A 71,745-nucleotide genomic window follows, 5' to 3' on the forward strand; every position below is an offset into this window, starting at 1 on the left:
TATTGTAAATATTCTGCTCTCACTCAGTTATTGATACAAGAACAATATAACAACACAAATATAGATACTTACAAGAGAAATTATAAAGCAATGACTACTAGAACCTGAAAGGTAGAAAAATGGAGACGAATTATTACCTTGCATATGGGCGATATGTAATGCCTCCAACGACATGATTACGCCTTATAACCATTACAGACTTATGGCTCCTACAAATTTGATATAAAAAGGTTTCAAAATTACATAGAAAATATGAGGGAAAATTCGAGAGTAGCAGTGGAAAACTGGTTTAGTAAAAAAAGAAATCTAGGATGCAGTTCTTATTCAATAAATTGACTAGCTCACAACAATGAATTGACCATGCATGCAAACTAGAATTTGTATAAGAAACATCTCCATTATCAAACAACAGCTACCCCTTACAAATCAAAATTTATCTTTAATAAAAGAATGGAGATGATAGTGATATAAGACGGAGAATGAACAGTTGTCCTCTTGGCAGAAGTCACAATAAACTAAACAAATGAAGAGTACTCCTTATGGTATGGCCATTTCGTAAACCTATGGTGCTCCTCCGTATCAAGTTTCAAATACTCTTTGAACTTTGAAGCAGCAAAAGATACAATATTATATTATTATTAATCATGCCACAAGTATGGAATTACATAAAGTACTTATAAAACCACTTAAGCCGAGTTTCCACCATCTTTTATACTATATAAGTGCTACCCTCACTCTCTCTAAGGCTGTCATTCTAATCCTACCCAGTTGTTACTAATGAAGAAAAATTTACATTCCAAACTAAAAAACACATTGGTCAACATTATTATTGTTGTTATTATTATTATTATTATTATTATTATTATTATTATTATTATTATTATATTTGATAAAAGAATAGTACAAGACTTTTTTTTTTAAGTTCTGTTAGGCAGTGTAACTGGGAGTTATTTTGCCCTGAATGGAGAAATAATTTTTCTCCAAATCCAAAACATACCAAGACTGATTTAAGCACCTTGCGAGTAAGAAAGTAAGATGGGTACTTAAAAAAATTGTGGGAATTACCTATCCATAACAAGTCGAACAATATACTCCTTGGGCATATTGGGAAGTTGTCTAGCAAATATATTCTTCAATCCTATCAACCTATGGAACAAAACAAATAACAGTGGCAAGAATGGAACAAAATATCAGTAATTATGATTTCTCCTACTAAAAAATTTGTATGAGTTTTTACTTTTTACTAACAAAAGAAAGTAGCAGAGTATGCAGGAACGAATGCAATGAGGGTGAGCGGGTGCCTTGGCCTAATACAAGTTCATGTTTCATATATATATATTCTAGCACTAATTTGTAATTGCACAAAAAAATGTAGTCATTAGGTTAATACTTATGTATGTTACAGGTTATTTGGTCCAGGACTATTATTATACTCAAATTTGACAACTGTATGATACATTTATTTTTTAAACCACTAACTTATATTTTACTATCTTCACTTTTAGGTTGAACATAATTTCAATCCTAAAAATATATACTTTGCATCAGATTGGTCTGCTGTTTATTAGCACCAAAAAGACCCTGCAAGTTAATAAAAAGACCACCACAGTAGTACTTCAAATTCCACTAACTTGGTATTTCAATGTAAAAATAATTATCTTAATTTCATTCCATTCAGTAACTAATTTGATCACTCCTATAAAAAAACGAAGCTAAATGTAATCGCAATTACATCTTTAAATTGCTAGAAATCAATTGCTGGATGCGTCCTCCGCTTACAAGCAGTAAGGTAATATATATTATTTGCATAAATAAATGTCAATAAGAAGGCAGGGAAGCATAAAAGTTATACCAAACCATATGCTCGTCGACACCATCATTCGAAAGGCATGCAAATTTGAGCTTTCCAGTTTCTTCCTGAAAAGGACAATACAGACACAACCATTAAACCTATCACCTCAAACTAGTTTGTAATAATAACTCATTCAATACATGTATGTAAATTCAAACCGTGAAATAGAAGAAAAAAATTTAATGCAAAATTATGACATTAGTAACAAATTTAAGTAGTGTACTAAGCAAGTAAATAATCCAATGTGATTACTGAATCACATTTAAATTTTTTAAACAAATTCTCAAACAAAATTTACAAATAACTATGAAATTTAATCATGAAATGAAATTAAGCTGAATGAGATTAAATTAAACAGTTAATTACCTCTTTCTTAAGACTCTCTTCCCTAGCACTGTAAGCACCACTAGTCTGCAAATTTTCAGTGAATATCTTCGTTGCATCCTCCTTAACTACAATGCCGGGGACGGAACCGCCACCAGCAGAAGCACCGGTAACGGTAGGTCCGGCATCTTTTGCCACATCAGATTGTTCAATCTTAACAGTAGAGTTTTCAGTTTTGAGCTTACTGTTACGAGGAGCGGAAGGAGCGTTATTTAGCCTAGAAGCAGTGAAATTACGCATGGAGGAACCGTTGTCATTGTCGTACTCATCTTCGTCGTCATCAACAACTGCATCCTCGGAATCGTCGTCGGAATCAGAGTCATTGCCGCGGGCGGAAATGCTTTCGAGGTCGTCGTTGGAAGTGAGTGCGCCGTCGCGAGTGTCGGCGGATAAGGAAGAAGGAGGGAATGGAGGCGCGTGATCTTCGGATACGAGTTTGCGTTTGTGGATGGAAGAGGTGGCGGAGGCAGAGGCAGAGTGAGAAGGAGAGGCGGACTGTGAACTCCGTGAACGGAGTGGTCCTCCGCCGTGCGATTCCATCTTAGGGTTTTACTCTCTCCGGTCGTTGTTTTCAGTTCAGTTCAATTGCTTCTTCTTAGTTATCGGGAACGGCACGTGATATATTGTTTTTACCAACACCGCTTTTATTTATTTTTATAGTTTTATGTTTTATTTATATTTTTGGTATGCTTAACAAGCGCACCGGATATGCTGTTTAACATGACTTTTTTTTTTTTTTTGTTTTTACCTAAATATTTATCATTTTATGTTAACATTTTTTAAAATATTCACATTCTATTCTAGTATATTTTATCATTTTTTATTCTTTTGTCAAAAAAAGAAATTATTCTGTCGTTTTATCATTTTTCTAGTAAACTGTTTAGAAAGTATTACTCTCCCGTCAAACACTGTTCAGGTAACCTTTTTTTTCTATGTTAATTTTAGCGGAATAATTTTCAAAAGTATTTCAATATGTAAAAAATTGTGGAATTGTTCTTGTTTTTTGTTCCGGTGTGTATTATCTCATAATCAATTAGAATTACATACCGGAACACTACTTTTGAAAAGTGTTTCGGTGTATTGAAAATTGCATAATGTATTTTACATATCGGAATGTTTTTAAAAAAGTGTTATGATATGTTGAACGAACCAAAAAACGTGTTCTGGTACTAATGCAAGTGTTCAGATTTGTAATAACAGTTTTGTTAATTTTTGTTAATTTTTTCTGTTCTGTTATTTTTAAACAGATATGGCTCAAACCGACGATACAGGTCAAATATCGGTAGATACTACGGATGTTTTTACAACTAATGAAAATTTTGATACACGAGAAGTTGTTATCACATCGGCTTGAGATATTGGAATTGCCAACAAAGTTAGTATTATTATTACTAGTCAGATAAAAAGAATGGAAAAATATGAAGAAATGACAAGTTGGTTTTGGGTTGTGATAAAGGTGAAAAATATGCTCTTCAGAAAGTTCGACGACAACTGCATCAAAAAAGTGTAACTGTCCATTAAAAATTAGAGTCACACCTTCAACAGATGGTTTAGGATGGAAAGTTCAGGTTAAATGTGTGGAGTTCACAATCACGAGCTACCTAACCAATATGCAAGTCATCCTCATAAGGCGCGTTTAACCGTAGATGGAAACAAACGTGTTGAAGATCTGACAAAGCGTCATGTAGCACCAAAGCACATTGTTTTATCTTTGAAATAACAAATTCCATGATCTCTTGTTGATGCTACCAAAATATATAGGAAAAGAAGCATGCTACAAAAAGATAAAAAGAGGTCCTAGAACAGAGATGCAACAATTGATGTAGTGGTTAGATGATGCAAAATATGTCAGCTGGAATATAAGAAGAGATGACGGCTCCGATGTTTTGAGTAATATTTTTTTGGCACATCCAGATTCAATCAAGTTGTTGAACTTGTTTCTCATTGTTTTGGTTATGAACAACACATACAAAACTAATAAATATAGACAGCCACTGCTAGAAATTATTGGTATAACGTCAACTGACTTGACATTTGATGTTGTGTTTGCTTACATGGAATCTAAGAAGATAAACAATTATCTTTGGGTATTAGAGAAGTTGAAGAGATTGTTTTGATGAATGCAATTGAAATTGTATTTATGCATGTTGTTAATATGCTTTGTACGTGGCACATTAACAAAAATGTGAGTGCGAGATGCACTATGCATGTAGGTAAGGATATGCGAGAGTTGGTCGTAAATTTGTGGAAAAGTGTTGTATCCAATTAAAATGAGGTGGAGTATCGGCAACAGTTGAATGTGCTTGGTACGCACCACTAAAAAAAATTAGAAAACGCTTGAAAAATCACATACCGGAGCAGTTGGGTTGGAGTGTTCCGATATCCAAATTAATTAAAAAACTACAAAGCATACTGGAACACTTTCATATTAGTTTTCCAGTATGAAGTTGTTGCCAAAACATTTTCGTATGAGTTTTTCGGTAAGTACATTCATACCGGAAAACTCATACAAAAGTATTCCAATAACAATTTCAAACCGGAACACTCATATGAAAGTGTTCTCACATGCATTTCAACACTTACTCTCTCTTTTTCCTTTCTCACACCGGAACATTTTTTCTGAAGTGGGTAGTGTTGTACCCTAAATTTTGACTACGATGTTTCTCGTCTATTTTATTTTTCTGTCGTCTTTTTTAATCAGTTGTAACGTTCTGACAAAATTTCGGCAAAGAGGTATTTTAAAATACCTCATTTGTTTGTTCAAGTACTTTTTTTTTATTTATTTTATTATTTATTCTTTTTTTTTATTATTATTAATGTTATTATTATTTTTATTATTAATATTATTATTATTATTTATTTTTTTTTTATTTTTTTTTTCTTTTTTAAAAAAAAAAAGGGGGCCTTTCTCTTCCTTTTCTCTTTTACGTGTTTTTTTTTTTCCCTTTTTTTATTTGTTTCCTTTTTATTTTTATTCATTTTTTTTATTAAAAAAAAAAAAAAAAAAGTCAAAGTGTCCAAAGCAGCAAGGTCAGGGACGCATCTTTTTCCAACCCAGAAATTTTTTTTCCTTTCTTCTCTTTCTTTTGCTGCAGCACAACAGAACAAGAGGAACAAGTTAAAACCTGCAACCTGCATCAACACCTCATGTCACAATCTCTCTAACTCTCAATTTTGTCTTTCCATCAGCAACAAACCCTAATTTTTGGGTATATATAACAGCACAACAGGAACCAGCAAAAAAAAACACAGAGGAAAAATTCAGAAAGAGAACCACAGCCGCAAAACCAAAAACAACCACAAAAAACTCTAAAATTTTCAATCACATCCTCAAACCTGCAAAACCAAAAGAAAACAACACAAATAGAGAGAAAAAGAAAAAAGAAAAGAAAATAGCAACACAGCAACATCAGCGTTGCACTTCCTCTTCCACCACCAACTTTTTTTTTTTTTTTTTTTTTTTTTTCAAATCATCAAGACTAGACGAAAACAAGAACGCAGGAACAGAAAGAAGAAGAAGGAGAAAGACTTCGGAAACTGCCTTCTCCGATCTACTTGTGGGTGAGGTTTCTGAACTTTTCATGTTTATATTCGTGTTCTAGGGGTAGAATAAGGGGGGGTTAGTTTAAGAGTTTTTTATTTTTGAGGTGGTTTTGGGTTCCGGCACGGCGGCGCCGCCGTCTGGCCCGACGGCCGCCGCGCCGGCGATGGGCTGGGACGAAACCCTAGCAGAGCTAGGGAAGGGTTGAAGAAGAAAAGAAAAACTGAAAATATAATGTTTTCTGTCTCAGTTTGCTATTTATAGCAGTTTTTTGTTTTAAAAAAAAACCTGTTTTAAGTTAGTTTAAGTATTAGTTAGTGAGGCTTTAATCACAACAGCTCCCGCAGCCCAGTTTGCTGGAGCGCGCGCCCATGGAAAGAGAGGGGACGGGTTCGAACCCCCCCCCTGTTGTTTTTTATTTGTTTTTCCTATTTCGCTTTTTTTTTGTTTTTTTTTGGTTGATCTTCTGGTTGGGCGTTGGGCCTTAAGCCCAGAACCTTTTTTCTGCTATCCACACCCCCTGTGCAGCCCAGATCTGCTATTTACACCCCCTGACCTAAAAAATGTGTTTTTTTTTTTATCCTTTTTTAGTGTTTTATTTTTCGTATTTTTATTTCTTTTAGTGTAAAAAGGTGGAAATATGTTAGATTGTTTTTTTTAGAGTTTAGTATGCTAGAATAGTTTATCTTTTTTTGTTAAGTTATTTGCGTGAAATATGTTAGAATAGTTTATCTCTTTTGTTAAGTTATTTGTGTGATAAAAAATTGTTGTCTTTTTTTAATAAAAATAGAATGAAAAAGGATCGGTTTGTCATGTGGCTCTCCGGTTCTCTGGTTATTCGTATTCTTGGTGATTACCTCGAAATGTGGATAACCGGCGTTCTTTTAATTATTTCTTTTCAAAAAGTAATAAAAACCATAAAATGAACGCAACGCACTAAACTGAGTCTTTTTTGTGAAAAATGTTTAACTGAGTCTTATGTGTTTAAAAAATGTATTAGAGTGTTTCATGTGTTTAAGAAATGTTTTAAGGAGTCTTATGTGTTTAAGAGGTTTTTTCCATGTGTTTAAAAAAGAGTCCCATGTATTTAAAAAAGGTATTTTGTGTAGTTAAGAGTATATTATGTGTTTAAAAAGAGAAAGTGTTTGTGTAAAAGAGTCCTTTTGTGAATTAAAATCAACCAACAAACACTTATTTTCTACCCGAGAACTGCGTGTAGCTTTGAATTTCCCATTGCAGCTGGGAATACGTAGGAGCGGGATGGTGTATCTCGTCAAGCACATTAATAAAAAACCCTTTTTGTGTCAAAAAAAAATGTTAAGAGTCTTTAGTGTCTTTTAATGTCTTTTCTTTGTTTAATTAGTATAGAACAGATAATAAAGCATCATTACACAAGCGCAAGAACTAATTTTAATCCTAGATCTAAAGAGAAGGTTCCCGTTGAGTACAACGGATGCGAGGGGTGCTAATACCTTCCCTTCGCATAACCGACTCCCGAACCCGGAATTTTGGTTGCGATGACCACCCTTTCCACTTAAAGGTTTTATCGATATTTTCCTTTTCCGCGTGGCCGCGTGGAATAAATAAAGTTCGGTGGCGACTTTACTGTTTTAGCGAGCGTTTATCGCTTCGCGCAGTTTTTGTATTAGCTAGTTGAGTAGATTAGCAGTTCATCCTTAGAATTAGCCTTAATTTTTAGGGAGGGCGCTACAGCTGGCGACTTCACTGGGGACTGGTTAATTAAGAGAGTCGAGCCCACTCTCTTTAGATTTAGGTTTTTGGATTTTTGCACTTGTTTGTGTTTATTGTGTATTATTTTTTATGCTTTATTCAGTCATGTGCTTTATTTGCCGTAATATTTGCATGTATATCTGTTATATATATATATGTGGGGTTGTGATGTTGGGTTACATGTGGATAAAGCTCTACACCCGAGCTTCGAGAGAAACTAAGTTAAGTTAGGGGTTTAGTATTGGCCTGCTTGGCGCGTGCCTCGAGAGGACCAATACGAAAACTCCGCCTAGAGTAGATTCCTTCGAAGGATGTGTTACCTTGCGAAATTTCGTAATGGGAACAAGTATCTTTCTAGGGATCCGTGACTCCAGGGACCTTTTAAAGTAGAACCTAAACGTGTTAGAAGGCCTCTACTAGTACATAATGAGGGGTACGCAATGTTGACTTTCTTGGCGTTTGTCTTGTAAAGTCAACGCGTAAACCTCACCTAAAGGAGACCTTATTTGGAAATATTATTGTCTTGCGAGTTTTTGCAATGTTAATATTTTCAAATAAGGGTTTACGATCTTAGGAACCTTGAGAAACTCTAGAACCACATGTGAGTTGGGATGGGACATATACAAACACATGATTTACTATCTCTACCCTAAACATCACTTCCACATACCATGATTTTCTTGCATATTCATTGTTGCTTATAGGAAGGAAAAGACATTGATTTGAGAAAATGGCACCTGACAAAAGATTACCTATTCTCAAATCTATGTCATAAAAGGCCTATAAGCAAAAATGATAATAAAAATGTTTTTTTGTGCATCGCATTCCCACATTCATGCATTACCTTTTTTCAATAATAAAATGAAAAACACACTCATACCTTCTCGAAACTTCAGGAGACTTGCCCTTCACCATAGCGAGGAAATCAAAGAAGAAATCGGCTCAAGAGCCCCTTCCCCCACATTCATACCCTACGCGTGCAAACCTCCACAGACTCATGGATCAAGAAGGACAGAATCAAGCGGCCTTAAGAGAGGACGTTGACGCAATGAAAGTCAAGATGGACAAGATGCTCGAGCTTGTCCAAGCTTTGGTAAACAACCCTCAGCCTGCTGCGATCGCTACGAATGCGAACTGGCCTGAATACGGTCTTCCCCCTGGCTACACTCCACCCAAAGAGGATGGTGGCGTACCTCCCCCTCAAGAGCCTGTTGTCATCCCTGTTTCGAATGAAGTACCATCCGCTCAAGGAGCTCGCGCCAACACCGAGCCAAATACCTCGGAGATCGCTCAGCCTACTCAGACCCCACCAACGCTTGAGGCTGATCAAGGGGATAAGTATAAGGCCTTAGAAGAAAGGTTGAAGGCTATTGAAGGTGTTAGTGCCTTCGGGTTTGATGCTTCAAACATGTGCTTAGTTCCAGATGTGGTGGTCCCACCAAAGTTCAAAGCCCCAGATTTTGATAAGTACAAGGGCACTGGCTGTCCAAAAATCCACATCAAGAGGTTCTATACCAAGATGGCTGCTCATGCTTCGAATGAAAAACTGCTCATTCACATCTTCCAAGACAGTTTAAGTGGAGCTTCACTTGATTGGTACATGCAATTGGAAAGAGCTCAGATCAAAACTTGGAAAGATCTTGTGGATGCTTTCCTTACTCAATACAGTTACAATCTGAATATTGCTCCCAACCGCATGCAACTACAAAACCTGTCTCAAAGGAGTAATGAAGCATTCAAGGAATATGCCCAGCGTTGGAGGGAGTTGGCCGCTCAAGTCCAACCTCCCTTGATGGATCGCGAATTGGTAGACACTTTCATGAACACTCTGCAAGGACCCTACTATGAAAAATGATAGGGAGTATTTCATCCAATTTCGCAGATTTGGTCATCATAAGAGAGCGTGTGGAGGCAGGAATTAAGAGTGGAAAGATTCAGAAGTTCACTAAGGATCAGACTAGTGGAAGGAGGTCCTTCAATTCGAATCCAAGGAAGAAGGAGGAAACTAATGCCATCACCACAAGTGCACCAGCTCAAATACCATACTCGGCAATTGTTCCTCCACAACCACAACAAAGGAACCAATCTAATGGCCGAAACAACTTTGAAAAGAGGGTTGTGCAATTAGACCGTGTGCCTGTGCCATACGGTCAAATCCTTCCTTATCTGCTACAAAAAGGGATGATAGAGCTAAAGCAGCTTCCACCGGTAGTACCTCCTTACCCAGCTCATTTTAAGAGTGATGTCAAGTGCGATTACCACTCCGGGGCACTTGGACATACTATTGAAAATTGCAAAGCCTTTAAGTACAAGGTACAAGAGTTGATTGATCAGAAGCTGTTAACCTTTAAGGAGGAGGGACCCAATGTGAAGACCAATCCACTGCCTGGCCATGCTGGCCCATCTGTGAATGCTGTGGAGGATGATGGAGGAATTCAATTGATAAATGAAGTTTCTAAGATCCGAACTCCATTAGCCATAGTTAGAGAAAAGCTAATTGATTATGAAGAATTCGAGATGATGCACTCTGACTGTGAAGAGTGTGCAAGGAAGCCTGAGAATTGTAAGAAGATGAGGATGTGTTTACAACAGTTGATGGATCAGGGCTTGGTCCAGATTGGCTACTCAGTAGTAAACCCCGTCATTGCGGCATTAGAGGACTTCACGCCAATTGAGATCCCATTCAAAAGGGCCCCTATACCAAATAAGGAGGTCCACCCACTAGTCTTCAGGGTGCCTAAGTCTTTTCCATTCGAGAGCACTCAAAAAGTACCATGGAATTATCAACCTACTGTTTCCATGGGCCAAGAGCAAGTAACACTTGAAAATCCCTCCATTGATAGCATTGCGGGGATAGGAGGGATGACAAGAAGTGGGAGGATCTTTTCTCATGATCAGTCAAGCAAGGGTATTGAGAAGCCCCTATTGGATCTAGCTAAAGGGAAGCATGTAGAAGAGATGGGTAAAGAGCAGCCCCATAAGGTGGCACCTAAAGGGGATGCAAAAGTAATTTTTAAAGATCATTCGCAAGAGTGATTACCAAGTGGTTGATCAGTTAGGGCAAACTCCGTCTAAAATCTCTATGCTATCATTATTGCTATCCTCAGAAATCCATAGGAATGCCTTAATGAAAGTGTTGGGAGAAGCCCATGTTGAGAAAGACGTCACCGTGAATCAATTTGACGGGATAATAGCCAACATCGCTTCAAGCAGATATCTCGGGTTTAATGATGAAGAATTACCAGCCAAAGGTTGTGACCACAACAAGGCATTGTATATATCTGTCAAGTGTTTGGGCAACATCTTGTCCAAAGTATTGATAGATAATGGTTCGTCCCTGAATGTCATGCCCAAGAGGACCTTCGATAAGTTAAACAGCGAAGGGGCAGTAATGAGGCCTAGCACACTTGTTGTCAAAGCCTTCGATGGCTCAGAAAGGACGGTCATGGGAGAGATAGACCTTCCAGTTTTGGTTGGTCCCCAGCTCTTCACAATCACTTTCCAAGTCATGGATATTAATCCTGCTTATAGTTGCCTCCTTGGAAGACCATGGATTCATTCGGCTGGTGTTGTCACATCCACCCTACATCAAAAGCTCAAGTTCATGTCCAACGGCAAGATCATCATAGTATCCAGTCAAGAGGATATTATGGTGAGTCATTTGTCCGCCTTTCAGTACATTGAGGAAGATGAGCAAGCAGTGGAAATTCCGTTTCAGGCTCTGGAGGTCGCAACTGTCACCATGAAGCGAAAGAAGAAAGCTAAACCTGCCTTCACTTCATGGCAAGCAATGAAGGAAGCATTGAACGAAGCAAGTCTAGAGGGTTGGGGGAAGGTGCCTGTGGTTCAAGAAAAGAAGGATCGCTTTGGGCTAGGATATCGACCATCAACAAAGGGATCGACCAGTTCTAACTACAAGGGTGGTCGTTCCCTCCAAGAAATGTTTCGCAGTGCGGGGTTCAACAACAAAGAGCAAGTGAACATGATTGGGGATAATGAGGAAGATGCACCTAACCTAGTGCGCAGCTGTGCTAATGAAGAGCCCCTCAACAATTGGAAGGCCGAGGAGATTTCTGAAGTTTCTTTTAAGTAATATGCCTGTTCTTCTTAAGAAAATGAAAATACATTTGCTCTGCCCAAGGCAAATGAATATCTTTTAAAGGGCCCCTCTTGTTTTAAAAGTTTATCATGAATAAAAGTGCATTTTATGTTGAATAAGAACTTTTTGTTTTTTGCTCCATGTTTTTCAAAATGGCAACTCTTTTCTAAAAATAAAAAGAAGACTTTTACAGTTTAAGCTTTTGTTCAGTTTGCATTGTTTCCTAAAAAATGAAAACATCCTCATGCAGATCCATAGAAATACCCGTTGAAACCTACCCCGCTAGTTTCCCTTTTGACTTCGAACATCCGGTAAACCAAGCCGAAGAAGTTGACGAGGATGATTGTGAACTTCCTGAAGGACTAGCTCGCCTGTTGAAACAAGAAGAAAAGGCCATTCAGCCGCATCAAGAGCAAGTTGAGACAATCAACTTGGGGAGCGAGTCAGATGTAAAAGAGGTCAAAGTAGGGGCATCATTGCAAGAAGATGTGAAGAAGGATTTGGTCAGTTTGTTGCAAGAATACGTCGATGTGTTTGCTTGGTCTTATCAAGATATGTCAGGATTGGATACCGACATAGTTGTGCACAAGCTCTCACTCAAGCCTGAATGTGCACCTGTAAAACAGAAGATGAGAAGAACAAGACCTGATATGGCTCTCAAGATCAAAGAAGAAGTGAAGAAGCAATTTGATGCAGGATTTCTAACTGTGGCCAAGTACCCGCAATGGGTTGCCAACATTGTACCTGTCCCAAAGAAGGATGGCAAGGTACGAATGTGTGTGGATTACCGAGACTTGAACCGAGCAAGTCCAAAGGATGATTTCCCGTTGCCCCACATAGATGTGTTGGTGGATAATACCGCTCAGTCCTCAGTGTTTTCTTTCATGGATGGTTTCTCCGGATATAATCAGATCAAGATGAATCCTGAAGACATGGAAAAAACTACTTTCATTACTCCGTGGGGAACTTTCTGCTACAAAGTCATGCCTTTTGGTTTGAAGAATGCTGGAGCAACATATCAAAGAGCGATGGTGACCCTCTTTCATGATATGATTCACAAGGAGATAGAGGTGTACGTGGATGATATGATTGCCAAGTCTCAAGGAGAAGAAGAGCACCTGGTCCACCTGCGTAAGTTGTTCGCACGTTTAAGGAAGTTCAGATTGCGACTGAATCCTAACAAATGTACATTCGGGGTCAGATCAGGAAAACTGTTAGGGTTCATAGTCAGCCAAAGAGGAATTGAGGTAGACCCAGATAAGGTTAAGGCTATGCAAGAAATGCCTGCGCCCAAATCTGAAAAGGAGGTGCGTGGTTTCTTGGGAAGACTGAATTACATCGCCCGCTTTATCTCGCATCTCACATCTACCTGTGAACCAATCTTCAAGTTATTAAGGAAGGATCAAGCTGTTGAATGGAATGACGACTGTCAAAAGGCATTTGATAAGATCAAGGAATATCTGCAAGAGCCGCCCGTTCTGATTCCACCTGTGCCCGGTAGGCCGCTCTTAATGTACATGACTGTGCTTGAAGATTCAATGGGTTGTGTGTTGGGTCAACAAGATGAAACCGGTAAAAAGGAGCATGCCATCTATTTCCTAAGCAAGAAATTCACAGATTGTGAATCAAGGTACACTGCCCTCGAGAAGACCTGTTGCGCGCTAGCATGGGCTGCCCGACGTCTAAGGCAGTATATGCTAACTCACACTACGCATTTGATTTCCAAGATGGATCCTATCAAGTACATCTTTGAAAAACCTGCCGTTACCGGAAAGATTGCGCGCTGGCAGATGTTGCTGTCTGAGTACGATATCCAGTATGTCGCTCAAAAGGCAATCAAAGGAAGTGTGTTGGCGGAGTATCTTGCTCACCAACCTCTAGAAGAGCATCAGCCGGTTCCATCCGATTTTCCTGATGAAGATGTCATGATCTTAGAGAAAGTTATAGGAGATGAAGAAGGGCCCGAACCAGGCGCTCGTTGGAAACTAGTCTTCGATGGAGCTTCCAATGCCATGGGGCACGGAGTCGGGGCAGTTTTGATATCACCAAGAGGTGGGTATAGACCTCTTGCAGCCAGATTGTGTTTTGAGTGTACAAACAACATAGCAGAATATGAAGCCTGCATCATGGGTCTCGAGGCAGCCATCGATCTAAGGATCAAAATCTTAGAAGTATATGGAGACTCAGCGTTAGTCATCTGTCAAGTAAAAGGAGAATGGGAAGCACGACACCCAAAGATAATCCCATATTGCACTCAAGTCAAGAAGCTAGCAGAGTACTTTGATGAGATCACTTTCCATCACATTCCAAGGGAAGAGAATCAGGTGGCCGACGCTTTAGCTACATTATCTTCAATGTACAAAGTAAGGTTCCACAACGAAGCGCCTCTCATAGTATTGGAACGTAAGGATGAACCGGCTGTGTGCACAGTGGCTTCAAAGGAATATGATGACAAACCATGGTTCCATGATATCAAACGATATTTGGAAAAACAAGAATATCCCGAAGGCGCGTCAATCAATGACAGAAAGACATTGAGAAGGTTGGCCACACAGTTCTTCTTAGATGGGGAAGTACTCTACAAAAGAAACTATGACATGGTGTTGCTTAGATGTGTAGACCGACAAGAAGCGGATCATCTTCTGGCAGAAATCCATGCAGGAACTTTCGGGACTCACGCCAATGGGCATGCAATGGCAAGGAAGATCTTGAGGGCAGGGTATTATTGGCTGACCATGGAAGCAGACTGCTACCGTTATGTCAAAACATGTCATAAGTGCCAAATATATGCCGACAAGGTGCATGTGCCACCAAACCCGTTGAATGTGTTAACGGCACCTTGGCCGTTCTCTATGTGGGGCATTGATGTAATTGGAATGATTGAGCCGAAAGCTTCTAACGGACACAGGTTCATCTTGGTCGCTATTGATTACTTCACCAAATGGGTTGAAGCTGCTTCATATGCGAATGTGACACAACAAGTAGTAGCCCGATTCATCAAGAAAGAAATAATTTGTCGTTACGGGATTCCTAACAAAATTATCACAGATAATGGGTCAAACCTAAACAACAAGTTAGTGAAAGAATTATGCGATGGTTTCAAGATTGAACACCATAACTCTTCGCCGTACCGACCACAGATGAACGGCGCCGTGGAAGCAGCCAACAAGAATATCAAGAGGATTATTCAGAAGATGGTCAAGACGTATAAAGATTGGCATGAGATGCTCCCGTATGCATTGCATGGATATAGGACGACCATCCGTACCTCAACCGGGGCAACCCCTTTCTCTCTGGTATATGGCATGGAGGCAGTACTTCCCGTCGAGGTGGAAATCCCTTCATTGAGAGTGTTGATGGAGACCAAACTAGAAGAGGCTGAGTGGGCCCAAACAAGGTTTGACCAGTTGAACCTCATAGAGGAAAAGCGCTTAACGGCACTCTGCCATGGTCAGTTGTATCAACAACGACGCAAGAAGGCCTTTGACAAGAAAGTGCGCCCCCGTGAGTTTCGAGAAGGCGAGCTAGTATTGAAGAAGATCTTGCCCATCCACAAAGATTCCCGAGGCAAATGGACCCCTAACTATGAGGGACCATATGTGGTGAAGAAAGCATTTTCAGGAGGAGCCTTAATCCTCGCCACTATGGATGAAGAAGAATTTCCACTCCCAGTGAATGCTGACGCGGTCAAGAAGTATTATGCGTAAGAAAAAAAAGAGAAATAAAAAAATAAAGGCTCGCTAGACTGAAAACCCGAAAGGGCAATCTAGGCAATAGAGAGCGTCTCGGTAGACTGAAAACCTGAAAGGGCAGTCTAGGCAAAAATTAGGGACACCAAAAAAGGAAATGTAATCCCGGTGGATTGAAAACCCGAAAGGGCGATCCAGGCAAAAGTTAGGGATATAAAAAAAAAAAAAGAAAATAGAAGGCAAAAGACCCGAGGCGTCAGCATTGTAGTAAAAGGCTCAAGTGGAAGTGATCAGTCTAATTGTCAGCTTCGAGGTTAAAGTTTGTGTATGTTGGAAGTCACGAGGGAAACGGTGGAGGAGGTGTTGTTGACCTTTTGTTTTTGTTGCCATTCCCAAAATTAGTAGTCTCCTCTTATAGGAATTGCTTTCCTATGTATTGACACCCATTCGAGGGTCAATATTTCATCAATAAAATCCCTTTTGTCTATTTGTTTTATGTCTTGTTTCTCATAAAATGCATTCTTTTCTTCTTGATAGTGCATAAAAAATGTGAGGGCTCATAAAAGGATATAGTTAAGACTTTTCCGAGAAAAACGGCATTTGTTTATAAGAAAAGATGATCCTCGGTTTTTAACCTTGCACCCGCAGTGCAAACTCGTAGCAAGCAAAGAGATCGTGTTCCTTGAAAGAAAAATAAGTATTGTGTGAGAGGAGATAATAGGGGCATTACCTGTGGAGAGACGAGAAGGATGACGTGCATTAATGTTTTAATTCATACACCTCAAAAGAAATCATGCATTTGGCTTAAAAAGTTTTTCTGCATAAATAAACATGCTCGCATATAGAATTCATGGTATGTGGAAACCCGATGGCTTAGAAGTTGTTTAACCCTCTCCCCCAGTTAGCTTGAGGTAACGAGATGATATTTCTCGAATGTGTGTCTGCCTGCCTCGCAGGACGTCGATAGTGGTTCACCCAGATGGCTAGTGTGTATGTATGAGTGCATATCGAGTCCTATGTGAAGTGAATGTTATTTCGAGTCCTATGTGAAGTGAATGTTATTGAGCCCTATGTATAATTATGGATCGAGTCTTATGTGAAACGAATGTTTTTGAGTCCTGTGTGAAGTAAGCGAGTCTTATCTGTATGAGTGGAAATTTAGTCTTATGTGAAGTGTAGAATGAGTCTTATGTGAAGTAAAACTTGAGTCTTATGTGAATTGAGCCCTATCTATATGAACGTAATAGAGTCTTACCTGTGTGGATGTTGAGTTTGTGATGAGTCTTACTTGTGTAAATTGAGTCCTACCTTGTGGATATTGAGGTTTTTTATGAGTCTTACCTGTGTGAATGAGCGTTTGAGTCTTACCCGAGTCTTATCTGAATGAGTATTTGAGTCCTGCCAGAGTTATTAGAATCCCAGAGGATTGTTGTTGGTTGAGTTTTAAATGATTTTTGTCGGTATAGATGAGTCTTGCCTGAGTCTTGTTTGCGTGATTGAAAGTTGAGTCTTACTGGTGGAGATGTTAAGGGTGGTATTATCTGAGTCTTGCTGGATTGTTGGGGTCTTGCCCGTGCGAGTATAGAGTTTCAAATGAGTCTCATCAGGGTCATAGTGCAAACAGAGTATCATGTAATTGAAGTAAGCGTAGAGGTCCGTTCTTGCTGTCTGGTCAAAATTCGAGTCCTTAAGTATTTAATCGTCTTCCACCATGAGTATGCAAAGACGTAGTCAATGCACTCTCGGGTGAAAGTCAATTAAATAGGGGCAGCTGTTGTACCCTAAATTTTGACTACGATGTTTCTCGTCTATTTTATTTTTCTGTCGTCTTTTTTAATCAGTTGTAACGTTCTGACAAAATTTCGGCAAAGAGGTATTTTAAAATACCTCATTTGTTTGTTCAAGTACTTTTTTTTTATTTATTTTTTTATTTATTCTTTTTTTTTATTATTATTAATGTTATTATTATTTTTATTATTAATATTATTATTATTATTTATTTTTTTTTTATTTTTTTTTTCTTTTTTAAAAAAAAAAAGGGGGCCTTTCTCTTCCTTTTCTCTTTTACGTGTTTTTTTTTTTCCCTTTTTTTATTTGTTTCCTTTTTATTTTTATTCATTTTTTTTATTAAAAAAAAAAAAAAAAAAGTCAAAGTGTCCAAAGCAGCAAGGTCAGGGACGCATCTTTTTCCAACCCAGAAATTTTTTTTCCTTTCTTCTCTTTCTTTTGCTGCAGCACAACAGAACAAGAGGAACAAGTTAAAACCTGCAACCTGCATCAACACCTCATGTCACAATCTCTCTAACTCTCAATTTTGTCTTTCCATCAGCAACAAACCCTAATTTTTGGGTATATATAACAGCACAACAGGAACCAGCAAAAAAAAACACAGAGGAAAAATTCAGAAAGAGAACCACAGCCGCAAAACCAAAAACAACCACAAAAAACTCTAAAATTTTCAATCACATCCTCAAACCTGCAAAACCAAAAGAAAACAACACAAATAGAGAGAAAAAGAAAAAAGAAAAGAAAATAGCAACACAGCAACATCAGCGTTGCACTTCCTCTTCCACCACCAACTTTTTTTTTTTTTTTTTTTTTTTTCAAATCATCAAGACTAGACGAAAACAAGAACGCAGGAACAGAAAGAAGAAGAAGGAGAAAGACTTCGGAAACTGCCTTCTCCGATCTACTTGTGGGTGAGGTTTCTGAACTTTTCATGTTTATATTCGTGTTCTAGGGGTAGAATAAGGGGGGGTTAGTTTAAGAGTTTTTTATTTTTGAGGTGGTTTTGGGTTCCGGCACGGCGGCGCCGCCGTCTGGCCCGACGGCCGCCGCGCCGGCGATGGGCTGGGACGAAACCCTAGCAGAGCTAGGGAAGGGTTGAAGAAGAAAAGAAAAACTGAAAATATAATGTTTTCTGTCTCAGTTTGCTATTTATAGCAGTTTTTTGTTTTAAAAAAAAACCTGTTTTAAGTTAGTTTAAGTATTAGTTAGTGAGGCTTTAATCACAACAGCTCCCGCAGCCCAGTTTGCTGGAGCGCGCGCCCATGGAAAGAGAGGGGACGGGTTCGAACCCCCCCCCTGTTGTTTTTTATTTGTTTTTCCTATTTCGCTTTTTTTTTGTTTTTTTTTGGTTGATCTTCTGGTTGGGCGTTGGGCCTTAAGCCCAGAACCTTTTTTCTGCTATCCACACCCCCTGTGCAGCCCAGATCTGCTATTTACACCCCCTGACCTAAAAAATGTGTTTTTTTTTTATCCTTTTTTAGTGTTTTATTTTTCGTATTTTTATTTCTTTTAGTGTAAAAAGGTGGAAATATGTTAGATTGTTTTTTTTAGAGTTTAGTATGCTAGAATAGTTTATCTTTTTTTGCTAAGTTATTTGCGTGAAATATGTTAGAATAGTTTATCTCTTTTGTTAAGTTATTTGTGTGATAAAAAATTGTTGTCTTTTTTTAATAAAAATAGAATGAAAAAGGATCGGTTTGTCATGTGGCTCTCCGGTTCTCTGGTTATTCGTATTCTTGGTGATTACCTCGAAATGTGGATAACCGGCGTTCTTTTAATTATTTCTTTTCAAAAAGTAATAAAAACCATAAAATGAACGCAACGCACTAAACTGAGTCTTTTTTGTGAAAAATGTTTAACTGAGTCTTATGTGTTTAAAAAATGTATTAGAGTGTTTCATGTGTTTAAGAAATGTTTTAAGGAGTCTTATGTGTTTAAGAGGTTTTTTCCATGTGTTTAAAAAAGAGTCCCATGTATTTAAAAAAGGTATTTTGTGTAGTTAAGAGTATATTATGTGTTTAAAAAGAGAAAGTGTTTGTGTAAAAGAGTCCTTTTGTGAATTAAAATCAACCAACAAACACTTATTTTCTACCCGAGAACTGCGTGTAGCTTTGAATTTCCCATTGCAGCTGGGAATACGTAGGAGCGGGATGGTGTATCTCGTCAAGCACATTAATAAAAAACCCTTTTTGTGTCAAAAAAAAATGTTAAGAGTCTTTAGTGTCTTTTAATGTCTTTTCTTTGTTTAATTAGTATAGAACAGATAATAAAGCATCATTACACAAGCGCAAGAACTAATTTTAATCCTAGATCTAAAGAGAAGGTTCCCGTTGAGTACAACGGATGCGAGGGGTGCTAATACCTTCCCTTCGCATAACCGACTCCCGAACCCGGAATTTTGGTTGCGATGACCACCCTTTCCACTTAAAGGTTTTATCGATATTTTCCTTTTCCGCGTGGCCGCGTGGAATAAATAAAGTTCGGTGGCGACTTTACTGTTTTAGCGAGCGTTTATCGCTTCGCGCAGTTTTTGTATTAGCTAGTTGAGTAGATTAGCAGTTCATCCTTAGAATTAGCCTTAATTTTTAGGGAGGGCGCTACAGGTAGAAAATGAATTTTTTTAAGGTTTTACCTTATATATGATGGCATTTTCATCCATTCAATTGTAAATGTTGGGATAAATATAGGGGTAGAAATTTCAGTATAAATATTCGATTTCAAACTAGTAATAATTTTACTGATAATTGGAAGTTGAATTCAAGTTGAGAATATACCATATCAATATTTTTGTCTCCTGCAAGTAAAATAAATGAGTGCCGTTAAAAGATGGCTTTAGAAAACATGAAAAATATATTGTGGAAAAAGTTAATTTTCATGTTGAATTTATAGGTGTTATGAATGCTATGAGATCGCTCATTCAAAAGGGTGGAATAATCTTTGGCTTGAATCCGATTCACAATTGGTTAATTTATATTTTAAGTCCTCACAATTGGAGTTGACTAAAACCATGCATCATTTTAGAGTGTCTCACATTTATCGTGAAGGGTACTGTTGTGCAGATAGAATGACTGCTTTAGGCATCAATTTTAATGGTTTTTACTGGTGCGATAATGTTCCGCCTAGTGTTCAAGGAAATTACAGTATATTAGTAATTTAATGGATCTTCCGTCTTTTAGATTTCATTAAATCCACTACACTCGTTTTTCTCTTATCCTTGATTTTATCCCTTTGGTTTTTCATGAAAGGTTTTTAATGACGCAGTGGCAGATTCCTTGTATTATTGATTCCTTGAGTTTTGGTCTAGTCCCTGAGTTTGTCTCTCTTTTCTTTCTTTTTAATAAATTTATTATGGTGTTGCAAATGATAGGTAATGATTATGGGGTGCCAACATAATTGGGAGATATCATAATTATCATGTGATGCCTATACACTAATGTTTTATAAAATATATATATATATATATATATATATATATATATATATATATATATATATATATATATATATATATATATATATATATATATATATATATATATATATATATATATATATATATATATATATATATATATGGGGTTTTCTAACTTAGACCCTAGTTAGGTCTAAGTTAGCAAGGTGCACCTTTTGAGTTGGACAAAAATACCTTTTTTTTTTGAAACAATAGAGCAACTGGGGCATGTATGTAATTTGCATCATAAAATAGCGCGCCCCCCAAAATAGCGCGCCCCCATGCAACAACAACAACTATTACATTTTTTTAATTTCTTCCAAATTTCGACCTCATTTTACGTGCGAATCGAACTCCGATTTCAAAAACTAATACCGGAAACCTTTGTAAAATTGAAAAACGATCAAAATCCATATAAGGAACGTCGAGTTTCGTTGAGTATTGAGGGAGATCGAACCGGGTCAAAAACCGGGTCGCGCGACCCGTTTCTGCATAAAACGGGTGGGGGGGACGATGAACAGTGCGCGTCGCCCACGCCCACTCTCACCGGAGGCGCGTGGGGGCGCGTGCGGCCTCAGGGAGGCTCTATTTGTTTTTTATTTTTTCATAATAAAATAGTAGATAATATTCTGGAAATTTTGGTATATTGTATGAAATTTTTGGAGACCTGAAACTATTTTTAGTTAATTAAATGATTAAAAAGGTAATTAAAAATATTATAATTCCATAAAAAATTTCCAAAATTTTATGTAAAGTACTATGAATTATTTAGAACCCTCTTGTGTACCTCACTCTCCCTAGTTCAAGTCATGAAATTATTTTCACAAATTCCGCTGATTATTTAAAACCATTTAACAAATAATAATAATAATTTCATAGATTTGTACTCTGAAACCAATTGTTTTTTTATTTGTTTCTAATAAAATATTAGATAATATTCTGGAACTTTTGGTATATTTTATGAAATTTTTGGAGACCTGAAACTATTTTTCGTTAATTAAATGAGATAAAACGGTAATTAAAAACTATTGTTTGCTTCTGAAACCATTTAGCTGGTACTATGGTTTCAGAGAGTTGTACTTTGAAACCATTTTACTGGTATAATGGTTTCATTGAGTTGATTCTTAGTTATTTGCTTATGAAACCATTTAGCCGGTAGAATGGTTTCAGAGAGTTATATTCTGAAACCATTTTGCTGGTATAATGGTTTCAGTGAGTTGATTGAGTGGTGCGTGTTAAATTACAACACACAAGTAACGTACTTAGTACGATACACAAAATTTAAAATGCAATAGAACATATAAATAACGAGATTAAGGAAGTGAAAAATTATGTTTATATATTACTATGAAACCATTTAGCTGGAAGAATGGTTTCAGAGAGTTATACTGTGAAACCATTCTAGCAGTAAAATGGTTTCAGAAGCAAACAATTAAGAATCAACTCCCCTGAAACCATTCTATCAGTGAAATGGTTTCAAAGTACAACGCTCTGAAACCATTGTACCAGCTAAATGGTTTCAGAATGGTTTCAGAAGCAAACAATTAAGAAATTACTCACTGAAACCATTCTACCAGTAAAATGGTTTCAGAGAGTTATACTGTGAAACCATTCTACCAGCTAAATGGTTTCACAGTATTATATAAAGATAATTAAAGGTAGTGAAAAATTGAGTTTTTTTTTTTGTGTCCAAATCAAACGAACCAAGTCTCTATTTGTAGACAAAAAAAATTATGAATTTTGGTATAAAAATAAAAAAATAAAAAATTAATTTACAACGAAATAATTGAGTTTAAAGTATTAAATGAAAAAAAAACACGCCAACCACCCAGCAGTTGACACGTGTCCTGCTTTTTTTAAAATAAAATTTTATCTCTCCAGGCGCAGATCTAGTGTGGTGCACGCGCTGGCTTATCATGGAGTTGGATGATCTAGACTGTCTGATTGATCCGACAGCCATGATGAGATCATCTCTTGGCCGTCTGATGGAAATCAACGGTCTGTAACGGTGGTCCTGCGGTAGGCGCGCGACACTGGATCAGCACCAATATGTTTTTTTTTTTTTTATAAAAAGAAAGGGTATTTTTGTTCAACTCAAAAGGTGCACCTTGCTAATTTAGACCCAACTGGGTCTAAATTAGCAGCCCCCTATATATATATATATATATATATATATATATATATGAGTCAGGATCCGTTGACACCAACTAGTTTGACACCAAATGTTACACCTCTCAATAACGTTTTAACCGATATAAATTTTATAAAATCCACCGTTGGATTGAAAGTTTACATCATATAGATCATTTGTGTAAAATTTCAAATAAATCCAAAATCATTTGATATGTTATTGAGATACATCAAAATTAACGGTTTTTGTATTTTTTTAAATGCCGTTAATCTTTATGTGTCTCAATAGCATATCAAATGATTTTGGATTTGTCTGAAATTTTACACAAATGATCTATATGATGTAAACTTTCAATCCAACGGTGGATTTTATAAAATTTATATCGGTTAAAACGTTATTGAGAGGTGTAACATTTGGTGTCAAACTAGTTGGTGTCAACGGATCCTGACTCTATATATATATATATATATATATATATATATATATATATATATATATATATATATATATATATATATATATATATATATATATATTAATTTTAGTTATGGTTGCAAGCAAAGACACCTTCATCTTTGTTGCACTGATTTTCCTTCTGCAGGATATGAAGGAAAATGTCAGTATCCAATAGAGTGCATGTGATGTAGGGTATTTATGGATTGTCTAACTTACGCATTAGTAAAAAAAAAAAACTTATGCAGAAAATCACGTTGGATAAACCACAAGAGCTTAGTAGGTTCAATGCAACATCTTGACCCTATTTTTTTTTTGAGCAAACATCTTGGCCCTATAATAAATGCCGGCAATTAGAAAATAAATCAAATTAACAATGAAAAAAGTTCCTGAAAAAAATGGTTAGATGAACGAGAACAGTACTAAGACATGTGGAGTACCTTCACTCTATTCCAACACGCAGAGGTTGCAAGTTATAAATATTGGATTGGATTTGCAAAATAAAACAAACAAGTCAGTAACCCTAATTTACGCAAAAGAGAGTCTAGAGATACCGGCTTCACGTACATGGACGGATCCAGACATTCAATAACGGTGGGGCCAAATATTAAAGAAATTATAAATTAAATTATATTAAAAATAAAAGAGAAACTCAAGAAATTATAAATACCAGATTTTTTTTATCGTTAAACACTTAGTCCTCTAGTTTTTTTTTGGGGGGGGGGGTTTAAAATGTTGGCAATGAGGATCAAACCTAGGACATTTTGTGCATACTACCCAAATTCATCACCACTAAATCAAACCTATTGGCTTAAGATAGTCCTTCGGTTACTAAAGCATTGATTGAAGAATGTTTTTTATACACCATTAACATTCTAATAATATTTCATCGTTCAATAACGTCTAAATTCATATATAATCATATAAAATTTTAAGGAAATTTAAAATAATTTCATATGTTATTAAGCTCCTTTAAGGTTATCGACGTGCAATAAAAATATATAAATCTTTAACCTTGGTAGATCTCAATAACATATCAAATTATTTTAAATTTCTATAATTATTTTTTTTTATACAATTTCTATATAATTTTACATGTATTTTATCTATATGATAGTATTAATTTTTAGTTTTAATGGTATTATTATTATTATTATTAATATTTTCATTCTTGATTTATTATTATTATTGTTTGATGTGGCAATGGCAACATAGCAATTTTTTTCATAAAAATCAATTAAAAGTGAAAAATGCAACAACGAAGACTTGAACCCAGATTACGTCAATTAGTAGACGTGCCACTTTGCCACTGGGGCGCATGAAACCTTTTTATTAAAATCTTTATCTTTATATATATAAATGTTGTAAATTGTAATGCCTCCATTTAACCCTAATAATTCATATCAAAATCTTTTTTTTGAAGAAGCTAAATTAGCCCACCCAAATTGGCACTAGAGAATCGAACCTCAGACCTCAAGAGGAGCATACTCTCAGGTCCCAAGCCAATACCAATGCACCAACCCAAGTGGGTTTCATATCAAAATCTTAAAAAAATACTCATCAGCATTTGAACCCATGACCTTTTCGTTATATTTCTTTATAGACTTACCAATAAGACATATCAATTATGTTGAAATAATTTTGTAACCAACAAGTAATCAACATCATTTAAATGCACACTTTTAAAACTTAACACGTTTTATTTTTCTTTCTACAAACAAAAATCACTCTTTTTTTTTCCATCTACAAAATCAAATATGTTACTGCGATTTTTTACGTAACTATTAACTATGAAATGAATGCCTACTCTTTTACATTTTAAATAGAAATCAACCCCACTTTTTTTTTTAATACAAAATCAATGCCTCCATGTCTGGCATCAAGTGGTTTCAACCCCCTCCCGATCGCAGTTGCGGGGGATCAAACCATGATTTTCCTTACCAAGTTCAGCGCCAATTACCACTGAACCAACTATCTTTATTGATTTCCCTTAATATGTTGTTATTGCTATCATTAACCCTTAATTAATCCTTGAATTTTGAGAACAAAATAGGGTTCAAGCTTTGAAAACATTGTTCTCTCCTCCTTAGTAAATCTAACACTCCTTCTCCTTCACTTTTCACTTGAGATTTCAATTTCAACAATAAAAATGGCAGATGTAGTTGGTTTACAAGTGATAACCGGTTTACAAGATCACGACCTCTGCACAGAGATCCTCTCCTTCGATTTCTTGTTCATCGTATCTCTCGATTTCTAAAGGTTAGTGGCATCAGTTTTCCCAATTTATCTTGCTGTCGTCCATGAATATCTTGCCGTTTTTGCTTACCCGTTTCTTTGCTTTTGGGATGTATGTTGCTTTATCTTTTTGACTCTTTTCTTTATTTGTTACTAATTTCAATGTCTAAAAGGATTCTAATTTATTTGACTTATAGGGTCCAATTGTTTTCTTAATTTGTTTTGGCTACAATTAGATTGACGTTGTCCCTACTATTGGAGATTCAAGTTTAGATATAGTCTTCATTATTCAACCATTGTTGACTCCCTCAAAATTTTCCATTTGCAGAAAACATTGGATAGCTAAGAGATATTCTTTTTGCATCCCAACCAATGTAAGTTTTTGGAATTTGAATTTCCAACACTTTTTTTAAAGTTTTTTAATTGATATATATATATATATATATATATATATATATATATATATATATATATATATATATATATATATATATATATATATATATATATATATATATATATATATATATATATATATATATATATATATATATATATATATATATATATATATAATTCAATTGGCGTTCTATAAATTCATGGATTTAGTGTTGGATTACTCACACCACAATTCCAACATTGCATTCGGAAAACTTCTCAAGTCTTAGATCAGATTTGTATTCTATTTAGTGATTAATTTGTAATTTTGAGTTATTTCTTCTTTTTTATAAATTTGTGGTTTTCGATGTATTTGTTGATTTCAACTTGAATGTTTTGTTTGAAAAAACAAGTTTTTGCATTGGAGAGTATTTTTTATTGCAGATTTTCTTTTTGCATAATGCAGAACTTTTGGAGCGTTTAAGTTAATTGTAAGGAGTGGACAGCTGCTACTGGTGCAAAAAAGGAGGTAACTGCTACAGGTTACAGAGTACATTATTTCTAAGTATCTTATAAGTTGTTGAACTTCAAATAAGAGTAATTTTTTCTTTCAATTTCATTATTTTATGACTTGATAGACGGATGGTCACTTCAACAGTTTTTGAATGGACAATGAGTTATGAAGAAGGTTAAGATGAAAAAAGAAAAAATTTCAGAGATAAATTGGAATAAGATAATAAGTTGTGAATCAAACGAACCACTTGATGTTTAGTTAAATGTTTTATAGATTATTACTTTTCTTACGATACATTGAGAAATTAAATTTATTTAATATTATGTCAAAAAGGAGATTATTCCTTTTGAAGAACAATTAACCTATTTAACCTTTTGTTTGAATTCATAGGTAGCATATTCCATTTTATTTCTTTTTCATGCATTTTCAAGTTGTCTTTGAAAAACTCAAGTTATGTTTCTTTTGTATTTATTTTAATTTCATCTCTACTCTCTATTCATCATCTTATTGTTGTTGATACTACTCTTTGAAAAATATAATATGAATTTAAGCTGTTGATTTTTCTCCATATAATATTTGTCTATTAATTGTTTGTATACTCATAATTGGTTTCCCTTATGCTATTATTTGTTCACATCAGTATATCGGATGTAGGTTTATATATGTATTATATTCAATTAAATAGAAAATGTGTTGCTATACAAAAAAAAAAAAAATGTGTTGCTACAACAAAATCTACAATATTCACCCGTGTAATACCCGTGCGATAGTGAAATATCTACTTAACACTAATATGTATATACCATAATAGTTTACAAATATATGTATACATATATACCTATATACCTATTAAAAATGAAAATTCCATTGTGACCAAGGCCATAGTATGCCTCTATGTTGGTCCGTCCCTGTTCACGTATCTGAATAAATAAAGAAGAAAATATTTTAGTATGGCCTACAAATTTAAAATGAGTTCATCACCGAAGCATGGAGTTACGCTTCTTCCAAATTGTCAACGCTCAAAAAGGCCATTTTTATTTGTCTATATTTTTTTTTTTTTTGTCTATTTAACATTACTACATCAACATAAAAAAGAGCACAAATTTCTGAGGGGTTATGATGACTAACCGTCTCAGGCAGATTATAGATAATAAGCACATGCAGCAGAACTTATTACAATTGCCAGCACTAGTAAGAATATATTAACCTTTTCTATAGATTTTTATTCATCTAGCAGCACTAGTAAATTCCCTTTAGCACTGTCATGAAATTTTTCTATCCTAGTCATAAGTTTCCCCCGCCAATTGGGAATAAAGAGGGTATATGAATTTCAAAACGAGAAGTGTGACATGTATATAGTTAACAACCACATCATCAAAATAGACAGAGTAAACGGACTAGGGGTAATTTAATTTACATTTTACAATTTCAGGAATATTTATCTATTTTGAAATTTTACAGGGTATTTGACAAATTTTAAAATTTTAGGGGAGTATTTAACATTTCACTCAATTTCATTCTCTCTTGGACAAATGAAATTGGAAAATTAAAACAACTTCTCTTCCTAGATATTATCAAATTATTTTCAATTTCTCGATGGGTTTCAATAATATATTAAATTATTTTCCTACAAAAAAATAAAATTCAATTTCTCTAAAAAAAATTATGGATTATCCATATGATATAAACTTTTAATCTAATGATGAATTTTGTGAAATTCGTATTCATTACAATAGTATTGACCATTTGACCACGGTGAACCACTTATAAAAGTAGTTCATATTATAATTCATTTGTGCGTGATTTGATTACTCAATACTCATATGGATGTTATTTACTTTCAAAAAAATAAAAATACCCATGGATGTTATTCGAGTTTTAAGCATAGTTAGCAAAGTGTGTCTGATATTTTATTTTTTCGTATGCAATTTGTTTTATTTATTTTTTTGTTTTTCATCATCATCAATTTAATTTGGTTCGATAGTCAATTCTGGCATTCCAACTCCCTCCCAATCGTAGTTGTGGAAATCGAACCGTAGTCCTTCCTATCAAATTCAATGTCAATCACCACTGAATCAACTAATTAACGATTGATTATTCAATTTGTTTATTTTAAGCAAAAAACAACCTCAAACAAAATCCAGAAATTAACGGGCTATACGATTAACGAGCTACGTATGTTCATGCTAATTGCTTTGTAATGAAATATATTAAAGAAAAAAGAACAAAAGCCAACTGTGTTGTTTCTCGTTGGAAAATGGATCTTCATTATAAATTTATTACTTTGATAGTAAATGGATACATTATTCGATACTTTTCCAATCACCACATCCATGGGAGTTCAAACAACCACCGTTTTGGTTTATTATCCAATTGCATTTTTGACAATTGTCTTCTCTTTGATTGTAAATGTCAAGATAATGACGACGAGGGTCTTCAGGCCATGTAAAACTGCAGAAAAATAATGTACCACCAAAAGCATTGTCATGGAATGAAAAACTGTAAAGATCTCCAAATCTGATTGTGTGAAATCCAAGATCATCATCTTTGGATTTGCAATGAACAGTGATACTTGTGCCGCGATCTCCAGGTACCACTATGACATTCTTGATACTTACTGTTATCGTAGGATTAAAAATATTTGCCTCTCTAGATTCAAATGCTAGTATAATTAGGAGTATTGAAAATTTTAAAGCAGTTGAATTTGCTGGTGCCATTGATGTATGGGTAATGCTTACAAAACCTACATCAACCTAAATTTATAGAGCAATAAAAACTTTAGTCAACAAATTACCTTTTCTTTAGTCAAAAAAATAAAAAATAAAAAATTACCTTTTCAATACTATATTTAATAATCATTTTAGTCAAATTTAATTATTAAGATGTAACTATTATTTAATACTACATTTTTTATTATTCTTTTTAGTAAAAAATTTAACTATTCTTTCGCACCCTCTAATAATAGTCAAAAACAAATTAATGTTTTATAATTATATCAAAATTATTTGTGTCAAAAAAAAAATTATATCAAAATTATAATTGGACAAAATATTTGTCTAAAACAACAAACGAGATGGAATGTTATTACCAATCGTTTGATTCAGTGGTGATTAACACTGAACTTGGTAGGAAAGACCACGGTTCGATCCCCACAATTATGATTGGGAGGGACTGGAACCATTTGAAGTCAGAGATGACTCCCGAATCACATTAAATTGGTGGTGAAAGCGGAAAAAATAAGAGAGATATGAAATGTTATTAAATAATTTTAATGTTTTTACAAATATTCTAATTTTAGATATATATTTCTAAGAATGTTACAAATAACATTCCATATCAGAATGTTAAAGATCTAATTATATCGAATTCTTAGTGAGATATTCATATTCTATCGAATTTTTAGTCAACATCATGTTTTTGTGCAACAAAAAATGGCCTCATTGTTAACAAAAAATAAAATAAAATTGGATGCATATATAATTGGCAGACGCGTGTATCATCATATCTTTGGCAGGAGTATCATATTTTGCCTTTCTAATTCTTTTAAGTAATTAATTGGTTAGATAACTTTTTACATCATTAAAACATTGAATACATGATTTATGAGATGAAATTTTCATATTTATATCCTTAACTAGTGTTCGAAGTACTATTTATCATTTTCATATATAATTTATACAAGGAAATGGCATGAAGTAGATTTATGACTATTGTCTAGTTTTGACTAAAACCAAACGGTAAAAATGCACGATATAAGGAAATAGTATTAAGCGGCTTTATGAGTATGATTTGGTTTGACTCCAGTCTCCATCCATGTATTAAAGCAATGCAGTCACACAAATTACTTTTCAAATAGTTTATTTGATTTATCTTGATTTGATCCATTCACCGTAAAATCTTCATGATTCTTTACACATTTGAAGTTAATGAGATTTTTTTGGGGTGTAATAAATTAGAAAAAATCTTTAGTGATAACTTACCAATTGCCGATGAAAAAATCGATAAAAATAACTGCTTAAAGAGGTAAACAAGATAGGAACCAAGTTCAGATCTTTCCCAGTATAAACTTCTGCCAACAATCGCTTCCCACGGGGGAGTAGAAACCAAGTTCATAAACGTTAGTAGCATTTTTTTGCAATTTTACACTGTCACAAGACTGTGTTATTCTGAATTGCCACATGTCACTTACTTTTCCGTCTAACAAATATTCAACAATGAAACATAAGACATCATGCATACTATCCGAATTCTTAACCATCAGACTAAACTTAATGACTTTTTTTAATAAAATTCTTTTGCAATTATCAATGACATTAATTATTATTAATTATTTTTTCCAAAGTTACCATTATTTGCTTTGCATATTTTTTGAATAGCATTAAATTCTTTTTTGTAAATCATACTCTATTAATTATAAGAAAATCATTATTAATAATAAACATAAAAAATCAAAATAATTTATCAATTAATTTAATATTAAAATTAACTTTTTTAATATCGTGTTTTGTCAACTAGATCTTATAAAAATGGATAGAGAAAGTGATAGAAAATACCCAAAAATAATTATTTAATGTTATAGGCTATAGCCAGTCATATCATGAGCTGCGCCAATGATCCTTATTTTTTGTTTCATATCAGGGACTTCCTTAGTTGACAGAAAATAACTTTTTTCCATCGATTTTCATCTTATTTTTTCCATCGATTTGCTGCATTCCAAACAAAAACCTAACAAAATTTATCATATCAAACGGTTTCTGCAAAAACCAAGACAATTTGCATTATCATTTAATTGAAATTGAACAATTTGATCTCAATTCAAGAGTACAAGAAATTTGTAGTATTATTTGATTACAACTCAATAAAAGAGTACAAGAAAAATAGTTACGATTAATTCTTTATTTCTAATACCAGCAGTTCCACTTCTAATACCTATGTGAAATTAAATAATTTAAGAAGTTGGAGGGTGAGCATGTAACTGTTCAACCTCACCTTTCCTCTGTTGCAACATAAAAGTGTTTGTTGCTGCATCCAATAATTGTACACTTTTCCAAGCATCACAATTACTATAGGAGTTCAAACAACCTCCATCTCCCCTTATTATCCAATTGCATTCATGGCAAGTGTGTTTACTTTCATCGAAAATGTCAAGATAATGAAGACGGGGGTCTTCAGGCCATGTAAAGCTGCAGAAGAATAATGTACCACCAAAAATATTTGGACGGAATGAAAAACTGTAATTCTCTCCAAATTTGAGTAGGTGAAATTCAAGATCGTCGTCTTTAGATTTGCAATGGACAATGACACTTGTGAGATGATTTGAAGATTCAATATTATTGGTGATAATTACTGTTGTCTCAAAAGAAGCAAAGGAATTTGAAAATGATAATATAATTAGGAGTATTGAAAATGTTAAGGTAGTTGAATTTGAAGCTGCCATTGTATGTATGCTTAATGCTCACAAGACTTACATCAATCTTAATTTATAGAGCAATAAAATGCTTTAGCCAACAAATTACCTTTTCAATACTATATTTTATTATTCTTTTTAGTCAATTTTTAATTACAATTTAATTACTATTTAATGCTATATTTTATTATTCTTTTCTTAGCCAAACAACATAATTATATCGGAATTATAGTTTGACAAAAATTGACTAAAACATAACAAGCTATAGATGGAATGATATTAAATAATGACGAAAAATTCTTAAATTTTTGACTGGTTTAGATCTCACGCTCTCCGGAAACCCTGTGTGAAATTTGACGTTTTTGTCATCCGCTAGTTAGGTTGCGGACGGCCATTTGACAGAAAAAATTGCAACAACTAGAATATTATAATAGACAAGAATAGTATAACATAGATTAAAAAATGAATTGGTACAGTAAACAAAATGAATTGGTCTCTCTTTTTTTGGTGAGAGTTGACCGAATAACATGAGTGCATCATGAACCATATATACATGAGTGTGTCATGTCTTGTAATTCTAGATTCTAAGATTATGAATAAATACATCAATGGAAAATAATTACATTCCAAACATGTAACCGAATGGGATCAATTGTGATCAATGTCTTTATCACATGATATTTTATTTATGGGATTAATTGTGATCAATGTCTTTATCACATGATATTTTATTTATGTGCATTAGCTGACAATTAGCTTCATGGTAATTATGCACGTGGTGATTCAATACATACCATCTAATTCTATAAATTGAAAAATAAAATATTTTTAAATCACTCACTCATAAATTGTTTCATTCAAAATATTTTTTTTGAGGGTGAATGAAGGATTCACACTTTAACTTCGAAACTGTATTTCAATCAAAATTGTTTCAGGGGAGATAAGAGAAAGGTGAAGATGACAAAAAAAAGTAATCACTTTCTATGTTGCAAGGCGGTAAAATTGGAACGTTGGGAGGCGCGTGCGAGACTCGAGGGCACAAAAAGAAATCACATAATGAAGTCTAATATTTTACAGTGTACATAAAAAAAGTTTGGGATTTGTTAGAGACTATGTAGCATGGGTACTCCTAAAATAGTGAAGTACCCGTACCGGGTACGTATCAGTACCGGATACTCCATAGTACTCGTATGATACGCACAGATTCCGTACCCATTTTTATTTGGGTGATTTATGATCATGAATACGAAAAACCATATTGGCTGTTGAAAAATCTCTTAAAATATTATAATTTTTTATTATACTTCAATTATCTCTCATTTTTTATGAAAATAGTTGAGACGGTAGACAAAAAAATTAAATCTTCAAAGCATGATGATAATAATTCACTTAAAAATAATTTTTTTAATATTTTATACTAACGTACCCGTACCTTAAATTTTCTAAAAATATCGTACCGCGTACCAGTACCGGTACCGTACCCGTACCTAGGCAACATAGGTTAGAGAGCATCTACAATAGAGGAAACATAACATAGTTGCTTGAGTTACTTTTTGTGGGTCTAAATTGCCACATAGGACTTGAACAACTCATAAGCAATTTTAATCAATTTTACTCCAATGACAATTTCAATAAGCAACTCATACTTGGCCCTAGAAATCACTTTGATGACAATAAACTTTTAACATATACTATTATAGATTGGATTACATTATGCAGACCATTCTATTTCCACTTTAAATTCACCAAATGAAAACAAATGAATAAATCTATTTCTTTTCGTGTTATATATATTTACCTGTCTACAAGTCAATACATGCCGGTGGCACATCACATGTATCTAAAGTCCAATTTACTCTAAAATGTGACATAAATAACTGCTAAGTAATAATTCATTGGTAAAATCAACATGATGTTGTGGCTGTAGAGCACAAGTTACAGAAGCTGTTGGAGAGATCATTCATCTTCTGATCATCATCTTTTTACACTTTGTGTGCAACAAAACTAGGTGGCGTGCTCCATGTACAAAAAAGGAAAAGCTCGCCCTAACGAATATTGGAACATACCAAATTTTTGAAGCATGGCAATAGCTTATGGTTCCAACTGAATTCATCATATAAGTTTTACTCTGATCTTGGTCTATTTGGACCATTTTTATTGCTGCTATATAATGGTAATAACCACCGTGATCCATATTTTCTTTTCCCAAAACACCGCCAATATAGAATGAAAAAAGATAGTATTACACATAGTGGGATAGCCCATCTGCATTTTCAAACAAAAACGTTGTCATAAATCAATATCAACCAACATCAATGTTCCACAAAATTTTGTTCTTTTCATAACTAAATAAGATATTACTCCTGTTTGTCCCCGTGAGTTTAGCTCACTTGACAGAGACATCGCATTATATATGCATGAGACAGGGTTCGAACCCCGAACACTTCACTTATTCACCTTTAAGGTGGAATTTCTAGCCACTAAGCTACTTGACCAGAAAAAAGATATTCCTCCGGTCTAAAAAATACCTAGCCTATGGGATTCGGCCCACTTAGTTTCTATAAAAACGCAAACTTATCTAGCATACAATAAAACGGATCATATGAGAAACTCAAGAAAAGGAAACTTATATCAGATGCTAGAATTTTGGTTAGAAGTACCAAAGAAAAATGGCCAAATTACCTGTCAAGATCCAGAATTGGACTGTAAACAAGAGTTTCCCAAGATGCAACTATAAAATGCCAAACTGGGTTGTAGTAAAGTGACTCAGCTGACCAAAACAACCTTGTGTAGGTCTCCAGAAATATAAAAAGTAACCATCCAGCAATTTCAATCAAAATGAACTTAATAATAAAGCGGCCAAGCACAACCGTTACCAGTGAGAAGGTCACCAACCAATTGAAAAGCCTGTGGTTGTATTCTTTAATAAATAGAGACTTGGACTTTCCCAACATCTGCATATTCATTTGATAAATTAAGGTATGTTAAGCATATGATTGAAATTCAGTTGTGTGTATTAGAGTAAAGAAAACATAAACACAGTTACTATGTGAGACCTTTTTCATGCGTCCCTCGTAGTTTACTTTTGAAGGGCCAACACAATCATGCTCGAAAGTATGATTGCATTTCTCGAGACCTGCATTAAATTTTGCCATTGAAGGAAGCTTGAGAACTTGAAGCTGATCCATTATGTCCTCACATTTGGTGTACAGTGCCTCACAAAGCTTTGAAGATTTATATTCATTTTTTAGAACGACATTCTTAAATACCTGCATAATTATCCATAGTAAATATAAGCTTTAAATCATTATATTCAAATTTGAAGACCAGAATAGAGCAGACTGCGAAGAACCATATATCATCAAATCAAAGGCTCCTAAAAGTTTAAAGGATATTAAGCATCTTGGTTTTAATCTATGACGAATATTCAAACAATACCTTATCTATTTCTTCATCCAATTGCGTGACTGATTTCTTAGCATGATGACGGCCAAAATGTTGTTGATCGAATGCACGCATGGCCTCACCTCTAGCCCTATCATGGGATGATTGAAGAGATTCTTCTGTAAGAGGTAGATCCAAGGTTGCCATCTTTTCACTGTATAACTTAAGACATCTTTCAAGAATATCCTTGTTGAAAATCTCCACAAGAGAACCTGTTGATGGAATCTCTCCCTTGTTCAAGGCTTCAAGTATCTAAATATGAAAAATAAACGATAAAGCTGTTTTATAGAGATATACAAGATAAATTCACACAACTCGATTGATACATTCAAAAATTTAATAAACACGTATTCTCTCCCCTCCATGTACCTGCTTCAAGAAAGCAACAAACTCTTTCCCATTTAGAGATTTTCCCTGTACAATCTTTGGACGGATTATGCTAGAAACAAGCTCTTTTAGTTTATCTCTTTTCTTCACATATGATGGATCAAGATCCCCGTCCTTCAAGTCACAAAGCTTTGTCCTTTGGAGATGTGGCTGTTTAAAGTCCAATTTCAAGGATCAGTTAGCAACCGATGCATTGTTTTTAACAAAATAGATAAAAGAATGAATTCCACGTTAGGATTGAAATGGAAATGAATGACATATTTTTAGAAGACATGAAGCAGAGACATACTTGTGGTAAGCTAAAGGCCGTACTGTTGTCACCCATTATAGCCAATGAATCTCGAATTTGATTGATCTGATGATGTAAAATTTCAGTATAAATATTCGATTTCAAACTAGTAATAATTTTACTGATAATTGGAAGTTGAATTCAAGTAGAGAATATACCATATCAATATTTTTGTCTCCTGCAAGTTTAAAAATAAACGAGTGCCGTTAAAACATTGCTGTAGAAAACATGAAAAATATATTGTGGATAAAGTTAATTTTAGTTATGGTTGCAAGCAAAGACACCTACTATCAGTATTGGGGACTTGTCGAAGAGCTTCATCCACCATTTGTTGCACTGATTTTCCTTCTGCAGGATATGAAGGAAAATGTTAGTATCCAATAGAGTGCATGTGATGTAGCGTACTTATGGATTGTCTAACTTACGCAGAAAATCGCGTTGGATAAGCCACAAGAGCTTAGCAGGTTCAAATGCAACATCTTGGCCCTATAAAAGCCAGCAATTGAAAAATAAATCAAATTAACAACGAAAAAAGTTCATGAAAAAAATGATTAGATGAATGAGTATATTACTAGGACATGTGGAGTACCTTCACTCTATTCCGCCACGCAGAGGTTGCAAGTTATAAATATTGGATTTGCAAAATTAAACAAACAAGTTAGTAACCACAATGCCGTTAAAAAAAGAAGTTAGTAACCACAATTTACTCAAAAAATGGTTACGGAGCAGAATAAGAAATGATAAGGGAGAGATGAATGAATTAATAATCTAAATGATATCAACAAACTAAAAGTTCATCAAGATGCAAACCTTCCATAAAACTCTTCAGCAAGCTCAACCGCAAAAGAGAGTCTAGAGATGTCAGCTTCGCGTATCTGAATACATAAAGAAGAAAATATTTAGTATGGCCTAAAAAATTTAAAATAAGCCCATCTCCGAAACATGGAGTTACACTCCTTCCAAATTGTTAATGCTCAAAAAGGCTTTTTTTTTTATCTGTCTATCTAACATTACATCAACGCAAAAAGAGCGCAAATTTCTGACGGGTTATGATGACTAACCGTCTCAGGCAGATTATAGATAAGCACAGAACTAATTACAGTTGCCAGAGCAAATATCCTGCAAAAGGAAAACACGATAAAAGGTCAATTGATGAATAGCATGTGATATTAACATAAAATATGGTAGATAAGATCATTAAACAATTACCGATCATCATATACATTCGACTTCCCGATGCTTTCAAATCCTTCTGTATCTATGTAAAAGACAGAAGTTTTTACTCCATCAATTTCCAAGTCTATAGGGGTTCCCCAAATCCAAATTCCTGTATGACATGATCAAATGAGATTAAAGATAGATTGAAAAAGATTATATCTGATTCCAAGCATAACAATGAGAAAAATGTCAAACTTCATCCACCTTTTGTTTTGGTGTCACGCATGTGTCCCACGCCAAACCCTAACAAGACAAACATATTAGTTTACATTACATATTTAAAAGATGTATTTAATAAGAGTAAATTCTAGTAGCTATAAAAGATGCAGCACCTTCATAACAAGAAAGAGAGAGAAGTTGATTAAGCAAAAATGACTTTCCAGAGCGGTACGGTCCAATTACCTAATAAAAACAGCAGTAACAATCACCTGACGAAGCCATAAAGTGATAAAAGTAGAACACACAAATGGTAAACATGGAACAAACAAGATTGATTCAATACATCATAAGCTTCCGTTACTTTGAATAAAAAAAATTATCAGATTTATATGCAACCATCCGTAATAATTTTAGCTAATGGGGATCATCAACATTTGCAGTGCTTTTAGTTAACCTTCCACAATTTCTAATTCCTCGCTCTTGTAGATATTTTCTGTCTCATCTTTAGGCAAATAAAGCAATATTTCCATTTGCGACATATTAAGACTTCCAAGTTTTGACTCATTTCGCATGGTAACATTTTCTAAAGGCCGACTGATAAAATATCTTGTATCAAACTCTGTGACTCGTGTCTTGTGCAGGTGCAACCAAGTTGAGTCAACTTTCAAGTGCAAGTTCTCAAATGTTTAAGAACAAATAACAGCTAGTAGTCATATATCAATTAGCAACAAACTCAGGGGAAATATTTTTTATTTTTTAACGGCAAATTGTTAGTCGTTAGTATATTACAATATTATGTTAGTTTTTCTCCTTGACGGGACTTGAACCCTGGACCTCCAACTCCTTTTTACCCTTAGCTCAACTAGCTTAATCAATTGAGCTACCCATCCCATCCACAAACTCAGGGAAATAATAACTAATCCGAATGGATTATGGTATTCAACATAATATTAATTGATGAGTAGATCATGCAACCAGTCGATCAAACATCATTCAGTGTCATGAAAACTCCCGTTAAATAAAAGGTAAAATTCAGAAAACAAAAAGGATGTTTATAATTGCAATCAAACTTACGGCCACAGATGCAATGGGGTTTGTTATTTTCTCAATAGCCTCCAAGCCTTCCTCTGAAAGACGAAGTTTTGTATGACCAGGATCAGGTTCGACAATGGGAAAGCTGTGCACACAATAAATGGTCAAGGATTTCGGTTCAACTTGTTGAGAAAATAATGTACTTCATAACAAACAAAAGAAACTCGGTCATACAATACCCAACAAAGAGTGTAACAGAAGCAACAAATAAATTTGGTAATCATTAGTACTACAAATCAATAATGATAACAAAGAAAGAGCCTTGGTCCCAAAATATTGAATTGGCAACATAACACAGATACAAAATACGTGTTATATGTTCTTTTCAGTAACACCTGATTTAACAACAATTCCTCACCACAACTATATACAAACGGAGATAAATATTCATCTGAATGTTATGTCATTGCAGTGCTCAATTTGCAGCGTGTTTCCCCTTTTGTTTATATTGTGGAGAGTGAATTAATCAGCTCATGCTCTATCATGGTTAGTTCTAAACTAATGAACTAAGCATATGTAAATTATAACACTATTCCTACTTGGAACAACCATTGGTCAGACTTTACTTACCTCAAAGCCGAACTCTGAATTACCAGGGGCCATTCCCCCGGAAACCAGATGGTTAAGACCCAATAAAAAATTTAGTACTAAAATGGCAATTCCTGTTTCCTACTAGTAATTGACAGAAGAGAAGTTAATTTCTAAGGAAAAATCCATAAAACTCAATAGTTGAATGTCTCAATAATAGCTTACACAGAACAATCAATACAATTCTAACAAGAAGGGAAACCAAAAAAGTGTATGCAAACAGTTGAAGTAATCTTCACTAATTGGAAAAAACTTGTTGATGACAGCAATACAAAGAAGCTACATTCCATCCCCAATTCTTAACCAAACATGCAAAAATTGAATTTTTATTCACACAATCTCAAGTCAGACAAATTGGGTAAGTGAATCTCACGTCACCGAAATCAATGACCAAAGCAAGAAACAAAAAGATTTAACTTTTACAAACAAACAAAAAAAAAACCCAAAAACAAAACAAAACAGAAAATCATGTTAGTAGATCCCAGAAAGAAACACATTAGTATAAAGAAACGGCTTACGGTTGATGAAAATTGATAATGGTTGAAGAAGAAGCAATAGGAGAGAGAAAGAGAAGAAGAAAAAGAAGAGAGAGAAGAGTGTTGTATTTGTCCATGAGTGGCAAATGCGGTTTTGAATCAAAATCGAAAGGCACGGAGGTTGTTGAAGGAATGTCAATTGAGAATCATGATGTGTTTTGTGATTGTTGAATTGAAAGTTTGAAAGTTGAAAGAAAAGAACATGAATGAGTTTTTGGATCTGAAACAAGTCTTCTTCGATTTCTTTGTTTGTGTTGTGTTCGATCCTTGCTTGTACTTGCGCCTAGGTAAGGTAACCTTGTCTGTCTCACTAATGTTGGAAAAACGCCACGGTAATTCATTTACTCACGTTATTTATTCCCCTTTTTACTATTTTTCGGTCCATTCATTATTTTTTATTTTTTTATTATTATTGATTTTTTTTGGTAAGTTTGTTATAAATATTTATTCTTTTTTTATAGAGATATTTATTCTTTTTTCTTTTACGGATATTTATTCTTTTTTTTATAGAACCAATATTTAAGAATATAATACACACTATTCTGCATATATATAAAATCCTAGCGCATGGCAAACCCATCAATGTGAAGACAAATCTTGCATTCTCGACATTAATTAACAACGATCAGAATAACAACTTAAAACCATAACTGACAGTAAATGTCAATCATTCCGATGTTGACCACCATTGTCTTACATGTACGCCTCCATTTCACCACTGTAGTACTGAAGGGGCGTTCCATCGGCCACAACAGTTTGATCATGTAAAAATAGATAAGATGTATTGACCGTGTCTTTATTTTTTAAAAGTTAAATATTTTTTTTTATTTACAATAAGTTGGAAGTCGAATCTATAGGACCTACAACATACTATCCAAATCCCTAAAAAATTATTTTATTTCAACACGCATGTTGGGTTCTACTTTTTTAAAATATAAAAATAAAAATTGATTTTGAGTAAATTAATTTCGTAAAATTGAGTTATATGTAAAGTAATTTATATTTGAATAAATCTATGTAAAAAATAGTTAAACAATAAATTTTAGTGTGAAAAACAATTTTAGAAACAGAATCTACATACAATTTTAAAATTTAAATAAAATTACTCTTAAAACAATATCAATTTTCATTTAAAAATATTAAACATGTCAAAATTAATTTTATATTTTTAAATCTCTAGCAACGAAACTAAATATACACATTAATAATATTTGTGAATTTTTTAACATATTCCTTTAAGACGTGGTATGACCCATATCTATTTAATTATTTTATTCTATATTTTACTGTCTACTTGTAAGAGTTATGAGTGAGTCAAAAAAATATAGAGTTTTGAACACTATAAAAAAAGTCTAGTAGGATTGTTTATGGATAGCTTCAAATCACATAAAAGAAGGACTTATTCAAATATTAAAATATATACAGGACGCAAGTGGAGTAACTTCTCAAGTTTAACATGCACCCCCAAAAAAATAACTTCTGAATTCTAAGAGATTACATTATATACGTAGGAGTCGGGGTTCGAACAACACCCCCACACATCCATTAAAGGTGAAATTAATTTCTGGCCACTAACTAATTATATACTGATTTACGTTAGCATCAAATTAACAATATAGCACAGTTGATTAAGATGATTCTATTTTTATTGATGTATATTTGTAGTACTTGTTTCACATTTGTATGAATACATATATAACGACGACTTTCAAACACTCCAATAAGGTTGAGTCACATTACATTAGTTTTTTAAATCTAAATCAATGATCAAACTTGTCGTCATATATATTGTGTGTGACTGAATAGTTTTTTATGTGTACTTTAGTTTTCTATTTTTCTTTTGTTATGATCTTATTTTACCTATGACTAGGAAGGTATATAGGTTGGTCAAACCAGCATTTGCAAACTTCATTTGTGATATATACTGTCAAAAAAAGTCTTATTGCACTAATAACTTTCTCTTAGTATGCACCCAATTTTAGACTTGCACTAGTAACTTTCTCTTAGTATGCAACTCAAGTGTTATTTATGATCCTAAGAGTCCGTTTGGTGTACAAGATATGATAACTGTATCATATCCTGTCTTAATCCGGTGTTTTGTGAGACAGCAGAATATGATAAATTAATCCTGGAGCTTATCCTATCCTGCCTCTGTAGTTAAAATTTTTATCCTGAATTTGAGCTGGGTTACCAGCAGGATAGGATAAGAAAAAATTTACCGATTTATTCTATAAAATATATTTTAAAAGAAAAAATTAAAATTAACAAAATATAAATAATAAAATAATTAATTTTTAAATATATATATATATATATATATATATATATATATATATATATATATATATATATATATATATATATATATATATATATATATATATGCGATTTTCTCACGAGGGTAATTTTGTAATTTACATAATCTAAAAAATCAAAATTCTACTAAAATTACAATATTTTAAAGTAAAATAATTTTTAAAAAATTACAAAATAGGGATATTAATTTAAATTTTATAACAAATTAAATATAATTAATTTACAATGGTAGTTTTATTATTTACGTATGAGATATATCACATATTTATTTAGCTTATCAATCATGTATATATCATTGAGTTATTTATTTGATCATGATTCATATAAAAAATTAAACTTGATTATTTTCTCATGATTTTTATTTAAAATTATATAAATTTATTTGATTACTTATTTATATTTTTTATTTATAAAATTGATAGTATTACAAAATAATTTAAAAAAAAAACAATTGTTTTACAAGGGTAATTTTGTCATTTAAATATGTTATATATTTTATCATATTATTTTGAGCAAGTACGATGTATTAAAAACATTATATAATAGTTATCATGTTTGTTATCCTGTGTGTACCAAACACATAATAGGATAACTGAGGATAACTGTTATCCTGTTGATATCATATTCTTTCCTTATCCTGTTTTATATCCTATCATGTCACTATCATATCCCGCGCACCAAACGAGCCCAAAATACCCAAATTAGTGTCAAGCTTAAAAATAGAATGAAGTTGTGACTCATCACTCATCTACATTTTAGTTATTACTATAATCTAATTATATTGGCAGATACAATCGTTATGAAATGAGATATTAAGCTTTTTTTTAAGAGACTATTCTACCTCGAACTAGAGTAATCAATTTTCGTCAACCATTGCAATTGCATCAAAGCTTTAAGCTATACACATTCAAGTAAAAAACAAAGGAACAAAGAATATGGTGTTTGTGCAAATGCGGCAATGTGATGATTATTATAGTAAATACAAAAATAAGCTTACACAAATAGTTTTACCGATTACTAACACGTTTTAAACAACAAAGAAATATTAAAAATTTTATATTTTTTCAAATTGATTCAAATTTTCATTCCTCGATAAACCTTTATGTTCACATTAGCAACAATGACATTTTAACTCTGTTAGCACCCAGAAGTCAAAGCCCCTGCATATCATTTGTAACGCCTCAATAAATTTATTAAAATATAAAGATAAAAAGAAAGAAAGTACTTCTTTGGGGACTATACGAAAATCCAAGAAAACTAACATATTAAGTTACAACAATTGTCTCATTAAAATTCTTCCTAAAAACTAGTAAAACAAAACTATGATGAAGAAAAAAGTGTGTAATAGACCAACACAACAACAACAACTAGTAAAATTCAAAACCTAACAAATTTAGAAAGAAAAAAAAAGTTAGGAGGAGTAAATCTATAAAAAAAAAAGTTATCTCTAACAAAGAATGTCACTCCTTCAAAAAAAAAAAACAAAGAATGTCACTCTTTCTATAAAAACGTTGTACACATAAAACATAATACTCACGATAAAGTTTTCGATTGTCAAAAAATTACGCGAGGAGATGTGAAGGTAAAACAATCAACAAAACGAATGCGTATATAGATTGAAAATGAATTCATGCAGTCAAGCATTTAGAGTGTTGGTGAGCATTTGATCTTGATGAAATGATTTAGAAAAATCTAATTACAAATTTAACTCAATAATCTAAAAATATCAATCTTAAATCTTGACCGTTCGATCTAAATTGGATGACCATCCTGGCACGAGACTGTTTGTTAAAGTCTGCATGGTTTAGTCTGTTCTGTTTAAATGAAGATACATACTACATGCAAATTAAGGCGGGGAAATGCTAAATAAATAAAAATTAGCAAAAAATTCAAACTCTGCTTCAAATTGAAGCTACTCCTTCGATATAAAAAGTCCAAAAACCTTCGTTTTTTTCTACTTTTTCCATAATCGCGTTTTTTCACCGCGCTTATTTTATAGGGTTTATCACACTCTCTCTTTTCACCATGGCTGCCGAGAAACTCCGTGATTTGTATCAGCCTATTGATGTCCCTTTGCTCGATTCTACTGTCGATGCTGCTTTCTATGGCACCAGATCTAAAGAAATGGTAGAGTTTTTGTTTACATTGTACATAATAATGCAGAGAACTGCTGCTGGTCAGATTTTGCTGAAATTGCAAAACAATCCGGATATGTGGCTTCAAGTCATGCATATTTTACGGAACACTCAAAATCTAAATACCAACTTCTTTGCTTTGCAGGTTAGTTTTTTTGGCCATGTGTTATGGTTGAGAATATAGGAGACTAGTGATCATGATTAGTTTCCATATTTAATTACATTAAGGAGCTATTTTTAGTATAAATCAATGTTGTCAATCGCTGATAGCGGAAAATAGTGGATTGTTAAAATTCCACTACATGGACCATAGTGTTATAGCTCCACTATAGCCCCTATTTGAGTTTTGACAATATTTTGTACTAAACAGCATATAGCAGAACAAGTGTGATCTGTCCAAATTCCGCTACGTTATAGTGGTATAACACTGATATAGTTGTGTTCCTGCTAAAGAACTAGGGGTGTTGATTCAGTGATGGATAACTGAATAGGTATGTTGCTCTGGTTAGTATCAATTTCGAACGTCCCTTCCTTGTTGTGAGTAGAGGCTTATATATAGTCCTTGATAGGAGATAATGGAGGGGGTGGTTGATTAATTATGGAGTAGTGGGGTGATGGTGGAGTAAAGATAGGAAGTAGTGGGCTAGTTCTATGACCTAGTCTTTTTGGGTCTCCTTTGAATCCGCCCCTGCTTGTGCACCATTGCAGTGGAAAAACGCGGCCAAGAAAGAAATAATGAAGGGAAATTTTAGATGCAACAGTTAGTAAATGCCGAAGGTTCATTCAAGATAACAATAAGACATAGTTGTACACATGAAAGAATGGTGTCAAAGCGAGAGACACGAGTAAGGTGAAGAACGTGATGAAGGAGGACGATTGATGGCCGGTGTTGGATGGGGATGATGGTAGTGGTAGCCTGTAATGGAGGTGGCGACTAATGGTCGATGTAGCCAGTGACAACGTGGGAAAGAAAAAATGAATTGACGACAAATATTTATTGTGACCACAAAAAAATAATGGTAGTTTAATTTATGATCTGTTTGGTTAGAAGGAAAGAAAGTAGGAAGGAAGAAAAACACAGAAATCAAAGATTGTAGGCATGGTTTATGCCATGATTAGTATTCGGTATAGGTGTTCCAGACTATAAAATATTATATGTCCTCTGCTTTAAATAGTTACTCCCTCCGATCCTTAATATAAGACGAAAACTAGTTTTTAGATTCATTGAGAATTTAATGTATTTAGTCTATATAATGGACTAGATACATTAGATTCTCAATAAATCTTAAAAATAAATTTCCTCTTATATTAAGGACCGAAAGGAGTAGAATCAAACTCATTGTTCATTCATTCAAAAGGTAAAATAGATCGAGAGGGGGATTTGGCCTCTCAAAAATCTAAACTTAAATTAAATTTTATTCCAAATTCATTCATCCATTTCCGTATTTTACTTCATTCCTTCCTACCAAACGTAGGTGTTTTTTCACCAAGCTTAATACTCCCTCCGGTCCTTATTATAAGAAACAATTTGGAAAAAACACACATACCAAGAAACCTTATCTTTCTTAATAAAAATTCTAAAATTTTACAATCTATTCCAAAATTAACCTTGGTGTATTAATTTATCCTTAGGGAATATATCACTCTAATTAATGCATAACTTTGGAATGGATACAATTTAATAAGGGTAAAAATGGAATTGTAAGAATAAATTTAATGATTTTTTCTTATAAAAATGACTAAATTTTTTTTTCGAATTATTTCTTATAAAAAGGACCGGAGGGAGTAGTTGGTAGTCGATCATTTGGGTACATCACTGGTTTCAAGGATGCCAATAATCCGGAAACCAACGTCATTTTCTGTGTAACTGAGCAACCACTATAGTACCATGCTGATTCCCACAGTATATGATTCCTAGGAGTACAATTGATGTCATCATTTTGTAAATTTGTACCGTCCAAAACTCCAAATCAACGGAATTATCCAGATTTTTGTTTCTGTGAAACAGTGGTCCTGTCATGTTGTGAAGGATGATCATGAATAGTCAGAATTTGAGGAAAATTAAATTTGAAGGAAATAGTACTTCAATACAAGCAATAATTTATTTATTTTATCATAGCATCATCACATTTATTTTACTCATCAACTAAGATGATGATACAAACCAAATACTAGCATCCCCTTCATCTTTTTCAGTGTGTTGTAAGGCACCAGCAGCATCTTTTTCAGTGTGAATTTAAAGGCACAATCAAAATTATTTGTTAGCGTCCATTTCTTATTCTTAAAGAGAAGAATAAGAATCAAATTTCATAAGATATGAGTAATTTACAAATTATCCATCTTACCCGAATCTTTAACCCACAAATGCACTGAATCAAACAATTTCTCCCAACACAAGCAACATAAAATATCATTGAAATCAAGCAAACAACAATCCACAATCCACAATAATAAAAAATTAAGGAATCAACTTCTCCACACTCATACTAATTAATACCAATAATTAAACCAACAATATATATCTCATCTTATTCATATTATTAGTATTATATCATATATTATATATTATATCAGTAAAAAAAACCATCCCTTACAATAAAAACCAGAAGGGGATAGAGCTGTTAGCCTATTACAGTACTTACACAAGCTCTGAATTCTCAATCTATAGAGAATTAAAAATTTTGTATAAAAATACAAAAACCTGAATATTTTTTTTGGTTAAAAAAAAAACAAAAACAAAATTTCATGGGTTTTCACGAAATACAGCTGCCAAACCAGTCACAACTTTAACCCCAGTCTGAACAGAATTTTTGGGTTTCAATTCTGGTGGCTTCCATTCAACCAACACTTTTGACTCTGATTCATCACAACTCAGTTCAGACTCACCACCACCCATCAAAAACCTCTGTTTTCTCTCAGTTTCCTCACTGATTTCCCTTGACCAAGGACAAAACATAGGTGGTGTAATTCTTGTATAACTAGAAAACCATTTTGATCTAACATATTCTAGTTTTCTCCAAGGTGGAACATGCAAACCCTTTTTCTTCAAACTCTGTTTCGCTGCTTCAGATGCTATAGCCACAATACTCTGTAACCTATCACTCTTCCCTACAAATACATAAGGAAGTGTTTGGAGAATCGCTTTGTAAGTCTTTGTAGATCGAGCAACCTCAAATTCTGATCTGAAATCAATGTCAATTATCACCCTCTCTTTTCCCACCATCACATCAATGTATTCATATTCCCCTAAAAAAACCAACCAATTTCTTTTATCAAGCTATGTAAGTTATAAAATATGAAAACTATACATTAAATTTGTAATAATAGAAAATTGAAGCTCAAAATCCTAGCTCAACTGACAAATACAGATATTATTAATTAAACCTTCGTTCAGGTTCAAACCTGAGAAAGTATCGAACCCGAGAACTAGCAGTTGTGTGTGTGAGTTTCAGTGGTGTTTAACAATTTGTCTGAGATCAGAAGAAAATTGAGAAATTACCAGCGATGGAGAAAGTGGATTTTTCCCAGCGAGATTTACAAATTGAAGCATCATATCCAAGAATTAACAATTCATTAGTAACAATTTTTCTGCAATTATCGTCTTTACGTTTGCACATAGTTTTGTTCTTCTCAATTATCTTAGTTGTATCTGCTAACAAATTTCTTTCATAAACATTTGGACACGCTACCAAACCCTGACCGAAATAGTAACAAAAAACGGTTAAGAAATTATCATCAAACAATTAATTAATCTATCACTTATATATAGATTACTTATTTAATTAACCGTTAATTATTAATTATTAATATTAACAGTAAAGTAAACACGCGATTAGTACCTTGAGGATTTCGTATGCTTCACCGGAAGAACCACCACCACCACCACCACCAAGCGGGTGAAGTTCAGAATCGGAACTATCATCAAAGTTACCGTTGAAGCAGTTACGAGCACATGAAACAGAATGCTTCTCATGATTCTCTTCCATGAAACTCCGCACCATTTTCGCCAAACACACCGAGCTCGGTTCAAAATCGACGAAATTATGTGGATGCACCTCATCGCCACCGCCGATCTTCTCCACCGGTGGATTCTTCAGAACACCGGAGAATTGTCGCTCGAAAAGACGCTTAAGCCGTGACTTAACCACCGGCTTAATCCTCTCAGCCGGAACCTGAGAATCAATCGGCTGAATCTTCATCGTGAAAGGCATGACAAAGCTCAAAGAAGAAATTGAAGAAACACTAGAGCGATCGAATTAATATTTTGTAGATTAATTTAATTTATACATAGAAATCTTGAAATTAGAGTAAAAATGGAATAACTTGGAAATTATGCTAAGTAAAGTTGGTTTAGCTTAGGGTTTATACTAAACATAATTAATAAGGTTTGATACGGCACTACGACATGATGAAATTAAGATCAGATGGCGTGGCCGGAAATCTATGATCTACGGCGAGTGGTTGGATTTTCCGATGAGTGGTTTTGCGTGAAGCTTTGGGCGAAGAGAGGATAAGGAAAAGATCGCATAGAAATGACTGTACTTAAATAAAGGAAGAGAGTAGAGAAAGAAGGTAATAACGCCACGTGTAGTCATATGTGGCAGATTAGAATGGAGTCATGGACGCTCTTGTCAGTTTCTATGCCTAAAATACCCTTGTTAGAATATCCAATTATCCATTGCCAAATTCTTCATTATTATAAATAATTATTTTTATTGAATAATTATTTAGTGTATCAAAATACATTAATTATTTCCATAAAAAATGCACTAATTATTCATTAAATTTATAAAATAATTATTTATTTATTTATGATAAAGGATGGAGAAAGTAATTGACAAAAAAATAAAAAATAAAGAATGAATAATAATGTCGTATTTAAGAAAATTGATTTTATTATTCAAAAATAATAAGTGCATGTATATGTCAAAAATTTATAGTGTGTTTGACAAACTTAAAGTGAATTCTTTTAATTTTGTAAAAGTGAGTATAATGCAATTTTGTAAAATCATGATAATTTATTGTGATTTTGTTTAATCTATCGCGATATAAATATACATTTTAACACGAGTTTTAAAGACACGTGTTAAAGAATTATATGTAATAATATTGTTTTGTAAATATGTCATAAAGAATTAAAAATATATGTTAACATGACTGTAAAAAAATAGTTATAACTTTTGGAATGAGATAGCGGAGGATTGAAATCCTCACATTTTAATGCGCAATTTTTTTCTTCTCCAAATGATGTGATATAAGGTTAGTGTTAAAAGTTTTAATATGAAATGATATGAATATGAGTTTATAAGTAGATGCAATTTTTACTTCACAATCAATATTGTAGACTACTCAAAACTTTAAAATAATATCAGAACCTCTTTCAAACATTTGTTAGTCCTATGCTATCGTGTTTTCGTCATTAGATCATCTACCATTTATATTCACACACCCAACCCAATAATCTGACACAAGAGGTTTGTTAAAGGTTAGACAATGTTGAAGCGCGTGACTTTGACGTGACAATAATATGCACCCTTGTTCTCGTGTGCTAGAGGGGAAAAGTTCATATACTTCATTGATTGGTTTTAAGACCATTTGAGAGATAAAGTTTTAAGGGGTAGTTTTGTCACACGGGGCATCATTGTCCGTGTGGATCAGTATAATTGAAGAACGGTGGTTAGAGTCCAAGGATTGACCATATTACCCCTATGAGTTGGTTCAAATGTCAATTTCGTGTTTATGAAGGTTTTAGTGCAGTTACGCGGAAAATGCCACAAACTCACCCTTCTTGTGATAGTCGCTACTTCAGAGCGTTTAAACGCAACGATCGACTTGTCCTCAAGTCGCTTTCAACGTAACTTCTGTAAATTAAATTAATTAAAAAATCTGTTCTTATCTTAAATATAAAATTAAGGGCATACGATTCGTGTACATGTTTGTTTATAGGAGTAATTTTTATTCTAACAAAGTTGTCTTATATGAAATTTTTAAGAAATAGTTGTAACTTGTTTGTGTAAAATAAGCTAAAGTAAACACGCGCTAAATATGTATTTAACATTATCATTTTGCGGAACTATTTGACATAAAATAGTAATGAGTTACTTTTTAAGCTATATTTTTGTTTGAAAAAGGGTAATTATATTATCTTGACTTTGCCAAGCAAATAATTTTTGTCAAGCAATCCCATTAACTTTTTTTAGTAGGACTTCTTCACTCAACCACATCTTTTTCATCTCAAGACACAAATTCAAAGATTTTACTTTAAAAATATAAGTTCAATTTTACTAGGATCAATTTAATCTTGACTGACTTTAATATGTCCTAAAAAATTCTACTAGTAGTTCTTTGGGTGAGCTTTGAAGGACCGTGTAAATTTGTTGTGTCTTATTTTAATTAGAGACCCTATACATATACCATGGGTTGTATGTATGCCACAACCACAAGGTACAAATGGTCCCAAACAATAAAGAGTTTATGTTTATTGCCCTTGTGGTGGTAGATATGACATAGACATGTTAAATGTTAAATACTTTAGGTCAATACTAAGGATAAGATTCCATCTCCACCTTAAAAATAGGATACCTTGATTTACAACATACCAAAAAAAAAAAATCATTTTTTATTTTAAAAACTGTTATAGACCGTTTTCACATCTGATCTGACCTTCTCAATGTGCACTATTTAATAGCACTTGTCATCCCCAAATGGACAAACATAGTACCAAGTACCAGCAACTTTGTTGAATAGATTGAATTTGCATATAGCAAATTCTACGAACCAAGCAATGAGAAAGTGTCCATTTGAGACTGTTAACAACATGTATCCCCTAAGGCCATTAGACTTTAAATCTTTGTCTAACAATCAACATTACAGTACAAATGAAGAAGCAAATGCAAAATAAATTTAAGATATAAACTAAGTGTGGCAAACATCGTAGGCTGCACACTTTCAAAGGAGGAGACATGCAAAAGGAACAATTTTTAAAATGCCAAAATTTCCTTAACAGATGATGGCTTGTTCAAAGTTATGCATATGACCAACAAAAAAGCCTACAAAGTAAAACTTTATGCACCTATACAGTCGCTACAACCTTCAATGTTGTCGATCTTTTACCGAACTTTGACAATGAAGCATAGCTTGACTTGTGGATGATTCCTAATCAAATAAGGGAGAATTATATGGATCACAGATCTAGTCCAGGAGTTCATCTCCAAGACCCAATACATGAACCAACCATTCTGTATGAAAGGAAGGGAAACCAAGGAACTGCAGATGGTTCAACATCTACTACTTTAATGCCAATAATACAATTGTAACCACCATTGTTGCACCATGTTAGTCAAAAGAGTTAGGGGCACTAATGTGTCGCATTAAGCATATTGCTGTATGTTTGTGCGATGTTAAGTGCCTTGACTATGTACCATAACATGTTTACCAGCAAAGCACTTAACACACCAAGATAATGTCCTAAACTCAGTTAACTAACAAAAGCAAACATAAAGATCAACTTGTCAAAGTCAAACATATTGGAAATTCAAAGACTAACTTAGAATTTCATTAAACCGACCAAATTGAGTTAATCATTGATATTCATTAATATAAAAACATGAATATTCACAATGGACTCTTGACTTACAATATAGCATTATGTGCAAGTTCTTTGTGGACAGTGCAACAAAAAAGGTGTCTAAAAGGGGAGAAGGAACCTTGGGATGGGGTTGTGGAAAGAAAAAATGGATAAAGCTGGACACAAAGCTGTACTGTACTCTGATAATTATAATCATAAATAGCCATCCCTCTTGTCTTGTTCTTCGGCTTCCTTGTTGGCAGTTTGAACGGACTTGAACCACAGGAAGGCCTGAATCGAATAACATGAACACATTAGCTCACAAAAGATTCAATTTGTATATCATGGCAGTTTGCATAGCTATAGCCTATAAACCTGTGAAACACTAACACAAATACGAACACAACATTGATACGTAGACACCATTAATAATTTAAGGAAATGAAAATGATTGAATATAATAACATGTGTCGGTGTCATTATCAAACACTAGCATGCGACACCAAACATGCCTTCAATTTGAAGTTTCGGTGCCACCATGGGCCGAGCCATAGCTGTGACTACATAAATGTACAGTCATTTATAAAACAAATTAGGAATGAATGCAAATGATATAACTGTGTCTAATTCTTTATTTCTTCTTGTTAATTACTTCGGTTTGTTAGTCCTTATGCATATACTATAAACAGTTTAACCGCCTTAATTTTACTTCTGATTTCATAATTTCACTAGATTATGATATTCAACCCTAACAAACATGTATATATATATATATATATATATACATGAACTATAAATTCAAGTAATTACCGAAGTAGGAACACCAGTGAGGGCGAAAAAACCAAGCAAAGGAGCATAGAATATGCTATCAGATCCCAAAACACCAAACACTGGCTTTTGATTCACATACTCAAAAATAGAACCTATCTGTAACATAAAATTCAAAACCTCATATAAGAAAAAAAAATAATTAGTGAAAAATGAAAAACAAAAACAAAAAAAGAGATAAGAGGTTAGTTAGTTAGTTACAGCGGCAATTGCAGTGATAGCAGAAGCAAGTAAATAAGCATAAAATGGAATCTCAAATCCAGAAGAACCGGTTTTGTTTTGGGCTTCGTTTTTGGCCCATGGAGGAGGTTCATCGGAATCAGGCTTAGCCCATGAAGGAATTTTTTCATCGGATTTACTTGATTCTGCTGAGCCTTTGGTTACTGCTACCACTACAAACCTATGCTGTGGTTTTGTCTTAGTTAGGAACATTCTGTGACATATTGGAACATCTAGAAAGGTTGTGTGTTGTGATGCATGTCGGTTTTGTAATGCATATACTGTTGATAGTGATGAAGAAGAGAAGGTAGCAGTTCCAGTTCCTGTTACTGCCATGGATGGTGTTTGTAGATTGTAACACAAGTTTGGCCAGTGAAATCTTATCCTACATTGGGGTATGGGCCTGTCTCGTGTTAGTTTGATGGGCTGGAGTTGGTGATTGGGCCCAAGCCCATAGAAAGATTGAAAAAAAGTAAGGTGATTGATTGCTACTTAAGCTCCCTTTTTCACTTACCTAGAAAAAATGACATTGAGTGATCAAAATTGGTAGTCGGCGTTGAGCAGCAAATTATTAAGGTTAAGGTTGGTAGGAGTACCCGCAAAGACTTTGACATTCAAGTTAGTATGAAAATGTGAAATAAGAAATTTTATAAGAATATCAATCGATTGTGTACTCGAGCCCTTCTTATAAAAGGGTATATACCGGACCAATGTGGAGCCTACAATCGTTGATGGACGAGTGGTTATGATATGTAGGGGTGGGCATGGTTCGGTTTTGGAAGAAAACCGAATCGAATTGAACCAAATTGTTTTCAAAATTCATAGTAACTGAATCGAATTGAACCGAACCGAACTGTTCAATTGGTTCAGTTTTATGGTTTTGAACCAAACCATAACTAATTTTTCACTAAAAATAACTGAACTATTAAACCAAACCGAACCGAACCAAACTGATAATCATGAATTGAGTCGAACCGTTTCAGTTCAGTTTTAAAACTGTTAGTTATGGTTCAGTTTTTTTTGTTTGGTTCGGTTTAGTTTGACAGTTCGGTTTGATTTTTGGGTTTTTTTTTCCACCATTAATATTTGCCCCTCGATGGAAGGCCATTAAAGTCTTGATTGACTATGGGGGCATTACCTGAGCTGAAAAGGTTTGGCCGCCATGTGATCCAAATTTGTGAACTTGGGCCTGTTGGATCTATAAATTTTTGGGCCACATGGGTGGCGAACACGAGTTAATGATGAGTAACTCAATAGCGGAAACCTAATAACAGGTGGCTCAATGGATCTTGGAGAGACTCTGATATCTTAGAATTGAGAGTGTAGTAGTCTAACTCAACCTTATAAAATCAACTTGTAAGATAAGGATGACCTCTTACTTATAAACTTATGTTCAGACAAACTCACATCCAATGTGAGACTCCTTAACACATTTTATCATGCCCAACATTATTAGACTTGGTGCGTTTATATAAATGGTAGGTGACTGGATAATTTTTTGCATATGTATTTTTGGCTTTTACCTCTATTATACAAAAATATCTATTTATGCATTTCTAGCAAGGCCAAAAATATCTATTTATCAACAAAAAAAATCTATTATCCAAACCATACGCAAAGAGCAGCATGTGGAGCATGAAGTTTGTGTGAATATGCTATTCATGCACTTCTTGTTTCTTACATATGTGCGCCTCTCTCACCCATTCCTTTCTTATTAACATTTTAAAATAACTTCCAATATTCCCTATTTTTCTTTCACATGAAACTCAAAAACAACATTCACAAATGGAACCAAATGTTTTTATGCAGCAGAACAGAATTTCAACACTAACTTCAACTCACTACAACCTCATCAAACATAAACCTCAACAACATCCACCTTATATAGTTTCTGTCCTCAAAAAGCCTTCAAATCATGACATTACAAAAGAAACAACAAAAAATAGTACTACTAATGTATATAAAGATAGTTGGTTTGATCTCATAGCAATAAACCATTTATCAAAAACAGTTCAAGCTGCCACAGGTTCACACCCTTTTATCCCTTTCTTGTAATTTAATTGTTATTAGTTACAAACTTTGTAGTTTTTGCCTCCATTGTTACAGCCTAGTAGTTTGACATTTTATATAGAATCTCTGATTCGAACCCATGTCACCATATTCCTTCCTCCGTATGTGTTTATTTGAGTATGTGTTCGCCGCTGACAAAATAAAAAATAATAATTTTTTTTTTTTGCAGGACTAAGTAATAATAAGAGTGGTTATGAGAGCCTTGTTGAGGCAACTTTTATGGTAAAACAGAAATTTAATCCTATTCAACAGCAAGAGGTCATTACCCAAATTCTTGATAGTCTTTTCCCACAGTTAGTATTTACAGTGGTAAGTTGGTAACTTACTTTTGTTTCATCTTCTTCTTTGCTTGTGCTTGTTTTCTCTCATGTTGTTCTTCCATTTTGAAGCATTTAGTAATACAAGGATTTTAAGGTTCACTCAAACAAGCTATCAAATGGGCTTGTTTGAGTTCTGAAACCACGACAAACATCCCAACTAATCAAATGAGATTTTAGTGTTTTTTTGGGCCCCTTCTCGTGCGGCCTAAAATTCCAAAACAACTTCACTGGTAAGATAACCGGCGAGTGTTGAAGGGGCGAAAAATCTAGAAAAACATAGTTTGCTACTTTCGCTACTTAAGTAGCGAACTGTGTATTTCGAGATTTGCTCCCCCTTTAACACGGTTTGGAATTTCAGAGGCAGAGGGCACGAAAAAAACACCGATGGAAGTTTAAGGTTCACTCAAACAAGCTTTTTTAATTTCATAGGAGTACTTTTTATTCTTAATACACGAGCATTGTGATTTCCACAATGAAATTTTTGGTATGTATGACCAATTGCAGATAAAGAATCAGCCCCTACCAAATAAACTCACAAGGGAACTTTATGCAATTATCACCACTATGTTATTTACTTGGTTAGTTGGGCCCTCTGAGGTAAACAATTGAGATGTTATATATGTAGCTGTATATTTTTGTATTGTTTATGATATGATAAATCACTTTGAATGATATATTGCACTGCTAAATTGCTATACCTTCCACTACTAATTACTATAGTGACTATATGAAATTTAATACAAGATTAATTGTGATAATAACTAGTGAGTGCAGTGACCAAATCAAGTCCACTAAGTCTTGTAGTTGAAAATGATTAGAATGATGAAAAACGGTTAATGTAAGTCGGCAACAAAAACAATACTTTTATCAAATTGCAAATGATTAAAATGACACTTGCATGGAAACAGAGTGGTTGAAAACTTCTAATATGAAATCAATTTACCTTATTGAAACTATCTCCTTATGTCACGTCCCACTAATTAGTGCTACAATTAGCGTACAATGTGTTCTAATCCTCGGATCATTCCACATTCAAATTTCATCAGTAGGCATGTTGAATTGTTGATCTAGATCATGAATCATGATCAATAAGAAGTCTCACATCGTTTTGCAAGACCCGTATATTTGATTATAAGTAAGAATTTTTTTATCTTATAAATCGGTTTTGTAGGATTGAGTTAGACACAACTCTCAATTCTAAGATAGTATTAGAGCATCCTCCACGATCCGTCGGACTCCCTGCTATTAGGTAGAGCGAGTAATTAGTATTGTTAGTTCTTGTTGAGGGTGAGAATCGAACTCATGATCTTCTTATCATTCCACCTCATATCTCATTCACCTCAACCACTAAGTCATTCTTATAACTCGTTATAAAAGCCTGGGCTTTTGCCCTCTTCATCATAAAAAAATAAATTATAAAAGCTAATTAAAATATTGAATACTATATGTTTTTACTTTCCATCCTATGATTTCATAAATGATTTAAAAGGATTATTTTCTTTAATTTCACCATGCATGAGAAGGTGAGAGAATCAGAGATCAATGGGAGAAGAGAAAAGAATGCAGTATATGTCAAAAAATGCAGGTTAGTTCTATTGAGTCATAGACAATCTATAATTGGAATCCTCTACAACTGTTGTATAGTGCAACCGTCGTAAGAAACATCAAATTTTAATAGAATTAACGGTGGTAAGGACTGTTAGATTTCAAACTGTCCTTACGACTGTTGCACCATGCCGCAATTTTAGAGGATTTCAATTGTCATACCCACTCTCTATCCTCATTATGATGATTATCATGGTCACTATATTAAAGGTATGTTTGATTTGTTAAAGGGTAAGTACTGGACAGAACAGTACAAGACAGAACAACACAACACATGACAGAACAGCACAGAACAAACTTTTGGGATATTGAACATTTTTTTGTCTTATACGATATTTTGTTAATAAAATGGTATTTTGGCATTTTAGACAACTTGTACTGCGGACAAAAAGTTGTGCTGTGGTTTAGTGAGGTACAAAAAATTCTGTTTTTGTCCTGTCCATTGCTTCCCAGTTTGTCCAGTTCCTGAAACAGTTTTACAATCAAACACAGTACAACTACAGTTGTCCTGTCCAGTCCCTTATTTTTAGCGAATCAAACGGACCCTAAGAGTTTATTGTCAATACCAAAATCATGATTGTTATCTCCATCATTTCCCTAATTTCACCCTAGCAACCTAAATATTAATATGTGCAGGTTCTTAGAGGAGACAAATTGTGTAGGGATGTGTATTAATATGTGCAAAATTCCATCTCAAACGTTTATAAAGAACACTCTAGGTATGCCGGTCAACATGGTACCAAGTAAGTATCCTAAGCAATTACTTCCATTACTATTTTTGAAGCACCAATTTATAGTTTGACAAGTTTTCTATTGAAAAACTTATATCATGATATTGTTTTGGAGACCCAATTTGAGATGATTTATTCAATTTTTATGACATCAATGAACCACTTGGACTTCTATAAGCATGGAGGCAATATTTTTTTTTTATTGTATGTCATCTGTTATAAATCCAAAAATAAACCTAATTAGAAAAGATCAATGATGCTATAGTATCTAAGTTTATCTATTTTTAGTAGTCCCGCCAAAAAATAAACAATACTACTTGAAAGAGTAGCATGGCCTCCACAAGCCGGCGGCGTCCACTAGATTGTAGAGGTCAGCATCATCATTTCAATTGTGGTCCTGTGTGGTACTATGGGTGCAAAGTTGCAAGTAGACCATATATGACATCTAGTCAATAATAAGGACCAAATACATCTAACATTCTATGAATCTAGAAAATAAATTTCTTCTTATAATAAAGACCGGCGGGAGTACTCTTGTAATTAGTAAAACTTCATACATAGTTTTAATTTGAGTAGATAGTTATTTTAGTCCTTTAAAATGTCAAATGTTATCAGTTATCACCGTAGTCCTTCAATGTGTACGTCCTCAGATGTGACATCTCTAATTAGAAATCATTTTGGTATTTAAATATGATTTTTTTGTTAATTACTTTAATATTTAAATGTGTTTTTCATTTATCAATTTGACCTATTAAATTACACTTAGATAAGATACAATCAACGATATTTTTGTAATTTTTGTACATATAGTCACTATAGTGACATTGGCACATTGCATTATACTTTTTAGAACTAAAATGTCTATTTACTAGTATTTTATAATTTCATGAATAATATCTCTCATGAATCTATCATAGAACGAGTGTTTGCCAAAAGCATTTGTATTGTATCATGATGACTTTGTCAACATTATGAGTCATTTCAGTATAAGTAAATTAATATTATTTGTTAAATAGAGAGTTATAAGAATGATTTGGTGGTTGAAGTGGATGAGTTAGAGAGTGGAGTTATAAGAAGATTAGGAGTTCGATTCTCATCCACACTAAAAAATCTAACAATACTAACTACTAAAATTAGTTGTTTCAAAAAAAATAATTTATTTTGTTAAATTGTACATGACTCCTAATGATGAAAAGAAAAAAGAAAAAGAAAAGATCCTATTACTGAATAAATCTAAAGAATTGATGGAAACAATTAGATTGATTGTTTTATTTATCTTTTTATTTGCAGATTTTGAAGACATGAGTTGTGAGATGATATTTGGGCAGGATCCTCCGGCATCAACTGATGATCCATCACTGAACCAACCATGCTATAAAAAATGTGATTACTTTATTCCAAGATTATACTTACATGCCATGCCAATTTGCCATTAAAAAAAAAATACATGCCAAATATTTATTATGTTTTCAACAGCTAACAATGCAATATTGTGTCACTTGATTAAGCCAGAAAGATTTAATTAGCTTAAGCCAGAAAGCAGATTGTAACTAATATTGTATATATGTTCATATATGATGCAGGCAAATCATATAAAAGTCATGGAACAAACTGCCCCAGTTAAAGCAGAGGGTTTGGATAGAAGATGTCATTTTATAGAATAGAACATCATTATGTACTAACTACTAACCACTAATAATAGTTACATGAATATATTTTCTTCTTCTTTGGTGTATTAACTTGCTAATTATCTGTAATTTTCTTTTGAAAATTAGGACTATTGGGGTGTACATGCAAAATTTTGATTTGAATCAAAGTATTAATGTCAATTATAAGTGAAAAACTGATATTTTTCGATTCTTCTATATAATTATTTTTTGTATTAATCCCCCTGGTTTCTAGGGGAATGAGCTACGGTAATCCAAAATTTGATCACGAAGTAAGTAAAGTTTGACAAAAAATTATTCTTATCGGGATTCGAACTCAGGTTCTCTCGAATGATTCATCTTAGGGGGACTTATTAATCACTTGAACCCAATATCTTGGTGAATTTATTTAAACGATCCTTAGCATAAAAATTTATTTATTATGCAATAAGGATTTGATATTGGTGATGACATAATTGGTGTCATTGCAAAATCAAACAGTTATCATTTTTGAGAAGTGGTTTGAGTAAGGATTTGTTGTAGGCTTTGGGAGCAGCAAGAATGGAACAAGAATGTTGTCTCCCACATTTTGTATGCTGCCAAAACTTCTTTTATCATGAGAACTACTAAGTGCTCCTACCCACTTGAAACCAATTTGCAAGTGGATTTCTATTTCTATCATTTTATTTGTTTGAAAGTTTTTGAATTTTGGTTTTTAAATATAATTTTATCTCTAAATTGGTCATTGTCATCTCTAAGTGGAGGGAACATATGAAGCAGAAAAACATTCATAAAATTCTCCAATTAAACATTCATAAGCCTAAATAACCTGTTTGACTACTTTTCGATTTGCGGGGTTTCAAACCCCTATATTTAGATGTTGATATTCTAATTTACAAGGTTATTAACCTCTTTAAATTGTTCTCCAAAAAATCTCTATTATTAATAATTCATGTGTCCTTCAAAATTTACTTTTTCAAGCGTCCTTTCTAATGTTTTATTGTTTTATAATTTATAATTGTTTTAAAATGTGTAATTTATTTTGTCAAAGTATTAAAGTATATTTTTTTTCCGAAAGAAAGTACCCAAATTTTTATTTAAAATAGAGTTTTAGTGTATAAAAATTTATGTTTGATTTAAATTTTTGTCGGAGATTCATATAATATTATACACATAAATACAAGAACTAATTAAAAAGTATGAAGTTTACACATTAATTGACATAAAATATATTTCATAATATATTTTAAAAATTTATTTTTAAAAAATGGTAATGGTCCACCTTTTGACTTAGTTAGGAACAAACAATTGCTGACTAGAAATGGATCAAATTAAGAAAGAACGAAAGCTAAAGATTCAAGACTACATAGATTTATATCAAACCAGGGGAGATATCATTCAAGCGTATACATAAATATAAATGAAAAACGTCATCGATGGTGTGAAAAATAACACAAGAAACATACTAGGTTAAAATCTCATAAGAAACATACTAAGTTAAAATCTCATAACATTCTAGCATATACCATCTACATAAACTCACATTTTCCAGGCTTGCTTTCACCCCACTTTTCAATGCAAAAGAAATAAATAATTAGGGTTAGGGAGTAAATATCGGGAATATATGGTTGTCATTCACAAAGGTAAATTTAAAAGTTACATTACATGTCACTAAAAGCCGTGAATTGCAGTGCATAAATTAAGGAGTGTATTGAATTAAGATTTTACAAGCCAATTTTAGCAAAAAAAAATTTGAAGATTTTAAATGATTTTGTGAGATTATATTGATTTTATGGGATTTTAGAATATTTTTTTGAAAAACTTTTTAGAATACAAGAATTTGTGAGACTTTATAACACAGACTTTTGAGATTTCAAAGTACTTTATACACTTTTAAGATTTAAATAACTCAATAAATTCAATAAAGATTTCTTCTAAAATAATAATGAATCAATCAATAAAAAAGAATCCTTCCTTAAAAAAATCAACAATCATCAATATCAAATAAATAAATAAATAATGTAAAAATCAATAAAAAGATGAATAAACGTTGAAAAAATATTAACAGGGTGATCTTCTTCAAAATTATGAAGTCCAATTACAATTACATAATCTTACAAACATACTTTATCTATTCATTATTCTCTAATTAGGTGATCTTCTTCAACCTTGTCACCAGAACGGTGTAAAAAAATATGGTTTTCCAAAAAAAAAAAAAAAAGAGAGAGGGAGATATGTCAAAATATGAGGAATGATTCCCGGATGATAGTAATTGGAGGGATGAGAAGAAACCAATTGTATAGAACACAAGATCGAGACTGATCGTCGAACTGACTGACGACACAGTAGTATATATGAACAATAGCAAGTTTTGGTGTGGAAAAAAAAACTGTCCAACGGCAAAAAAAAAGTTTTTGGAAAGTTGAAAAAGTCTCGAGGGTTTGAGTGGGATTGTTGGATGAGTGTTTTGTGTGTATTTTTAACTAAAAAGTCTATCAAAATTCATTCAAAAAAAGAATCCATCAAATTCTATAGATTTTTGAATACCAATAGACATTTTAAAAGTGTTAGGAAATCTCAATCGAATATCAACAAATTTTATTGCCCTGAAAAAAAATCTTGATTATCTTAATTGAATACCATATGATTTATTTAACTTTTGTAAAAGTCTTGATTGAATATCTCAAGACTTTTTTATTATAAAAAAGTCTTTTAAAATCCCTTGAAATCTCAATCCAATAGGTAGACTTGAGATTTTTAAAATAGACTTTTTTGGATTACCCACCACAACATTTCTCCCCTACCACCAAAAAATTTGGAAAACGTTTTTCGAATTTTTTATAGCATAAATTTTACACTAGAAAAACACTTCGAAACGTATTTTCCGAATTTTTTTGCGCGTTAGGGGGTTGGTGAGAAATATTGTGGTGGGTTGAGAAATTTTCAGTTATATTTGCCGGATATTTTTCTAAAGTGCATCCATTGTCCTAAAGAATTAAGTCCCATAAACCTACCAAATGAGGACCAACTTGAGGAATGAAATGAGGGGACAGCAGACAGAGGACTTTAATGGTTTGAATTAGATGGGCATACCCAACTTGTAATAGATGGGCCAATAGGCCCGCTAGGGAGGAGATTCATAAAAGAAAGAGAAGGTCAAGGCTCATCCTACCTTAAGTTAAGGGTTCTTGCTCTACTAGATAAGGTAGCTCCCAAGTCCCATCTAATAAATTAAAACCCTACCAATACTGAACCTTTGTTTTGTAATAATCACATGTTTTGTCTGACATTTACGGGTGAAATAAGTTTTTTTCCATGCACAAATTAATTTTTATTATTATTATTAGATTAATAAATCACATCTTATTTAATTTAATGATGAGACTTATTAATCTAATGGTGAAAACAAATATTTGTATATGATGAAAAACGTATCTCATTTGTGCACATAGGCTCAGCAATAATTATATTGTGCATATTTTGGGGTCAAAGGCTTGACATGCACATGTGATATTATGAAAACATGTAGTATAACTTCAAGTTGTACCTATCCTATCCTATTACTATAATTGAGGAAAGAAAGAATAGTAAAATGAAGGATAGCACTGTGAATATTGGGCCTGCAACATGTGCTTGTTCTCATTCTATATTCAGATGAAAATCAAGGAGAGGGGTTGGATTATATGAGAAGTTGCCATCTAGTAGTTAATGTAATTGCCTTGTCACTAATTAAGGAACAAATTATGCGGCTATATATCGGCCAGTATTCACTTTCTCCATTAGCGACAATTAATTTTTGTTGGTTTTCCAAAAAAATAAATCTTTGTTGGTTTTCTCTATAACACTTGAATTTTTTCATTTTAACTTTTTTATATTATGGGTAAATAATATTTCTGATGTTTAGCAACAATTAATCTTTGTTGGTTTTCTGTATAAAATCGAATCTTTGACTATCAGCTTAAGAGGCGTAAAACCCTTACATCATTTGAAATTACTATAATATTGTCAAAAAATGTTGTTTAATTTTATAACATGCAAAATGTGTTATATAGATATAAATATTAGTAGTATATAGAATCAGATTAAGACATTAAGTACAGTCGTGACTGCATGCAGTCAACGACAGTGAACTGTCTAATCAAGATCAAACGGTTTGGATTTTAAGATAATTTTTTATTTGGTTTTGTTGTATAAAATTGTGAGGTGATCAATATTTAGACCATCTAATCATGATCATACGGCCTAAAACTAATGATTGTATGACTGCACGCTAACTAAATCCAAGTCGGGTAGTATATCCAAACTTAGCTTCTTTTCTTTTATTTTTCTAATAAAAGAACATGGCTTCTTATATACACCAATGTAAAGAGGTAACTCCAATAATTATACTTATTACATATTTTGACAGAAATATACTTTTTTACTTGATAACATTATATGTCTACTTGTATATTTTATGTTTGTTAAACAAGAACTGCTGGGGAAGTCCTTAATTCAATCCCAACAAGCTAAAGTACTCATACAATACATTTTTCATTTTGAAGACCTCACTTTAACTTATGACGTCAAAACCAAACAATCATTTTCATTGTGAAAGTGAACACCTCAAAACAATTTGTATTTTTACCATTTCACAAATCAAGCACACAAGGATTCAATATTCTGTTTCTTAAAGTGCCTAAGGCTAGAAAAGTCCAAAAGTGTTGTAATCCTAATTGTGCCAATTGATTTGCATGACTACTCCATTATTGTGGTAGACCTCCTCTCTTTTGTCACAAAGTGGAAAACCCCTAAACCACAATCAACATTAATGACCCCATCCCATAACACACCCCAACAGTAGGAACCGAATTCATTGCAGTAATAATTACACGCAGTTTCATACTTTTTAATCTCAACTGTTAATTTGAAATTGAGCGACTGTGTGATTGATTATAACGTCCTATTATAACCTTGTGTAATCCTTATCCCAACAATTACTAACGGTTCAATCACCTTTTAATATATTTCTATGATTAGGATTTACAAGTTGGTAATTAAAATGATTAAACAAAGCCTTTTAAATTTTATTTTTACTATGCTTGCTCGGACATCACGTTTGAAATCTTGCACATTTGCTTTCCATTCTTCTAAATTTCTAACAACTCCACAAAAATCAATAATCTATCATTTTAAAATTCTTAAGCAAAAAAGTGTCATCGTTAAACATGCCTTGATTTCAGGTTTAAACCTCCTGATTCTACCATTAAAACATACATATAATAATTAGAAAGTGATTAGACTATGGGGTTTCTAAAGAAAAGGGAAAAGCAAGCAAACCAAAATAAAAGAAACCTCCTCCATTTTTTCCATGTGTTATTATATTTATCACTTTGCTCTTTTTTCCCTCCTTTTTGTTTTGTCCTAATAATTTTAAAACTCTAGCTTCCTACGGAGCATCGAAACTTTGTTACGTGGTACCTTATTACACAACGCTAAATCTCTAATGGTTTCTTCGATAAGATCTTTGAATATGAACCGTTCGACGGCCAACACAACATCTCCAATTTCCACGTCGCATTCACCCCATTCATTCTCTCCACACATGTCCTTTCTCAACACTCCACATATAACCTCGAACATGTCCTCCGATTCCTCTCTTTCTTGGATCCTCCGAAATTCTGACCAAGTCAGATTTAATGATGGCGTTATCTCCAACTTCCATGGTGGCAAACGGCGTTTACGGTTGAGGATCTCATGTATTGTGTCGAAGATTAATCGTCTTTGAAGAGTGGAAACTTTGGAAGTGTCGTTTCCCTTAAGGTACTGTTGTTGTTCTAGTAACAAGAACATGTCATTGTCTTCCGGCAAGTAATTAGAAGCACGTAGTACTTCCGAAATGTATATGAAATCGCAATCCTCTGACTTGGCATCATTGCAATACAATGTTGCCACACTCCATGTTTCATCTTCTGACTCTGCTCCTAGATCTGCAATTTCACCAAACTTTGTTAGCATCAATTGAGATTAAAACACATAATTAATAATTGAATCAAAAAACAAAATTAATAATTTCTCAAGGAAAAAAAGTAATAATTGAAATTTGAGACAAATATAGATAATGACACTGTTTGTATATTCTCTTATGTCACTATTAAACTGTCTATCACCCACTTCCATCGGTCTTTAATTCTTCAATGAAAAAGGCACAAAATAATTATGGGATGGCAAAACTAGGCTAGCTGTTAGCGGGTTAACTAGAGCTGTATGGACTAGTTGACCAAAATTGATACTAAAGGAAATCGAATATGAGATCTTGAGAGGAGAACACTCCCAAAATCTCATACTAACCTCATTAGATCAACCCAAATGGACTACTCAGTTCAATAAATAATACCAATATTAATAGATTAAACATTTTGACCCAGGTTCATACATGAAATATTGCACTTGTGTGTAATTTAAATCGTTTGCGGTTGAGATCGTTTGCAGTAATTTTGAAGCTGTATTTACCTAAACCGTCTAATATGTAATTAATAGTTGAGATCTAAAACAACGTGAAAACCGTGTCGTTTTCTACAAGAGGGAATTCGAATACTCTTCCGTCCCAAAATATAAGCAAAAATGAGTCAAAAAAATTTGATATATTTGTTTAAAGATTTGAACCAAATACATTTAATTTTGTTGACCAATTTTTACTTATATTTTGGAATGGAGGGAGGACGTGCTTTAACATTGTAACTCACAACTATAACTCAAATTGAAAGGTTACTACTTCTTTATTATTTTTTTGACTAATACTACTTCAAATAATTAAGTAACTAAATCCACCGACATTTACACTCTCAACTCAATGGTTAAAAAATGGTCCTTCACACCTTTTTAGTAACACTTGCAAGTGCAGGTAATAATCAAATATTTTCACGGGGAGACACACACACCAGTAACGAAATTGAAAAGCAGAATGCCATCACTCCCCACGTGATCGTACTACAACTATACTCACTCACTGACGGGAAGGGATCGTCTCCCATGAAGTTTTTGTCCAGTAAAATCTGGACCATTCATTACTTTTTTGGTACTGGCAGACTTTATATTTAAAAAATTATTGATGGTGTGGATTTGCACTGCAGGGTCTTATGTGGAATTTTCACGGGAGAGGACCCTTGCCCCTCTCTGACGTACTAGTCAATAAACCAACCAACTCCACTTCCCTAGTATCATATCAAATCATTGGTCCACGTAACACACATTAAGATACCAATTTTCACTGTCCACTGCCACTACACTACAGTTACAGTGTAAGTAACAAAATTCTACTTTCTTCTCCCCATCAAAATAGAGTAAAAAAAATGAGAAAACAAAACATCATTTACCCAAACACCAAAAGTACAACAAAACAGTTGTTTTGTGTTGTGTTGTTGTTAAGATTTCCATGGTTTGGAGAAAATGGAGAAAACTTTAGAAAGTCTTCAAGATAGTAAAAATCATAAGGATTCATATTTGATAAAAGATGATGAAAATAGTACAATGATGGCTCTTATATAGAGCAATTTAGGGGTTAACTAACTAACTAACCACCTAATAACAAACTATAACAAACTCATATAAACTCTAACTAACTAATAGAAACTACTAACTAATCACCATTATTCTTAACATCCTCCCTCAAACTCAACATTGGAAAATTTTCCAATTTGAGTTTGAATCACAATGAAAATACAAACTAAAATTCTATTGCATCAAACATGAGACCCACGTCCAATAGGAATCAACCATGCGATCCAGGGCTCAAACATGAAAAGAATCCAAGCTTCATCATTCTCCTAAACCTTAATAGCAGTAACAAGGTTTTGGCATATCTCAGTAACCTCACAAAATAAACTGCAACAGTAGCAATTCATGGCAGCTTGTGCCCAATTCTTAGCCAACAAAATAAACCAAAGAAGTAGTAGGGGCATTCCATCATAATATGAATTTGCCTCTAGAACAAGCTTGAGATCATTACAAAATAATCAACAAACTCTAACCAAGAGCCCTTCATTCCAATAATATCTCTAATGTCCTCAAGCAATGAAACAGAGAGTTTGAGGCTTCAAATTAAATTGCCAATCACTAAAATCTGCTGCTCCAAATTGAATTCCTCTCAAACACATCTAACAATCCAACACCAGTAAGCTAAAATCCACATTGGAAAGTAGTAAATTCAAATAAATTTTACTCTACAATTGGTGCTGCCACTTGTATGCAACCAAAAGTATCAATAACAGTGATACAAAAGCCAAACCTTCAACAACCATTTGATTGACCAAAAACAGTCAGAACCTGATAACTCTTCAACTCTATAAACCTTCAGAACAAAACTTGAACAATGTAGTAGAACTAACTTCTATATTGTAATAGCCTCCCTCAAACTCATAGTAAGAGAATCCTTGGTATGAGTTTGAAAAAAAAAAACCAAGCGCCAAACAGAACCAAAACTGATTAATCAACTTCAACAAATATCATCAACTATTTCAATTCTTAGAGCTGCTCCCAAAAAAATTCCAAAACATGGATGAAATTTCAAACTCAAGACTACAATAAAATCCAATTACGGATGATAGATGCAAAAGTTTGAAGTTGTATCAGAAGGTATACCAGAGGCCAGATTGAGTTGTGAAGCAAACTTGAGTTCAGAAGCCAGTTTGAGTTCAGAGTCAATGAAGGACGATGGAGATTCTGAATCACTGACCTGTGTGTGCTTTTCTTCTGAAGTGAGGATAGTAGTTAGAGACTTTAACTGTGATCGGTGACGATTCCCGCCGGGATCGAAAACAAGGACGATGAATTCAACGGAAAATTCAACAACGAACACGATGAGCAAACCAAAGGTTGACGGTGAGACGAATATCATCGCACCATAAAGTAGCTTTACAGAGAGAGGCGTAACCACACCGCCGGGATCAAAAACAGTGTCGAGAATACCATAGAGATCGAGATGCTCAAAGTGATTTGCAGCAGAAACGGGAAAAATTGAATTGCGAGATTCCAATACCTCTACAATGATGGCAAGACTGTGTTCGATTGATTCCAATCTTGGCGAAACCGGATCTTGTTCGATGAAGACGTCGACGAAACGATCAATTGCAGAAAAAGAAATTTCAGATAACAACTTATGATTTGATGTTTGTGGCTTGAATTTCTGCAATTTTTCTTCTACCTTCGCCTCTTGATTCAACAGATCCAGATTCTTCAATTTCTCATTTTCTTCTGAAGCGGAAAACGCGGATTCGATGCTGCAGCTTGAATCAACGAGAATACATGTTATTTTCCCGATCTTGACAGTGCAGTCTTTGATCTCTGGTTTCACAAACTCAATCGATTTGATCGGAACAATTTCCGAATGAAAATTACCAAACCTGGTAGATGAAACAAGAACAGAGGTAGATGGTGATGAAATCTCCCCCTCTGCCTCTGGAATTGAATCACTCAAAAGTTCTTGAACATGAATTGAAGATTCTTGTGGTGATTTTCGAAGTGGTGGAAGTGGCAAGAATTTCTTCTCCATCTTCGATTTCTTCCACAAGTGACAATAAATGGAGTGAACCATTAGAAATGAAGGTGGATCAAAAAGTACAGTGTAAATTTCTTTGTGGTAAGCAATGGAGGGATTCTCCGGTATCGGTACAATGGCGGAAGCGGGACGGATTCTCGATGATCGAAACTGAGGCGATGATACCATGTTAAGATTTCCATGGTTTGGAGAAAATGGAGAAAACTTTAGAAAGTCTTCAAGATAGTAAAAATCATAAGGATTCATATTTGATAAAAGATGATGAAAATAGTACAATGATGGCTCTTATATAGAGCAATTTAGGGGTTAACTAACTAACTAACCACCTAATAACAAACTATAACAAACTCATATAAACTCTAACTAACTAATAGAAACTACTAACTAATCACCATTATTCTTAACAGTTGTGAAGGAAAGGAAAGGAAAAAACAGTTTGGTTCTTAAAACACCCAAACACGCGTACCCCAAACTTAACTATTAATGACATCACACTCTGACTAAAAAAACCCCAACCTAAAGCTAACAAAAAGCTAACGCCAAAAATAACCACTGATAGTGATTACGACTTATGTACGTACGAACCAACGATAAAAAAAACACTATAACTGTTCACTAACCTTTATATTCAATGCATCGTTTCATTACCGGTGACGGTGAACACGACGAGTCATCCTTGTAAAACGACGAGTCAAGTACCGATACTGGACTCGGTTGTTGTAACTCAGTTATTTCCGCTATACTGTTCAGTAACTTATCACACCTCTGCAGTAATTCCTTCCCTTCTCTGTATTGCTCCTTAATCAACCTCTGCACCATAAAAAATAAAAAAAAAATTAATTTAATTAATTAATCAATTAATTCAACGCACTAATCTACTATTTAAAATTTATTTTATTTAATTTAATTTTACAAACCTCTGTATCGGTATGTGAAGAGCTATCAGAAACGGTTGAAGATTCATCTTCTGTTACCGTCTTCTTTCTCATCTTTGGTGACCGGTTCGGTGTTTTCCGGTCCGGTTCATTTCTCGAGGAATGAACCGGAGTAACCTTTCTCACGCAATTAGGAGTGCGCGTGGGGGAGTTCACGTGGTTTCTATTTTTGATCTGTGATTGAATGTGATCCGGACGAGTTTTAACCTTGGACCGGAAAGTCGAAGCTGGTGGTGGAGAATCGTAACCGGTCCAACTCGAACCGGTTCGGTTAATTGATCTTCCTGGTTTCATAACCACAATCGGAGAATGAGAATCATTCACATTCTCGATTACAAAGTTTCTATGATTTGTTAATTTCTTGGTATGTAAGAGACCTTTAAGCTGCAAAGCTTCAAGAATTTGTTTCAATGTATCAAGATCTTTAGAAGGTTCATGAATCCCACGCATCTTCAACCTTTTTTCAATCTCACCTTGAACAGAAACAGAAACAGTACTCTGTTTCGGACCAGGAAAAAAGTCTGCAGAATCATAGAAAATCTTCCTTTGTTTCGTTGTAATTCCTCTGACTTGTTCTGTTTTCATGTTTAGATCTGAAACACTGTTGTTTAACGATGAAAACGATGAAGCATTTTCGAATTGCTTTAACTGGAAATTTGTACTGTCAAAGAAACGATACTGTTGTTGTTGTGATAGATCTCTGTGAGCTCTTGATTCCGAAGCAGATTTTTGGAGCTTAGGGTTGGGATCAGAGTCTTCAAGACCCATGAGTTTTGCAACGACGCTAGTTGAAGTCGAACGACGTCGTTTTTCTTCATCTTTTGAGTGAATTTGAATAGTTCCTTTTGCATCTATAACTGCTCTGCTGTCTAATGATAGTCTTGGTGCTTCTCTGGTGAATTTCCATGGAGATCTTGTTCCTTCTTTGAAATCAAAAACTCGGTGAACCGGTTGAGACGGTTTTTCTGGTTGTGGTGTTTGGGTTGTTTCTGGTGTTGATTCTGATTCAGCTGGTGAGTTACCGTTTGTTTCCGGTTCCTGTAAAAATATATGAAATGGTTATGTTAAAACGAAAATGAATAACTGCCAACGGAGACCGGAATATATATATATATGAAGAACTGACCCCTCACCAGATTAAAAATGAGAATGAAGTATGAGAGTGGAACAGATAGAGTGAATGAGATACCGTTGATTTTGGGGAAGGGAGTGTTTTAACGGTGTAGATGCGTTTTCCGGGGAATAATTGATGGCGATCGAAGATATGTAAGAAACCTGACATGCATCCCATTTGGTTTTGAAGATGTTTCTGGATCTTTCGATCCTTTTTTCCCATTTTGTATTGTCTTTTCTCTGTTTTAGTCTTTGATTTGTTTGTTTGTTTGTTTCTCTCAGTGTGAAGGATTCTTCTTCTCCATTTTTCAGTTTTTCACGTTCTCTTTCTCTTTTCCTCACTCACTCACTCTGTTTCTCAACACTGTATCTGTATCTGGTATGGTATGTGGTCACCCTTTTATTCTACACTCCCGCTTTTCTCGTCTTTAAAACGCCACACCAGAAAATAAACCTTGCTAAATTATGTTTTTGCCCTTTATTTTGCTCAATATCCCAAACTGGATGGTTACCTAACCAACATAAATGATATATTTTCCTTCAGACATAACTTTAACAACAATTTAGTATTAGAAAAACCTAATTCCAAATCATCAATTTTATAAAAATGAATAAAACTCAATATAAAATATAAAGAGCTAAAGGTTCGTTATATAATTTTGGTTAGTTACTACGTCGTGTCTTTGTCGACTACATAACAACACCGTGTTTTGAAGAGTTTTATCAAATTTGTCTTCTATTGTGGATCAAATTACTTTGATTTCTTGGTTTCGGTTCTTAGATAGAAGTGGGAGTCATACTCCTTATGTTTTTTTTGCTATAAGCAAAGAATGAATTATAAGGAGTACAAGAGATACTCAATCCTTACAATTCAAATATAGTCACCTTAGATGCGGTGAAAGTAATCCAAAGGATTATTACACCAATCCAAAAAAGCTAAATTAACATTGTTCCTTATGCGGCCTATAAACCAAAACCAAGAAAAATAAAGAATTTGGTCCACTAAAAGAAGATACATCGACACAAGCTCCTCTAAAAATAATATTGTTTCGCATACGCCAAATACTCCACGTCGTCGCTAACCATATAATATGACGAATTCGTTTCCTATTTTTGTCTTTTGCTAATTCACCAAACAAAGAAAAATGATTTGATATAGCCTCAAATGGAATATAATTAGTGTTCAGCCACCTAAAAATTTGCTGCCAAACTTGAATGGTTATCAGCAAGTTTTTCTCAAGAATATTCTTGATAATACCTTTGCGATATAAGGCCTCCCTTATTGGAAGTTTTTCAAGTAACAACCGCCAACCAAAAAACACTAATTTTTGATGGCACATTAATCTTCCATAGCTTTTT

General features: G+C 33.7%; 7 protein-coding genes and 1 pseudogene across 8 annotated transcripts in view; 2 read left to right on the plus strand and 6 right to left on the minus strand.

Annotated features, from left to right (window-relative positions):
• The window catches only part of LOC123888841 (histone acetyltransferase GCN5), a 14,056-nt gene extending 11,174 nt beyond the window's left edge, over positions 1–2,882 (minus strand). Inside the window, exons 1-4 of one of the 2 annotated variants that reach the window (XM_045938035.1) lie at positions 2,219–2,882; positions 1,853–1,917; positions 1,066–1,146; positions 138–209 (exon numbers count right to left, since the gene is read on the minus strand). In XM_045938035.1, the coding sequence (XP_045793991.1) occupies positions 138–209; positions 1,066–1,146; positions 1,853–1,917; positions 2,219–2,776 (776 nt within the window). In that variant the 5' untranslated portion in view covers positions 2,777–2,882. The remainder of the gene's footprint in view (positions 1–137; positions 210–1,065; positions 1,147–1,852; positions 1,918–2,218) is intronic. The other variant, XM_045938036.1, reaches the window with a different exon arrangement.
• A 5,315-nt stretch (positions 2,883–8,197) lies between these two features.
• On the plus strand, positions 8,198–15,335 carry LOC123892223 (annotated as a pseudogene).
• Positions 15,336–28,549: 13,214 nt separating this feature from the next.
• LOC123892224 (S-protein homolog 2-like) lies at positions 28,550–28,963 on the minus strand. The gene has a single exon (XM_045942035.1). The coding sequence runs from the start codon at positions 28,961–28,963 to the stop codon at positions 28,550–28,552; it is 414 nt and encodes a 137-aa protein (XP_045797991.1).
• Positions 28,964–33,413: 4,450 nt separating this feature from the next.
• On the minus strand, positions 33,414–39,687 carry LOC123890191 (guanylate-binding protein 4). Its single transcript, XM_045939745.1, has 17 exons — positions 39,349–39,687; positions 38,225–38,327; positions 37,324–37,393; positions 37,196–37,234; positions 36,983–37,100; positions 36,835–36,892; positions 36,584–36,648; positions 36,363–36,369; positions 36,199–36,259; positions 36,062–36,121; positions 35,932–35,951; positions 35,774–35,839; positions 35,467–35,634; positions 35,092–35,349; positions 34,710–34,922; positions 34,336–34,607; positions 33,414–33,918 (listed from the first exon to the last, which is right to left on the minus strand). The coding sequence occupies exons 1-17, from the start codon at positions 39,441–39,443 to the stop codon at positions 33,777–33,779; spliced, it is 1,815 nt and encodes a 604-aa protein (XP_045795701.1). The 5' UTR covers positions 39,444–39,687; the 3' UTR covers positions 33,414–33,776.
• A 6,633-nt stretch (positions 39,688–46,320) lies between these two features.
• Positions 46,321–48,344, minus strand: LOC123890453. The gene is made up of 3 exons (XM_045940063.1): positions 47,657–48,344; positions 47,317–47,512; positions 46,321–47,063 (listed from the first exon to the last, which is right to left on the minus strand). The coding sequence occupies exons 1-3, from the start codon at positions 48,026–48,028 to the stop codon at positions 46,561–46,563; spliced, it is 1,071 nt and encodes a 356-aa protein (XP_045796019.1). The 5' UTR covers positions 48,029–48,344; the 3' UTR covers positions 46,321–46,560.
• A 3,044-nt stretch (positions 48,345–51,388) lies between these two features.
• On the minus strand, positions 51,389–52,799 carry LOC123892686. The gene is made up of 3 exons (XM_045942536.1): positions 52,414–52,799; positions 52,195–52,311; positions 51,389–51,675 (listed from the first exon to the last, which is right to left on the minus strand). The coding sequence occupies exons 1-3, from the start codon at positions 52,765–52,767 to the stop codon at positions 51,598–51,600; spliced, it is 549 nt and encodes a 182-aa protein (XP_045798492.1). The 5' UTR covers positions 52,768–52,799; the 3' UTR covers positions 51,389–51,597.
• Positions 52,800–54,004: 1,205 nt separating this feature from the next.
• LOC123892565 (beta-carotene isomerase D27, chloroplastic-like) lies at positions 54,005–59,000 on the plus strand. Its single transcript, XM_045942375.1, has 7 exons — positions 54,005–54,457; positions 54,671–54,810; positions 55,326–55,418; positions 56,345–56,406; positions 57,063–57,169; positions 58,448–58,540; positions 58,741–59,000. The coding sequence occupies exons 1-7, from the start codon at positions 54,217–54,219 to the stop codon at positions 58,779–58,781; spliced, it is 777 nt and encodes a 258-aa protein (XP_045798331.1). The 5' UTR covers positions 54,005–54,216; the 3' UTR covers positions 58,782–59,000.
• Positions 59,001–63,996: 4,996 nt separating this feature from the next.
• Positions 63,997–70,831, minus strand: LOC123889422 (protein LONGIFOLIA 1). The gene is made up of 4 exons (XM_045938765.1): positions 70,463–70,831; positions 69,256–70,311; positions 68,959–69,148; positions 63,997–64,772 (listed from the first exon to the last, which is right to left on the minus strand). Exons 1-4 carry the CDS (start codon positions 70,607–70,609, stop codon positions 64,216–64,218), a joined length of 1,950 nt encoding a protein of 649 aa, XP_045794721.1. The 5' UTR covers positions 70,610–70,831; the 3' UTR covers positions 63,997–64,215.
• Between the last annotated feature and the right edge of the window lie 914 nt (positions 70,832–71,745).

The sequence above is a fragment of the Trifolium pratense genome, linkage group LG6 (genome assembly GCF_020283565.1).
Source record: "Trifolium pratense cultivar HEN17-A07 linkage group LG6, ARS_RC_1.1, whole genome shotgun sequence".
Lineage (NCBI taxonomy): Eukaryota > Viridiplantae > Streptophyta > Magnoliopsida > Fabales > Fabaceae > Trifolium > Trifolium pratense.

Bases quoted from the DNA above. Each gene is read 5' to 3' on its own strand.
- LOC123892224 (XM_045942035.1), bottom strand. From the start codon at position 28,963: ATGGCACCAGCAAATTCAACTGCTTTAAAATTTTCAATACTCCTAATT.
- LOC123890191 (XM_045939745.1), bottom strand. From the start codon at position 39,443: ATGGACAAATACAACACTCTTCTCTCTCTTCTTTTTCTTCTTCTCTTT. The intron at 35,840-35,931 runs GTATATTCTCTA...TTACATCATCAG, and splicing joins GAGACAAAAATATTGATATG to ATCAATCAAATTCGAGATTC. The intron at 35,635-35,773 runs GTATGTCTCTGC...GACTTTAAACAG, and splicing joins CGGCCTTTAGCTTACCACAA to CCACATCTCCAAAGGACAAA.
- LOC123890453 (XM_045940063.1), bottom strand. From the start codon at position 48,028: ATGCCTTTCACGATGAAGATTCAGCCGATTGATTCTCAGGTTCCGGCT. The intron at 47,513-47,656 runs GTACTAATCGCG...TATTTCGGTCAG, and splicing joins AAGCATACGAAATCCTCAAG to GGTTTGGTAGCGTGTCCAAA. The intron at 47,064-47,316 runs GTAATTTCTCAA...TGGTTTTTTTAG, and splicing joins ATCCACTTTCTCCATCGCTG to GGGAATATGAATACATTGAT.
- LOC123892686 (XM_045942536.1), bottom strand. From the start codon at position 52,767: ATGGCAGTAACAGGAACTGGAACTGCTACCTTCTCTTCTTCATCACTA. The intron at 52,312-52,413 runs GTAACTAACTAA...TTTATGTTACAG, and splicing joins CTATCACTGCAATTGCCGCT to ATAGGTTCTATTTTTGAGTA. The intron at 51,676-52,194 runs GTAATTACTTGA...TATTCGATTCAG, and splicing joins TCACTGGTGTTCCTACTTCG to GCCTTCCTGTGGTTCAAGTC.
- LOC123892565 (XM_045942375.1), top strand. From the start codon at position 54,217: ATGGAACCAAATGTTTTTATGCAGCAGAACAGAATTTCAACACTAACT. The intron at 54,811-55,325 runs GTAAGTTGGTAA...GACCAATTGCAG, and splicing joins CACAGTTAGTATTTACAGTG to ATAAAGAATCAGCCCCTACC. The intron at 55,419-56,344 runs GTAAACAATTGA...ATGCATGAGAAG, and splicing joins GGTTAGTTGGGCCCTCTGAG to GTGAGAGAATCAGAGATCAA.
- LOC123889422 (XM_045938765.1), bottom strand. From the start codon at position 70,609: ATGGGAAAAAAGGATCGAAAGATCCAGAAACATCTTCAAAACCAAATG. The intron at 70,312-70,462 runs GTATCTCATTCA...ATATTTTTACAG, and splicing joins TCCCTTCCCCAAAATCAACG to GAACCGGAAACAAACGGTAA. The intron at 64,773-68,958 runs GTTAGTGAACAG...GTGAAATTGCAG, and splicing joins ACGATGCATTGAATATAAAG to ATCTAGGAGCAGAGTCAGAA.